At 35.8% G+C, this 72,089-nt stretch overlaps 1 long non-coding RNA gene across 1 annotated transcript; it reads left to right on the top strand.

Moving 5' to 3' along the window:
- Positions 1–33,707: 33,707 nt before the first annotated feature.
- Positions 33,708–62,062, top strand: LOC144334807 (uncharacterized). The gene is made up of 4 exons (XR_013405046.1): positions 33,708–33,792; positions 35,142–35,223; positions 44,575–44,640; positions 58,425–62,062. It is a non-coding gene; the product is annotated as an uncharacterized LOC144334807 (long non-coding RNA).
- Positions 62,063–72,089: the final 10,027 nt, after the last annotated feature.

Raw genomic sequence — 72,089 nt, 5'->3', positions numbered from 1 at the left:
AAATAAAAAATAAATGGGTGATCATACAACATTTTAAAGTTTTTATTTTTCTTTATATTCCTTAGAGTCATATGAAACCAAAACATCTGTAAATTTATTTATACTTCCTAGATGTGAATAAGCCTACTTATGGGACGTGGGCTGGTCAAACTTGCAATGTGACACTGTGACACAAGATACTGTCCTGCTTATTTCATAATAGTCTAAATAATAAAGATTCATAATCTCCATATTTTAAATTTTTACCTTATTTTTCCTTTGAAAATAGATCATATGACTTCCACTTTATTAATTTATTTTAAAAATAATGATATTCATGATAAATGCAGGGGCTAGAATTTTTATAGTTTTGCAAACTATTTGACCTTCTGAGTATATGTGTACATGTGTGTATGCCTGCGGTTTTTAAAATATATCTTAAGTTCTGATATAACTTCTTATTTAATAGCAATAGCTTTAAACAAATAGTAGTTGAGGACAAAAAAGTTGCTTCCTAGTAATATATCTACAATTTAAATATCAAATTTATAAATATTATTCAATGTAAATATACCAAAGCAGACTAGTCTGCTTAGATTTGTTCTTACCCTATCAGTAGGGACTGTTTCTTGGAAAGACTTTGGTACAACTTAGTGTAATACCCCATATGCCTTCACTACAGAAGAGTATCTTATCCCTGCAGAATGATACAAAATTTTGAAGCTTTATCCTTCAAAAAAAGTAGGTGTGAACATTTAAATGCACTGCTACCATCATTTAAATTTAATATTCAGATCCTAAATGGACAATTATAATTTTGACCAAGTGATTAAATTTCCTTTCAGTTTTTCTTTGATGGAAATTTCATTAACTGTCCTCATAGACTCCAAGTTCTATTCTGTAAAATAACCCAATATCTTTTCTCAACTACTTATTTAAAATTCTAGTTAGACAGAAATACATTAAGATATAATTGGGCACTGGAAAATTGGTGCTTTTATTTCAGTTTTTTTGACCTAAAATCAGACATTTGAACCAAATGATTAATATTTAAAATGTGAGAAAGATTGAATCTTTGGAATTAAACTATATTTTAGGTATATCATTTGCATAATGTTCTTTGCCTAAGTCATTATGAATCATTTTTTATTATATTTGAAAACTTACTGAGTGTATAGCACAATTATGAGCACCTGAAACTGTCTCATTGCAAGAGGAAAACGCATTTTTCCATACTTTACTGACACATTGAATGTTATCCCTAGAGAGGTGTTGAAATTTGAAACATGTATGAATTTGCAACAGGTAGGGATATTTTGGCAGGAGCACTGTGGTGTGCTTTGCAAAGACCCTATGTGTCAGACTCTGAGGTATTTTATATATTTATTTTTTCCTCATTCAACAATTTAAAATTATAATTACATTTTTTTTCAGGTAAACAAATTGTTTTATTTACCTGTGTGAAAATCTGACGGGGCATTTGAAAGTCACACCGAGTATGAACCAAATATTCCTAGTCTGGCACTTCCCTGTGCATTATGAGACATCAAGCAGATCATATCAACAGTACTTCAAATCATTAGCACAGGCAAACATGCTCATAAAAGTTGCCAAAATTCCTCCCAAGGGTGTTCAATCTTTATCATGATGTCCTATAACTATGCAGCAATGAAAAAGGCTTGGGCTAAGTGAAGTTGCACTGTTATCTCTTCAAATCCACTAGAATGAATTCGTATAATTACTTTCTTTGTGCCCAGTGTTACATTAGGCTCTGGAATGGAGGGAGAAATGGTCACCAGTTACACAAAGATCTGTAAGAGAGAATTCAAGATGATGGAAGTAAGAGAGAGAGAAGCCACTGCTTTCGGAATTAAATAAGAGTATGGACCTGTAGTAAAAATGAAAATTCCTTCACCTTCTACTCTCTTCATTTCTACCACGGTCAGAGCAGCATCGAAAGTAATCAAAAACCTTAACATAGTATAATATATAGTATTTTTTCTGTAAGAAAGTCTATATATAAGAACATATAGATATATTTGCTTGCATTTGCCTAAAGAAACACTGGAAGCATCATAAAACCATACAAATAAAAATGGAGACAAGACAGGGGCAGGCCTTCCCTGAATAAACTTTTAAATATAATTTTTGAGTCTTGGATTATGTAATTATATTATTTCAAAAAATAGTAATTTGTAAGTACACATAACTAAAGGAAAGCACATTGAGACCTTGATGAAATGGCAGGTGTGCTGGAGTTACTCAGAAATAAAACCGATTGTTTCTATTATAATATGTGTTAATATATACCCTATCGCTATCCAACCTCTGGGTGGTGGTGTCTGGGAAGCAATAATGGCTACCATTTATTCAGGGCAATCTCTATGCCAAGACACACAATAATGTTTTATGTAAGGCATTCAGCAAGTTTTCAGTGTTTTTATTATCTCTTTTGTTTTGCCTTCAGATTCACACCGAACACAATGACTTTCTTCCCCTAAAAAACATTTCCTGGGACCCTGAGTGCTTTTATCAATCAATACCTCTGAACAGCTGGCTCCCAACTCCTGACTTCCAGGAAATAAAATCAACTGAATATTCTTCCACAGGCAAGGCTGAGTTTTTAAACCCTCTAAACACAACCCTACACCCACCCATCCTAATCCCCCAAAAGCAAGTGAAACTCACGGGGATAAAGACTCTCTCTGCTGGAACATAGGCCTAAATTTGGGGGCAAGCAAAGTGCCCTAGTCCCCACTTTGCTTCCATGTCAGATACGGGATGGGGGATCAGTGTCTTCTTTTGTTTTCTTGTTGACGCTGGTCTGATGTGTTTTTCCTTTCTACCTATCTAACACTCCTTTAACCCATGTTGTGCAATGTTGTCGACTCTGGTTCTAATCTAAAAGTGTGGCAGGTAGGGAACAAGATGAACCTACCTCAAATGATGCTGATAAGTCAATGTGTACCAACCTTGTTTCATACCTGAGCAAAGTCTCTGTTGGGTTGACCAGCACTGACAGGGTGGGTCCATAACCGAGTCTCCATGTCTGACCCAGCCAGGAAGTGTTGAATGGGCCCTGCAGAGTAGATGCTTACAGTCTCTGTGCCCTTCTAACCTTCTACCTTTAAGAATTGAGTAATACTAATACTTACCTTACTAAAACTTCAGTTATTGGCATTAAAGCATTGCAACGTAGTTCACTGGAGGTCAGGATAGAAGAGATGTGGCCACCTTAAATCCAGGTCTGCCACAGTGATAAATACAATTTAATGGACATCTTCCAAATGCCAGATTCCATGTTAAATCTTTTACACATTTTATTTATAACTGTCACCACTACTGTAAAATATCATTACTTCTTTTTACAGATGAGGAAAACAAATCTTTCTCAGCTAACACTGCTTCCCCCAAGTGACCTGTTAGTCACCAATTGGTAAAACAAGAAATCAATTCACAGTGTGCCAGATTTCAAAGTCTATGCTTTTTTGCTATAATCTCGGGCTGTTATTTATTTAGAAGAGGAAGAAATTCAAAAAAGGGTTACTAAACAGCAAATCTGAAATCAGTCATAGGGAAGAGCAGCCAATGAAACTACTCTGAGTATCACTTGAAATGCAAGCTAAACAATCACTGATTGCATAAAATAGTGCTTATCTCATAAATTCTGAATCTCAGTAGGGAGGCTAATAATCTCCAAAAGGCTCGCAGAAGCAACATGCTGAGAATGCCACACTGAATGAAGGTTCTGATCAGTTAATATGAGTCCCAGAGGAAGTCAAACGGCACTGTGCAGGTTCTATAGTAAAAATAATAATCATTTGAGTTATAAATACAGTGTTTCATTTGGGAAAGGGACAGTGAGATAATGATAAACATCTTTAAAATTTTAAAGTAGTGTATGGGGAAGAGGCTATGGATGTTCTATTTTATTCCAGAACAGCATTTGCTCACTGAAGTGGCTCAGTAATAGAATTGTGTGAAGAGTTCTTTAAAACTTCCCACACCTAGACCCAGTCCTAAAAGTTGTATTTAAATGGTTTGGGGTACAGTTCCAGCTTTTGAAAGGTGGTCTAACTTGAAGCGAGACTCATAGCCAGTATACTAGAGAGAAGAGAGAGAACCAACAGGTAATAGTAACAATGAGGTAGGCTTCAAGAATCCCAAGACTGAAGACAAGTAATAATTTTGAATATCTAACAAAGGCACATGAATAAACATATGAATATGGCATAGTCCTTCACAGTCCTTATTCACACAAAACTTATACACGAAGTATCTTTATATGGAATTGTAATATAATATATACTATAATAAGAATTGTGCTACTTTGTTCAATAGATATAACAAGATCCAATGAACTAAGAAGAAACCCTAAGTATATTTACGTTTAAGTTTGAAAGATCATAGGACAGTTAAGCTGGAATAATAATATTAGCATAAGGCTTAAAATACAAAACATTAAAATTATGTAATCGAGCCAACAATGCAAAAGAGTACCTCACAAAGCAAGGTGCTTTCTGCCAATGAAAATAAAAAAAAAAACGTAGAACCTTTTGTCATGTATGTGAAAGAGTCTCCTGCATTGGGTGAAAAATCAGACTATACAGCTGTATTAATGAGGATTTTTCAGAGGGGAAAGAATCAGTAGGAGAGAGATCTCTAGATATAAAATGATAGATAAGTAGAGATAGATAGATATAGATAAGTGGTAGAGAGATAGATACATAAATAGATAGATAGATAGATAGATAGATAGATAGATAGATAGATAGATGGATAGATAGAAATCTGTTTTAAGTAATTGTAATTGGCTTAGGCATTTGTGGAAACTAGCAAGTCTGAAATCTGCCAAAAGGCAGCAGGTAGAAGCTGGAGGTACAGTCTTCAAGCAAAATTTCTTCTTCTTCAGGAAACATCAGTATTGCTCTTAAGGGCTTTCAACTGGTTGGATGAGGCCCACCTATATTATTGAGGATAATCCCCTTAATGTCAACTGATCGTATATATTAACCACATCTATAAAATATCATCACAGTAACACCTAGATAGGTGTTTGACTGTATAACTGAGCATTTTAATCTTGCCAAATTGACACACAAAACTAACCGTGATAGCAACCTATAATTCTCTTTTCAACTGTAGGATTTTATTATTCCAAGTAGAAAATAGACAAGTGATGAGGGGACTCTCCTTTACACTTGTAAATAGTCTGTTCAGATATAGTAGTTACAGTTGTCATGCTCACTACCTACTACCACATTCTACATGATTATCAACCTTCCCTATTATCACTGTACATCTTAATACCTTTTACAATCTCAAGACCTTTTACATATTTGACAAAAGGTCAGAAGTCTAGGTCTGTCCAAACACCTCCCTGTCCATTAGTTTTTAACTTCCCTCTGATATTGCCAATGCCAGTGTATATAGGAAACAATAATTTTGTAAATAAAATACCAAATCATTTTAGAATCAAATTGTCATTATGCCAATACAGTATTCTGTTAAAAGTAGGTTTTAATGCCTTACAGCAGATATGTAAGTAGAATTTCCTACATCTTTCTAAACCCTACACTGCGAATTGAATATTGGATTCTTATGCCCATTTGGCTGTCTGCACAGAATAAGAATTTGAAACACAGACCAGCAATTGAAACTTGAGTGTGTTGTGACAACTGGTAAAGTCTGCAGTGGGAAAGACTTGAGTTGACTTAGTTACCCAAGGCATATGTGGGAAAAAGTGAAAGAGAGTAAGCTTGGTATGAGTTTATGACACTTTTTTTTTCTAACAGACGCAACCTATGAGTCTGGCTCAGGAAGGAAATGAATTTCTGCTTGTCCATATTAGTAATTTTCTTTCCTGTGATGGTCAATAGAGGAGGGCACAGAATGCCCAGATAGCTGGTAAAACATTATTTCTAGGTGTGTCTGAGTGTGTTTCTGGAAGAGTATATCTGGAAGAGTCGACTGGATTAGCATTTGCATTGGTAGACTGAGTAAAGAAGACCATAACACCAATGTGGGTGGGCATCATCTAATCCACTGAGGGCTCTAATGGAGCAGAAAGGCAGAGGAAGAGCAGATGTTTGAGTTTGGTCATCATCTTTTTATGCCCTCAGACACCGGTACCCCCAGCCTCAGACATTGGAGGTTTTTCAGACCTAGACTGAGACTTACAGCATTAGTTTCCTTGTATCCTTAACCCTCAGATTTGGACTGAATTACACCACTGGCTTTCCTGGTTTGCCAGCTTGCAGATGGGAGATTGTGAGACTCAAATCAACCAATTCCTATAGTAAATCTCTTCCTCTCTCTCTGTTGTGTGTATATGTGGTGACTGTTAAGAAGTTATCAGGTCATGAGGGCTTGGCTTTCATGAATGTATTGAAGCTGTTTTCATGATAGTAGATTTGTTGTCTCTGAATAGAGTTCCTTAGAAAGGGGCAAGTTCCTTTCTCCACTCTGCCCTTCTGCCCTCCACCATGAGATGATGCAGCAAGAAAGCCCTTGCCAGATTCTTGCCCCTTGATCTTGGACTCCCCAGTCTCCAAAACCATGAGCCAATAAATGTCTATTCATTATAAATTACCCAATATGTCGTATTTTATTATAGCAGACAAAGCAGACTAAAACACCATCCTATTGGTTCTGTTTCTCTGAAGAATTCTGATTAATACACTAACATAAAGGGGATACTAAAGCGGGGGGTGGTGGTGAGATAATAGCTACTCTGCAAAAGGAAAGAATCTGGGATACCCTCACCCGTCTTACCCATAGCTCCAATGGAAAGAAATGAAAAAAGCTACTATGCATGTTCTGAATAAAATAAAAATCTTCCCAGATATGTGCTTAGATTTGGGTTTGGGTGTAGTTATGAAATAGGTTACGATGTGCTGCAGGTAATATTAATAGCCATTATAAAGAGTACACTAATTGGCTTCCTAGGTAAATAATATAAGGTAATACTCTCTTGATCATACAAGTACAGCACGGTATTATCATCTGGAGCTTAAATTTGTTCCAGCTTTAAAGAATAAAAGCAATGGACTTTTCTGTCTGTTTTTAATCACTGATGTCAATATTTTGATTAGACACAAACTTCAAAATGTTAGAAACAAAATGAATAAATTTCATTACAGTGAGATTTAAGTATTATCAAAATACTTAATCTAATATATGAATAATCAGATTTAGCACTCACTAGCAGAGATATTCTAAAATATATTCTTTTAATATTGAATTTTGAATATTATAATTGCCTTTATTATTACAAATGTCAATTCTTAAAATACTTTCAATTTCCAGAAACAAACTTAGAATACTGTCTTTAAACTTAGAATAGTGCCTTTAAAGTGAGTAATAAACTTTGCCAACTGTTTTATCACCATCTGTGCCTACACTGAAGGCATATACTTTTACAGAAAGGTAGAATCTACAGCTTATTTTAAAATTTTATTCATTGGACAACCTGTAAATAGATTGAATTGACAATATTGATTGTTCATGAGTAAGCTGGCCAATGCTTTACTAAATTAATGAAATAATTAGTTAAAAATTAACTGTGAAAAACAGAAACAGACAAATCAAATGAAATGTGAAGTGTTAAATTTTTTTTTAATTTATTTATTATTATTATACTTTAAGTTGTAGGGTACATGTGCATAATGTGCAGGTTTGTTACATATGTATACTTGTGCCTTGTTGGTGTGCTGCACCCATCAACTCGTCATTTACATCAGGTATAACTCCCAATGCAATCCCTCCCCCCTCCCCTCACCCCCCTCCCCATGATAGGCCCCGGTGTGTGATGTTCCCCTTCCTGAGTCCAAGTGATCTCATTGTTCAGTTCCCACCTATGAGTGAGAACATGCAGTGTTTGGTTTTCTGTTCTTGTGATAGTTTGCTAAGAATGATGGTTTCCAGCTGCATCCATGTCCCTACAAAGGACGCAAACTCATCCTTTTTTATCGCTGCATAGTATTCCATGGTGTATATGTGCCACATTTTCTTAATCCAATCTGTCACTGATGGACATTTGGGTTGATTCCAAGACTTTGCTATTGTGAATAGTGCCGCAATAAACACACGTGTGCATGTGTCTTTATAGCAGCATAATTTATAATCCTTTAGGTATATACCCAGTAATGGGATGGCTGGGTCATATGGTACATCTAGTTCTAGATCCTTGAGGAATCGCCATACTGTTTTCCATAATGGTTGAACTAGTTTACAGTCCCACCAACAGTGTAAAAGTGTTCCTATTTCTCCACATCCTCTCCAGCACCTGTTGTTTCCTGACTTTTTAATGATCGCCATTCTAACTGGTGTGAGATGGTATCTCATTGTGGTTTTGATTTGCATTTCTCTGATGGCCAGTGATGATGAGCATTTTTTCATGTGTCTGTTGGCTGTATGAATGTCTTCTTTTGAGAAATGTCTGTTCATATCCTTTGCCCACTTTTTGATGGGGTTGTTTGTTTTTTTCTTGTAAATTTGTTTGAGTTCTTTGTAGGTTCTGGATATTAGCCCTTTGTCAGATGAGTAGATTGCAAAAATTTTCTCCCATTCTGTAGGTTGCCTGTTCACTCTGATGGTAGTTTCTTTTGCTGTGCAGAAGCTCTTTAGTTTAATGAGATCCCATTTGTCAATTTTGGCTTTTGCTGCCGTTGCTTTTGGTGTTTTAGACATGAAGTCTTTGCCCATGCCTATGTCCTGAATGGTACTACCTAGGTTTTCCTCTAGGATTTTTATGGTATTAGGTCTAACATTTAAGTCTCTAATCCATCTTGAATTAATTTTCGTATAAGGAGTAAGGAAAGGATCCAGTTTCAGCTTTCTACTTATGGCTAGCCAATTTTCCCAGCACCATTTATTAAATAGGGAATCCTTTCCCCATTTCTTGTTTCTCTCAGGTTTGTCAAAGATCAGATGGCTGTAGATGTGTGGTATTATTTCTGAGGACTCTGTTCTGTTCCATTGGTCTATATCTCTGTTTTGGTACCAGTACCATGCTGTTTTGGTTACTGTAGCCTTGTAGTATAGTTTGAAGTCAGGTAGCGTGATGCCTCCAGCTTTGTTCTTTTGACTTAGGATTGTCTTGGAGATGCGGGCTCTTTTTTGGTTCCATATGAACTTTAAAGCAGTTTTTTCCAATTCTGTGAAGAAACTCGTTGGTAGCTTGATGGGGATGGCATTGAATCTATAAATTACCTTGGGCAGTATGGCCATTTTCACGATATTGATTCTTCCTATCCATGAGCATGGTATGTTCTTCCATTTGTTTGTGTCCTCTTTTATTTCACTGAGCAGTGGTTTGTAGTTCTCCTTGAAGAGGTCCTTTACATCCCTTGTAAGTTGGATTCCTAGGTATTTTATTCTCTTTGAAGCACTTGTGAATGGAAGTTCATTCCTGATTTGGCTCTGTGTTTGTCTGTTACTGGTGTATAAGAATGCTTGTGATTTTTGCACATTAATTTTGTATCCTGAGACTTTGCTGAAGTTGCTTATCAGCTTAAGGAGATTTTGGGCTGAGACAATGGGGTTGTCTAAATATACAATCATGTCATCTGCAAACAGGGACAATTTGACTTCTTCTTTTCCTAACTGAATACCCTTGATTTCTTTCTCTTGCCTAATTGCCCTAGCCGGAACATCCAACACTATGTTGAATAGGAGTGGTGAGAGAGGGCATCCCTGTCTTGTGCCAGTTTTCAAAGGAAATTTTTCCAGTTTTTGCCCATTCAGTATGATATTGGCTGTGGGTTTGTCATAGATAGCTCTTATTATTTTGAGGTACGTTCCATCAATACCGAATTTATTGAGCGTTTTTAGCATGAAGGGCTGTTGAATTTTGTCAAAAGCCTTTTCTGCATCTATTGAGATAATCATGTGGTTCTTGTCTTTGGTTCTGTTTATATGCTGGATTATGTTTACTGATTTGCGAATGTTGAACCAGCCTTGCATCCCAGGGATGAATCCCACTTGATCATGGTGGATAAGCTTTTTGATGTGTTGCTGAATCCGGTTTGCCAGTACTTTATTGAGGATTTTTGCATCGATGTTCATCAGGGATATTGGTCTAAAATTCTCTTTTTTTGTTGTGTCTCTGCTAGGCTTTGGTATCAGGATGATGTTGGCCTCATAAAATGAGTTAGAGAGGATTCCCTCTTTTTCTATTGATTGGAATAGTTTCAGAAGGAATGGTACCAACTCCTCCTTGTACCTCTGGTAGAATTCAGCTGTGAATCCATCTGGTCCTGGACTTTTTTTGGTTGGTAGGCTATTAATTATTGCCTCAATTTCAGAGCCTGCTATTGGTCTATTCAGGGATTCAACTTCTTCCTGGTTTAGTCTTGGAAGAGTGTAAGTGTCCAGGAAATTATCCATTTCTTCTAGATTTTCCAGTTTATTTTCGTAGAGGTGTTTATAGTATTCTCTGATGGTAGTTTGTATTTCTGTGGGGTCGGTGGTGATATCCCCTTTATCATTTTTAATTGCGTCGATTTGATTCTTCTCTCTTTTCTTCTTTATTAGTGTTGCTAGTGGTCTGTCAATTTTGTTGATCTTTTCAAAAAACCAACTCCTGGATTCATTGATTTTTTGGAGGGTTTTTTGTGTTTCTATCTCCTTCAGTTCTGCTCTGATCTTAGTTATTTCTTGCCTTCTGCTAGCTTTCGAATGTGTTTGCTCTTGCTTCTCTAGTTCTTTTAATTGCGATGTTAGAGTGTCAATTTTAGATCTTTCCTGCTTTCTCTTGTGGGCATTTAGTGCTATAAATTTCCCTCTACACACTGCTTTAAATGTGTCCCAGAGATTCTGGTATGTTGTATCTTTGTTCTCATTGGTTTCAAAGAACATCTTTATTTCTGCCTTCATTTCGTTATGTACTCAGTAGTCATTTAGGAGCAGGTTGTTCAGTTTCCATGTAGTTGAGCGGTTTTGATTGAGTTTCTTAGTCCTGAGTTCTAGTTGATTGCACTGTGGTCTGAGAGACAGTTTGTTATAATTTCTGTTCTTGTACATTTGCTGAGGAGTGCTTTACTTCCAATTACGTGGTCAATTTTGGAGTAAGTACGATGTGGTGCTGAGAAGAATGTATATTCTGTTGATTTGGGGTGGAGAGTTCTATAGATGTCTATTAGGTCTGCTTGCTGCAGAGATGAGTTCAATTCCTGGATATCCTTGTTAGCTTTCTGTCTCGTTGATCTGTCTAATGTTGACAGTGGAGTGTTGAAGTCTCCCATTATTATTGTATGGGAGTCTAAGTCTCTTTGTAAGTCTCTAAGGACTTGCTTTATGAATCTGGGTGCTCCTGTATTGGGTGCATATATATTTAGGATAGTTAGCTCTTCCTGTTGAATTGATCCCTTTACCATTATGTAATGGCCTTCTTTGTCTCTTTTGAACTTTGATGGTTTAAAGTCTGTTTTATCAGAGACTAGTATTGCAACCCCCGCTTTTTTTTGTTCTCCATTTTCTTGGTAAATCTTCCTCCATCCCTTTATTTTGAGCCTCTATATGTCTCTGCGTGTGAGATGGGTCTCCTGAATACAGCAGACTGATGGGTCTTGACTCTTTATCCAGTTTGCCAGTCTGTGTCTTTTAATTGGAGCATTTAGTCCATTTACATTTAAGGTTAAGATTGTTATGTGTGAACTTGATCCTGCCATTATGATATTAACTGGTTATTTTGCTCGTTAGTTGATGCAGTTTCTTCCTAGCCTCGATGGTCTTTACATTTTGGCATGTTTTTGCAATGGCTGGTACCGGTTGTTCCTTTCCATGTTGAGTGCTTCCTTCAGGGTCTCTTGTAAGGCAGGCCTAGTGGTGACAAAATCTCTAAGCATTTGCTTATCTGTAAAGGATTTTATTTCTCCTTCACTTATGAAACTTAGTTTGGCTGGATATGAAATTCTGGGTTTAAAATTCTTTTCTTTAAGAATGTTGAATATTGGCCCCCACTCTCTTCTGGCTTGGAGAGTTTCTGCCGAGAGATCTGCTGTTAGTCTGATGGGCTTCCCTTTGTGGGTAACCCGACCTTTCTCTCTGGCTGCCCTTAAGATTTTTTCCTTCATTTCAACTTTGGTGAATCTGGCAATTATGTGTCTTGGAGTTGCTCTTCTCGAGGAGTATCTTTGTGGCGTTCTCTGTATTTCCTGGATTTGAATGTTGGCCTGCCCTACTAGGTTGGGGAAGTTCTCCTGGATGATATCCTGAAGAGTGTTTTCCAACTTGGTTCCATTTTCCCCCTCACTTTCAGGCCCCCCAATCAGACGTAGATTTGGTCTTTTTACATAATCCCATACTTCTTGCAGGCTTTGTTCATTTCTTTTTCTTCTTTTTCTTTTGGTTTCTCTTCTCGCTTCATTTCATTCATTTGATCCTCAATCGCTGATACTCTTTCTTCCAGTTGATCGAGTCGGTTACTGAAGCTTGTGCATTTGTCACGTATTTCTCGTGTCATGGTTTTCATCTCTTTCATTTCGTTTAGGACCTTCTCTGCATTAATTACTCTAGCCATCAATTCTTCCACTTTTTTTTCAAGATTTTTAGTTTCTTTGCGCTGGGTACGTAATTCCTCCTTTAGCTCTGAGAAATTTGATGGACTGAAGCCTTCTTCTCTCATCTCGTCAAAGTCATTCTCCGTCCAGCTTTGATCCGTTGCTGGCGATGCGCTCTTATTTTTTGAATTTCCAGCTTTTCTGCCCTGCTTTTTCCCCATCTTTGTGGTTTTATCTGCCTCTGGTCTTTGATGATGGTGATGTACTGATAGGGTTTTGGTGTAGGTGTCCTTCCTGTTTGATAGTTTTCCTTCTAACAGTCAGGACCCTCAGCTGTAGGTCTGTTGGAGATTGCTTGAGGTCCACTCCAGACCCTGTTTGCCTGGGTGTCAGCAGCAGAGGCTGCAGAAGATAGAATATTTCTGAACAGCGAGTGTACCTGTCTGATTCTCGCTTTGGAAGCTTCCTCTCAGGGGTGTACTCCACCCTGTGAGGTGTGGGATGTCAGACTGCCCCTAGTGGGAGATGTCTCCCAGTTAGGCTGCTCAGGGGTCAGGGACCCACTTGAGCAGGGAGTCTGTCCCTTCTCAGATCTCAGCCTCCGTGTTGGGAGATCCACTGCTCTCTTCAAAGCTGTCAGACAGAGTCGTTTGCGTCTGCAGAGTTTTCTGCTGCGTTTGTTATAGTTTACTGTGCCCTGTCCCCAGAGGTGGAGTCTACAGAGACAGGCAGGTTTCCTTGAGCTGCTGTGAGCTCCACCCAGTTCGAGCTTCCCAGCGGGTTTGTTTACCTACTTAAGCCTCAGCAATGGCGGGTGCCCCTCCCCAAGCCTCGTTGCTGCCTTGCCGGTAGATCACAGACTGCTGTGCTAGCAATGAGGGAGGCTCCGTGGGTGTTGGACCCTCCCGGCCAGGAGTGGGATATGATCTCCTGGAGTGCCTGTTTGCTTAAGGCGCAGTATTGGGGTGGGAGTTACCCGATTTTCCAGGTGTTGTGTGTCTCAGTTCCCCTGGCTAGGAAAAGGGATTCCCTTCCCCCTTGCCCTTCCCAGGTGAGGCAATGCCTCGCCCTGCTTCAGCTCTGGCTGGTTGGGCTGCAGCAGCTCACCAGCCCCGATTGTCCGGCACTCCCCAGTGAGATGAACCCAGTACCTCAGTTGAAAATGCAGAAATCACCGGTCTTCTGTGTGGCTCGCGCTGGGAGTTGGAGACTGGAGCTGTTCCTATTCGGCCATCTTGCTCCGCCCCCCAAAACTGAAGTGTTTTATTTTAAAGCAATGCACTTAGAAACTCAAAAGTATAAAAGGGAACATAATCAATAACTTCTATAGTTCCACATAGAAAATTATGTGAAGACACTGACTAGAACTTTTCTAAGTCATTTTGAAGATAGCCAGTTTAGGATATCTTTAATTAAAATAGCAAAAACCTTACTAAGTTACAATTAAGAATAGAGTGTTTACATTCATTCGAAATCTATTCTACAGTAAGTCCTATTTTAATATTGGAATTGTTTGTTTTTTATTTCATTTGACTGAAACTATGAAAAATAAAAATTTACATAGTTCACACAAACATATCTGGTTTTGAAAGGAAAATGGTGCAAATATAAAACTCAGAAGATGCAAGGAGTAAAATAAGCAATTTAAAGTAGAATGAGTATAGATATGTTATCTGGGGGCTGTATTCCAGCCCTGGCCCTTACACTAACTGGCTGAGTGAAACTGGACAAGTCATTGAGCATCTGGAGCCTTTAATTTCTTCCTATGCAAGTTGAGGGGATAAACGATGTCTGTAAGACTCCTCTTTCTAAATTATGATAAATCCTTGATCTTTAAATAAGCCTAAATACAGATGGCAAGTAGTATTTCTATAGATTCTGAGCACAAACCTCCCCTAATAAAAGTTGTTCAAAGAGTCTCCATAGACTTTGCAACAAAGCCTGTAATATGGGATACCTATCATCAATTCAGTCCCTACTATATGCCACCCCTATTTCCTTTGGGCTTACTGTCCATTGCCCTGAGTTCCGGGAATGCTGAGTTGCTCACATTTTCTCTTATGCCCAGGGTTTTATCTCTAGATTCACTCAACAAACTTTAAAGAGGCCAAGCTAAATTGTTTTAGTGAGTGAAGCAACGTACAGTGGACAAATAAAAGGATCTGAATTTGTAGTCCTTATTGTTGATGGGTATTATTTTGTGCCCATATACAAATCCTTGAGCTTCTCCTCTAGCAAAGAGAAGTTCAAAGTATGAAAGGATGACTGTTTTCCCCTAAACAATAACCACCAAAGGCTTACTGAACCTAATCCCCATCTTATGGAATCATTAAGGCTTTAGGAAAAACAGTTATCCCTAGGATAGATGTTGGCAAAGAGGTGGTGAAAAGGGAACACTTTTACTCTGCTGGTGGGAATGTAAACTAGTGCAGCCACTATGGAAAACAGTGTAGAGCTTCCTAAAAGAACTAAAAGTGAACTACCACTCAATCCAGCAATGTCATTACTGGGTATCCACCCAAAGGAAAGTAAGTCATTATATGAAAAAGACACTTGCACACGCATGTTTATAGCAGTGCAATTTGCAATTACAAAAATATGAAACCAGCCTAAATACCCATCAATCGACAAGGGGATAAAGAAAATGTGGTATGTATACACGATGGCATACTACTCAGCTATAAAAAGGAAAAAAATAATGGCACTCACAGCAACTCAGATGGAGTTGGAGACAATTGTTGTAAGTGAAGTAACTCAAGAATGGAAAATCAAATATTGCATGTTCTCACTTGTAAGTGGGAGCAAAGTTATGAGGATGCAAAGGTATAAGAATGCTATAATGGCCAGGTGCCGTGGCTCACGCCTGTAATCCCAACACTTTGGGAGGCCCAGGAGGCCAGATCATGAGGTCAGGAGTTTGAGACCAGCCTGACCAACATGGTGAAACCCCGTTTACTAAAACTACAAAAATTAGCTGGGTGTGGTGGCACACGCCTATAATCCCAGCCACTCAGGAGGCTGAGGTAGGAGAAATAGCTCGAACCTGGGAGGTGGAGGTTGCAGTGAGCCAAGATGGCACCACTGTACTCCAGCCTGGGTGACAAAGTGAGACTCCATCTTTAAAAAAAAAAAAATGCTACAATGGACTTGGGGACTCAGGGAGAAGATTGGGAAAGGGGTGAGAGATAAAAGACTACACAGTGAGTACAGCATACACTGCTCAAGTGATGGGTGCACCAAGATCTCATAAATCACCACTAAAGAATTTATCCTTGTAATCAAAAAACACCTATTCCCCAAAAACTACTGAAATTTTAAAAAGTCTTATAATTGTTTTCTGTGACATAATAGAAGTTAAATAAGAGAAATTTCCATTAGAGAAATTCCCTTCCATGCTTTCAGTGATTGTGTGGGCTCCAAGAAGATTGAATGTGATTATCCTAGTAATGGTATTCCTGGAGCTTAGTGAAATGGAGAATAAGCTAGAAAAGAGATAGGACACAAACAAACGGAAAAACATTCCATACTCATTGATAGGAATAATCGATATCGTGAAAATAGACATACTTCCAAAAGAAATTTATAGTTTCAATGTTATTCCCATTAAACTACCATTCACATTCTTCAAAGAACTAGAAAAATTATTTTAAAATTTGTATGAAACCAAAAAACAGTCTGAAGAGCCAAGGCAATCCTAAGCAAAAGGAACAAAGTTGGTAGCATCACATTACTCAACTTCAAACTATACTGCAGTGCTACAACAACCAAAACAGCATGACACTCATACAAAAGCAGACACACAGACCAATGGAACAGAATAGAGGCTCAAACTATACTGCAGTGCTACGACAACCAAAACAGCATGACATTCATACAGAAACAGACCCATAGACCAATGGAACAGTGCTACAACAACCAAAACAGCATGACATTCATACAAAAACAGACACATAAACCAATGGAAGAGAATAAAGGCCCAAGGGTAAGACTGTACACCTACAACCATCTGATCTTCAACAAAGTTGACAAAAGCAAGCAAGGTAAAGGACTCCCTATTCAATAAATGGTGCTGAGATAACTGGCTAGCCATATGCAGAAGGCTGAAACTGGACTCCTTAAACCATATACAAAAATCATCACAAGAGGGATTGAAGACTTAAATGTAAAACCCAAAACTGTAAGACCCCTGGAAGACAACCTAGACGATATGATTCACGACACAGACAGAGGCAAAGATTTCATGATGAAAACAGTAAAAGCAATTGCAACAAAAGCAAAAATTGACAAATGAGATCTAATTAAACTAAAGAGCTTCTGTGCAGCAAGAGAAACTATCAGCAGAATAAACAGACAACCTACAGAATGGAAGAAAAATTTTGCAAACTGTACATCTGACAAAGACCTAATATTTAGCATCTTAAGAAACTTAAACCTTTTTACAAGAAAGAAAAAAAAACATTAAAAAAATTGGCAAAGGACATGAGCAGAGACTTTTCAAAAGAAGACATACATGTGGCCAAGAAACATATGAAAAACTGCTCAACATCACTGATCATTAGAGAAATGTAAATCAAAACTACAATGAGCTACCACCTCACACTATTCAGAATGGCTATTATGAAAAAGTCAAAAATAACAGATGCTGGTGAGGCTACAGAAAAAATGTAACACTTATAGACTGTTAGTAGGAGTGTAAATTAGTTCAACCATTGTGGAAGACAGTGTGGTAACTCCTCAAAGACCTAAAAACAGGACTACCATTCAACCCAGCAATCCCATTACTGGGTATATACCCAAAGGAACAGAAATCATTCTATCATAAAGCCACATGCATGCATATGTTCATTGCAACACTATTTACAATAGCAAAGACATCCAATCAACCTAAGTGCCCATCAGTGGTAGACTAGACAAAGAAAACGTGGTACACATACACCATAGAATCCTATGCAGCCACAAAAAGAATAAGATCATGTCCTTTGCAGGAACATGGATGAGGCTGGAGGTCACTATCCTTAGCAAACTAACACAGTAATAGAAAACCAAATACCACAACTTCTCACTTATAAGTGGGAGCTAAATTATGAGAACACATGGACACATAGAGGGGAACAACAGACAGTGGGGCCTAGACAAGGGTATAGGATGGGAGAAAGAAGAGTATCAGGAGAAATAACTAATGGGTACTCTGTTTAATACCTGGGTGACAAAATAATCTGTATAAGAAACCCTCAGGACACGAGTTTACCTATACAACAAACTTGCACCCTGGAACCTAAAAGAAAAGTTCAAATAAAAAGACATAGGAGTAATGTATAGTGGATAGTTGATTGATAATAGGTATCCCATGTTACAGGCTTTGTTGTAAAGATACTGCAGATTCTTTGAACAACTTTTAACACAGTTCCACAAGCTGCACTGAGAGTAAAGACACCAGGCATTGAACAGTGAAATATGTTCTTCCCCATTAGTTAAAAGTCTAAAAATTCTCCTGTATCTGAGGAGATCTGAGACATAGTCCCAGATACACAAAGTAACAGCTATCTAGAATGGGGTAGGGGCAGGGGAAAGTAATCTTCCGTAGTAATCAGAAGATATCAGAAAAATATCAGAAAAATATTCTCTGTAAACTTTAAGAGTCTGAGGCACAGTCAAGCCCTCAGTTACCAAATGGAGACTTCAGTTCTACCATTTTCAAAGGACGATTTTCACTACTTAAATCTTTTTGTAAAACATTATAAGAGCAGGTGTTTGGGAGAAAAGATATATCAGAGAGTTGAATTCAATTTTGTATTTTTTAGAATGAAGCACAATAAATGAACTGAAATATCTAAATAAAGGGTTTAACAGCTAACACTTACAAAAATTACTATTTCCTAAGTGCTACATATGTGTAATTATTCAATACTTAAACAAATCTATGAGGTAGTTATTATTATCTTCAATTTAGAGATGAAAACTCTGAAACACAACAAGGTTAAATAAACTGCCATACAATCAGAAAAAGGAAGGCCAGTGTACAGATTCAGATATATCTTACACAAATTCTGTGCTGTTAGCCATTGTGCACCTGAAATCAATCTAACTCTATTATCCAGGCAAACTTACTGCTCTAACACTTGAAATCTCAATAACTTAAGTTAGAAACATTATTGCTCCCGCACATTACAATATAGTGTTTGTGTGTGCGTGTGTGCACTTGTGTGTGTGTGTGTGTGTGTTGGGAGGAGACAGAAGAGGGACATGAGCCATTTCCAAATTATGACCTGCCATCTATTACGTCTTCCAGGGTCTCTAGAGAAGAGAAAATAAAGTAGAATTGTGTGAAGATGATTTTTATTCAGAGTTGAACATATACCCATTTTTTTTCACTGGCCTAACTTCCAGGGGCTGAGGAAGCACGTAACTGAGCCCAGAAAAGCAGATATATCCATCTCTGTCACAAGACAGGGCCTACATAGTGAAGAAGTTAAAACAAATCTGGAGAAGCGATACCAACTCTTAGCATTGTTATTCACTGAGAATTTCTCTTTACTATGAAAAATCCATTTCATGCTTGTCTACTTTGGTAAATCACAAAATTGAGTTTTAAATTGGTTAAAAATGAGAGTGATCACAAGGAAACTGAAAGGCATTTGATGTTGATAATCAGAGGCTGGCATTTGCCCAGATGTTAACATAATCTAATTCTAGTTCATGATCATAATCTGTGTTATTTCTCTTCTTGGAGAACGGGTGCTGATTTCTTGCAAGCTGTTGTCCTAATAAATGCCAAAATGTTGGGTTTTATTTTTCCAAATATAGAGAAAGACCCATAAGATACACTATTGTAAACTATATTCTCTAATATTTAGCAGAAACTAAGATACACATCGCAAACTACAAGAGAAAAAACATGGCTTTCATATTTGCTATAATATCTGAATCCCAACACCTTGGCAACCACTCAGTAGGTGAAAGACCTACTTGAAGAGTTGCCTTTATTCTCACCACAGAACCGAGTGATTTGAAAAGGGAGATAAATGTAAAGTTTATTGAGTTTCACAAATGTTGTATTAGAATAAATTTCTCATTATTAAGAATTTACATTCATATTTAACAGTATAGGAAGAAAGTATTCTGCTATTATCGTTATATTGTAATAAATGAATCATTAAATATTTTCTTATTCATAAAACTTTGTTCATATTTAGTGGCATCATTCAGTAGATGACTGTAATATATTAATTGTAAATAACTTTTTAAACTTAAATCTGGGATAATGTGATTTTAGAAACTGTCAAGATAGAGACAAGAAATTAGAAGAAGAGAAGAGTGAATTAAGAGACAAATGCAAAACCTGGAAAAGGAGTATACATTGGGACCAACATTTGCTTTTATTATCATATTTTTTAGTCTTTAGAGTCCAAAGACTATGAAAACAATGCCAATACTAGGATATTATATATTTCTTCTTCTTCTTTTTTCCAATATGGGAGGATGAGGAGTGATTTTCAGTTTGGGGTACATTTGAATTTTTACAAAACATGCAATAATACTATACAGCATAATGAAGGAACAAAGATATATTCATTTAAAAAACAGATTTGTGATTTTCTACTTATTGGTTGTATAACCTTTCAGATTTCACTGAATCTCTCAGGAATTCAATTTACTGTCTGCAAAACCAGGGATAAGAAGAATCACTAACTTACGGAAGTACTGTGTGCCTTAACTGAAGCAATACATATAAAACACTTATACCATACCAGGGCATATGTTATGACCTCAGTGAATCTATGCTATGAATACGATTATATGAGCTATTATTGTCACCCCAAAGCATTAATTACTTTAATCTTTCCATCTGCTACTTTTTGCTATATATTTGTTCACATAGTATTAAAGCAGAAACCGATTTATTTAAAGCAAAAGGTGATGAGGAGTAAAAAACCACATATCTGAGAGACCTCTGGAGAAAGCCAGGTTGTGTTCCCTTTGGTTTTATGTCACAGCACTAGCATGAGCTATAGGAAGGAATATACAAAACGCATATTATATTTTCAAACAATATCAAATCTAAAATGGTTTAAGAAAAACTTTGAGAGAAACTCAACTGAAATCGAGGCAAAAGTCTCAGAACTCTGAGCCCAACATAACAAAACATAATTCTTCTGAGAAGGATGCAAACTAATGTCTCTAGGGATGCATAAATACTAATAGATATTCAATGAACAGAGAAGACAGAAAACATTATTACTGAATAATTCCTGGGAGTATTACTGGCAAACAAATTAAATACGAATTTATATTGAAACGTAAGAGCTATGAAGAGTGATATGAAATGTTAAATGCTTAATAACAGTGAAGTACTTGTTTCAGCTGAAACAACTGAGGGAATCCATGATTACGCAATTATGAATGGGTAACTCTGCTGAAAGAAATCTCCTATGCTCGATTCTTTTAGGGGGGATGGTGAGAGAAACTGGTTGAAGGCAGAGTCCCAGTTGACTAATATTTTCATTGGGAGAATGTCAAGAACCACTCTTGTTGAAGGAGAAAAGCATATAGTGGAAAATCAAACAAGGTGATTAAGGGAAAGCAAGTTTAGGATCAGTTATTAAAGGAAGCCTTCTTGACAACAAGACTACCAAGGAAATATAGTGCCACTTTTCTGGTAATAAAATACTTTATAGTATATAAAAATGATGAAAATAAGAAAAACATCATAGATGTGATTATAAGCTATTTCATAATGGCACTTTTGACCAATATAAAGATGCCGATTATTGGATTTCTGGGTTAAGATACTGGCAAGTAAGAAGAATTGGCTTTGCTTTCCTCAGTGGTCTCAATTAAGTATTTTAATTTTGGTTTTTCATGTCTCTTTTCGATTTATTTTTGGCGTGGCCATAGCTACCACCTAACCCAAGTAGTTTGCCCTATTACCTGCTTCCTTGTTTGCTTTAATACTCCCTGACTCCAACATAAGTTACTAAACATGGCCTAACATAGTAACTTTGATTACTTCCTTGTTGCTAATCTGTGAGAGAGCCAAAATAAAATGTAGAGACGAATCTCTAAAATGTAACATTTTATTTGTAAATCACAGAATTGCAATATGGGGCATACACACACACCAAGTGGTCCTCAGTATGTTCAAAGAATAAAGAGAAAGTTGGGTTTCATAAAAAGAGAGAACTATTGTGTATTGTTTTGAAAAAAGTTCATTGGCATTAGTAAAGTTTTGAGGGTTTGGCAAACCGATTTGTGTGTGATGGCAGTAGGTAAAAGCTAGTCGTAGTCTTAGAGTCTACCAGCAGGTCATTTCAGCAGCTATTAGGTAAAAGCAGTCTTAGGGTTACAGAGGGCAGTCTCAGCAATCCGGCTTGCAGGAAATTATATTCTTGGAGCAGTTTTATGTGCCCCAGGTTCTTTTCCCCCTGACCTCTTGATTCTGATTTAGTTGAGTATGGTGAAAATGACTCAATCTGTATAAACAATTTTAACATATTTTAATGGCTCCCAATTACCTACAAACTCCTCAAGAAAGAAAAAAAAAAAGGTCATATTAATGTTGAGATTGTGTCAAGCATTGAGCCAGATACTTTTAGTCTCACTGTATTAAAAGGAGGAGAGAAACTATCTTCCTGCATAATAGAAAGTGGTAGAGCATTTAGGCTCTCTGTTGGTTGCTGATAGGGTTGCCCTTTCTGAATCCACCTCTGCACCCATTGTAGGGATTATAATTTCCCATAATGTAGCAAAGGGAAATGCAAAATGCAAATGGGTGGTACAAAAACCACATCATTAGAATGAATGAATTTATATGAACAAGAACAAGGAGATATTTGTGAGTAGGGGACTTTAGAAGGCTTTAATTGTTTGTTTCTCAAGCATTCTTCTATGTAAAGGAATAATTATAGATGTTCTACCATTGTGGTTATAATAAATTCCTATCTACATCCTCAGATTACTAAGAGAGAAACTGGAGAAAACTCCTCCACTGTCATGTAGAATTACACTAGAAATGCAAAAGTATTTGGTTATCAGTTGTACACAAATACAGGCAATTTCTGGTTTATGATGTGAGGGAAGAATGAAGGATTCTTACCAAAATCAGATAGAAATTAACTGAAATACATAGTGACAAATTTACCCTGCTTATGAGAATAAATGAGGCAGCAGGTGAATAATGTTATTTTAGGCAGGTAGAGTTTTACAGGTAGATCATGGAAATATATATAATATGATTAGCTGTATGTTTTAGCCATTTATTTTGACTTTGATGTTTTGAGTGTATCAATAGCATTGTAATGTTATTTCATCAATGGTAAATGATCCTCCCCAAACTAGTGTTAGGATGCTGTCTCTCTCAGAAGTATAAAGGAATGGCTGGGGTGTCTAACTAGGCCTTTCTAGCTTTGTCTTTCCTATTTGTTCTGCAAGTTGTCTCCTGATTTTCATTTCTCAATTTCTCTTCTCCCTCATTTCACATGAATGCGCTCCATCCAGTTTCATTTCACTGAAAGATTATTATTCAATGTAAAAAATTATTCAGGCATTATCAGTTCAAATATCCAATTCATTGGGTTTTCAGAATTCTCGTTAGTTGAAGTTTGGTAACTGATAAGTATAGACCTCCAAGCCCCTGGCTCTGCCCATTTAAACATAACACAGTGGCCTAATACAACCAACAAATTCCTTCCTTTTTCCCTTAGAAATCAGGTCCTCAATGATGTAGCTCCATGATATTAACATGTTGCTGCCTGATTTTCTGAGTCTGTGAACTTGTGCTCTCTTGCTTTAATTAGGACTTTGACAGACCTCCATTTCCTGAAATGCTCTTCTAATCAAATGTCTGAAGATTCAAGTCCCCAATTTGTATTCTAGCTGTCTTTTTCTTGCCAGTCTCCCTTTTTGAACTCTCTCTCAAACCTTCTTTGACATGTCCCATCTTGTAACATTTGGATAGCATACACAGATCCTAATGGCATTTTGCCAGTCTTTGGGGTAAGGGAATATTTCCTAAACAGCATTAAAAATAAATAAATAAATTAAAAATATGAAATTGAACACATTAACAATACAATACAATCTTCTACTGCTCAAATTTCATAACTAAGGGAGGACAACACAAACTATCTAGAATGGAAAAAAGACTATTTTCCACACAGATAAATGAAAATGATCTCATATCCAAAACATATAAAGAACTACAAATCGACAAGTAAAAGGCAAAAAAACATGGCAGAGTGTCAGGAACATGCAACGCATATTACCAAAGAAACTGTCTATAGCTTCAACAAATATATAATGATTTGCCCATGTTCATTAGTAATGAAGAAAATGCAAAGGAAAAATTATAATGAAATGACGTTATAGCTAAAAGAGAATATGATAAATTAAATGACTACTATGTTCTGAATGTTTGTGTACCTCCCAAATTTATATGTTAAAATTTGAACCCCAAAGGTAATGATATAAGGAAGTGGGGTCTCTGGGAGGCTTGTGGGTCATGAGGACAGAGTGGTCATGAATGAGATTAGCATCCTTCTAAAAGAGCCCCCAGAAAGTGCATCTGCCCCTTTTCTGCCATGTTAGGATACAGATGACAGATATCCATAAACCAGTAAGCAGGCCTTCACCAGACAGTGAATTGCTGACACCTTATTCTGGATTTCCCAGCCTCCAGAAGTGGGGAAATAAACTACTGCTGCATATAAGCCACCCAGTTTATGGTACTTTGTCATAGCAGCCAGAGCAATCTAAGACAATGACTGACAAACAAATAGGCAATGGGAATTCTCTTACATTGCTAGGGGACATGTAAATTGGTACAAATATTTGGAAAGGTCTTTGGCATTATCTACTACCAAACTCAGTGTCCTACAGACTAAATTTCAGACAAAACCAATTCTCATGCATATGCATAACAAAAAATATGTAACAGTACAGTGTTGGTGGTATAGTGGTGAGCATAGCTGCCTTCAAAAAAATGTATAACATACATAAAAATATTTATGATATTTTATCACCATCAAAACCTACTAGAAACAACATTAGGTCTGTCAACAATAGAATATATAAATTAATTGTGGTATTTTCATTATATGCCATAAGCAATAAAATTAAACTACATATATATGCAAAAATATGGATGAATCACAAACAGAATTTTAGTAACAAACCCAGTTATAATAGAATATATGTCACATGAGTCTATATACATAATTTTAAAAAATCAAGCTAAATTAATCTCTATTCTAGGTAGTTAAGATAGTGGTTTCTTTTAAATAATATGTAGGAGGTAGAGATTTGGCAGAGACACAGAGACAGCTTTTGGGCTACTGTTAAAATCTGAAAATCATTATATGTGTATATTTGCTTTGTGATAATTCTTCAAACTGTGTCCTTATGAATTCTGTAATTTTGGGTGTCCATTACTAAAAGGAAAAATACAATAATTCTCACTGGGATCAAATGTGTTTTGACTACTGGACTTAGAAAAAGAGCATGTTAAATTCATTTTTTATCCACATATCTATTTTTTAAAAATTGCTCCAGGCATAGTGGCTCATGCCTATAATCCCAGCACTTTGGGATGCCAACACAGGAGAATCACCTGAAGTTTGAGACCAGCCTGGGCAACCCATGACAGATTCCATCTCTACAAAAATTAAAATGAAATAATTAGTTTAGCATGGGTGGCACACATGTGTAGTCCCAGCTACTTGGGAGACTGAGGCAGGAGGATTAACCCAGGAGGTTAATGCTGCAAGGAACCATGATTATGCCACTGCATTTCAGCTGGGGTGATAGTGTGAGACTTTGTATCAAAAATAATAATTATCATAATAATTGTCATAAAAGATATGGTAGTTGAAAGTTTTGAAGACTGTTTCTAATGCTGGAAGTCATATCTCCATTATAGAAATATGAATATCAAAAATAAATAAAATGCAATACACCATGTCTTTTTTCTTTTTCAAAATGTGAATTATTTGAAGGGTAAAAGTCATCAATAATTCATTTTAATAATCCAGTTGCTGGTTGGAAGTTATTTTATTGATCCATAATATTTGTACACATTTCTGGAGTACATGTGATATTTTCTCACATGTATAGAATGTGTAATGATCAGTCATGTTATTTAGGGTATCCATCACCTCAAGTATTTATCATTTCTATGTTTTGAGAACACTTCAAGTCCTCTTTTCTAGCTATTTTGAAATACATAATACATTGTTGTTAACTATACTCACCCTACTCTATTATCAAACATAAGAACTTATTTCTTCTACCTATCTGTATGTTTGTACCTATTAATTAACCTCTCTTCATCCTCCCGCCCCCACCTATGCAGCATTTTCAGCCTCCGGCATCTATCATTCTACTCTCTACTTCCATGAGATCAACTTTTTTAGCTCATACATCTAAGTACATGTGATATTTGTCTTTCTGTGCCTGGCTTATTTCACTTAACTTAATGACCTCCAGTTCCATTCACGTTGCTGTAAATGACATGATTTCATTCTTTTTTATGGTCAAGTAGTATTCCATTATGTATACATACCACATTTTCTGTATTCATTCATCTGTTGATGGACACAAGTTGATTCCATATATTTGCTATTGTGAATAGTGCTACAGTAAACATGAGGGTGCAGGTATCCTTTTGATATACTGAATTCTTTTCCTTTGGATAAATATCTAGCAGTGGGATTACTAGAATGTATGGTAGTTCTATTTTTAGTTTTGGGAAAAATCACAATAATGTTTTTCATGATGTCTATACAATTTACATTGCCACCAATAGTGTAGAAGCTCCACATCCTCATCAGCATCTGTTATTTTTTGTCTTTTTAACAATAGCCATGCTAACTGTGTGTGAGGATATCTTATTGTGGTTTTGATTCACATTTGCCTGATGATTAGTGATGCCAAAAATATTTTCATATGTCCGTTGGCCATTTTCATGCCTTTTTCTGAGAAATGTCTATTCATGCTCTTTGTCCATTTTCTTTTTGTGTTTTCCTTTTTTGTTTCTTTTTTTTTTTTTTTTTTTTTTTGAGATGGAGTCTCACTCTGTTGCTCAGGCTGGAGTGCTGTGGCATGATTTTAGCTCACTGCAACCTCCGCCTCCCAGTTCAAGCAATTCTCCTGCCTCAGCCTCCCAAGTAGCTGGGATTACAGACACATGCCAACTCACCTGGCTAGTTTTTGTATTTTTAGTAGAGACGAGGTTTCACCATGTTGGCCAGGCTGGTCTCGAACTCCTGACCTCAAGTGATCCGCCTGCCTCAGCCTCCCAAATTGCTGGGATTTTAGACGTGAGCCACCACACCTGACCCTTTTGTGGTCAGGATTATTTGTTTTCTCTTTTTTTTTTAAAAATTATACTTTAAGTTCTGTGGTACATGTGCAGAATGTGAAGTTTGGTTACATAGTTATACATGTGCCATAGTGGTTTGCTGTACCCATCAACCCGCCACCTACTATCCCTGCCCTAGCCCCCCAAACCCAAATAGGCCCTGGTGTGTTATGTTACCCTCCCTGTATCCATGTGTTCTCATTGTTCAACTCCCACTTATGAGAATATGCGGTGTTTGTTTTCTGTTCTTGTGTTAGTTTGCCGAGAATGATGGTTTCCAGCTTCATCTATGTCCCTGAAAAGGGCGTGATCTCATCCTTTTCTATGGCTGCATAGTACTCCATGGTGTATATGTGTCACACTTTCTTTTTCCAATCTATCATTGATGGACATTTGGGTTGGTTCCAAGTCTTTGCTATTGTGAATAGTGCCACAATAAACATATGTGTGCATGTGTCTTTATAGTAGAATGATATATAAACCTTTAAGTATATACCCAGTAATGAGATTGCTCAAATGGTATTTCTAGTTCTAGATCCTTGAAGAATCGCCACACTGTCTTCCACAATGGTTGAACTAATTTACACTCCCAACAGTGTAAAAGCATTCTTATTTCTCCACATCCTCTCCAGCATCTGTTGTTTCCTGACTTTTTAATGATCACCATTCTAACTGGTGTGAGATGGTATGTCATTGTGGTTTTGATTTACATTTCTCTAATGACCAGTGATGATAAGCTGTTGAGTAGTTGCAGTTTTTTGCATATTCTGGATATTAGTCTCTTGTCAGATGAATAGTTTGCAGATATTTTCTCCCAATCAGCAAGTTGTCTCTTTATTGTTTTATTTGCTGTGCAGAAGATTTTTAGTTTACTGTAGTTTTATTTTGTCTATTTTTGTTTTTGTTGCCTGTTTTTGAGGTCATAGCCGTAAAGTCTTGCCTAGACCAATATCCTGAAATGTTTCCCCTGTATTTTCTTCAAGTAGTATTATAGTTTTGGGTCTTATGTTTAAGTCTTTAATCATCTTGAGTTGATTCTTATAATGGTGAGAGACACAGGTGTACATTTTCATTCTTCTGCATATGGAGATCCAATTTACCCAGAACGATTTATTGAATAGGGTGTTCTTTCTCCAGTGTACATCCTTGGTGTCTTTTTACAAAATCAGTTTGCTGTTAGTACATGGATTTATTTCTGGATTCCCTACTCTGTTGCATTGATCTATGTGTCTGTTTTTTTTTTACCAATATCATGCTGTTTTGGTTATGACAACGTTAGAATATATTTCATAGTCAGGCAGTGTGAGGCATCTAATTGATACTTTAATATTATCCATGTGCCCAGGCATTCATTCCACATTTGCTGAATTATACTCATAATGCCATGTGGCTTTCTGCACTGTGGCTTAAGACATTTTTTTAAGTTTGGCTCCCCTTTTGGTTATTACCTTTGAATCTGGGAACAGAGATAATTTCTCCATTTCCCCTTTGTCAGTCCTCATTTTTTTAAATTCATGAGAGCATAATTTTTTTTTTCTGTTCCAGTGCTTTTTGAAATAATATCTTGGTTTATAAGCAAACTTGCCAAGATCTAAGTGTCCAGCCTCTGTGCCACTTAGACTTTAGCAATATTGAGGTAAAACTGCTAACAAAATATATGAATACTGATAATCATTATTACACCTGAAATAATTACCATTTAGACATATGATATGCCCTATAATAAAGAAAGTGGTAACTATTCACCAAAGGGCTTACTTAAAATATTAGCAAACCTTCCCAGCTACAAGTTGGAATCAATAGATACAAGGTATTCATGCTGTATGAGTCCTCAATCCTCTTCTGAGAAGTGACATGATTGGACAACATATAGGTGACTACACAACAATTTCTAGGACAAAATATCCTCCTGAGTTCTCTCTGTATAAAATACATGTTGGGGTAGCCTTGTAAGCCAATATCAACATTCTGTGTTTCAGCATCAAATACTCTGGGTTTAGAAATGTCAGATGCCCAGAGCAATGATGAAAAACACGAGTTGCCCAATTCCTGGTGATCTTGCAGGAGCTCAGCTCATGGGCTTTCTCTACCAAATGTGGGAGAAAGAGGAATTGGCGACTCTCAGCTCATTTCTAGGCAACCAGAGGAGAACTTCTATTCATCAAATAATGGTGATCAGCCCTCAACAGCAACTAACAATTGGTAAGCAACGACTATGTTCCAGGCCTCTTCTAGGTGCCTTATATATGCAACTGGAGTAGGTAACAATATAATCTGAAGGCGAATAATGTGTTTGGTGATATCACAAAATTCAGAGACCATATTAGCATGCCTAGACTAGCCACAATTTTGGTCTAATCCTCACTCTTTTACTACAATCCTCACTCTTACTACAATCCTCACCCTCGTCACAAATATACAAGCTGGCTCGAGCTGACTCATACTAAAGGATGGGGAAGAAATATCTGTCTCACTCTTTCCTATCATGCTGTGCTAAAGCCAGTTGAGAATTTTCATGCCAGTCATTCCAGGTGGAGGAACCAGTTTTTCCCAGCGACTAATTGCTTATCCAGTGGCAACTGTGTCTAGTAGCTAGCAATGCAGTGTTGAGGGAGGGCATAATTATATTCAAACCCTCTTGCTTAGGTTTCAGAAGGTTGTTAAAAAAAAATTGATATCACTTTCAGTATAATGTTCAATTCAAGGTCCTTAACCAAAGGAGTCCAAGACCCTTTGCAAGGTTATGTTACATTACCCACACCCAACTCTATTACCTCCACCACTCTGCACTCTCAGACTCTGCAGTGAAGAAGCAATTTCTGTGGAAACTTGCTATCTCCCTTGGGAAAACATTCTTTCTAGTTAGGAGGGGGCTATGGATGAAAATGTGACTAAACAAACTCTCTTCCCTCAATGCTGCCACTTGTGTGAGTACAGATTCCTCCCCTGATCATAATGATTTTTAAGGAAGAACAAACATATTCTCAGCTTTATTTAGTTAAAATGGATATACTCCTAACTTCATTACCCTTATAAGGTAATAACCTTAAACTCACTCACACAATCACATTCTAGGATTCAATTATACTGCAACAGGTTTTACCATCTACCTCTTAATGACACCTGAACATTTTTCTCCTTTCCTTCATTATTAATGTGGTCCTAGAACTCAAATCACGGTGAGTCATGGAAAATTGTTTTGGAAAAGTTTTATTTTTACTTCCCAATCATGGGTCTTGATGCATATCACACATGCTTATCCTAATAAGATTTGCTATCTTTATAGCTGGATACAGAAGGGATATGTTTTCTCAACCAATTTTCTAACAGAAGTACCCTGGTATCCTTAAGCAAAATGATATATGCCATGTTCAAAGCTAAGTTATTAAGAAGCCTTTATTGACTTCCAGTGGAAAAAAATAGGAGGTCCTTTGTCAGCCCATTTGTGCTACTCTCACAGAATCTCCAAGACTGGATAATTTATAGAGTAGAATTTTATCTTTACACAGTTCAGGAGGCTGGAATGTCCAAGATCAAGGTGCCAGTATCTTACAAGGGCCCTCTTGCAGCATCATCACAGGGCAGACAGTAGAAGGGCAAAAGAAAGTTGAAGTTTCCCTTTCATAAGAGCGGGCAGAGCCCTCATGTCCTAATCACCTCTCAAGGGGTCCACCTCTTAATACTGTTACAACCGCAATTACTTTTCAACATGAGTTTTAGAGGAGACTTATTTACATCACTAAGAAAAGACACTCTTATGTTCCCTCCCACTGTCTGAAAATTTCTATTATCTATAGAAGTCAGCCCTGGGAAGCCTTGACAAATTATTTAGGAGCTCATATATATGGAAGTAGTTAGACACAAAGTTCTACCTTACTAGGCACTCTACTTCACCTGTATTAATCCCTCAAAAAATTTCTAGTCGTTATTCTTTCATTGATAGTTTAATTAATATAGTATATCAAGAGGATTTTTTCATTTAGTTTTATTGTTATTTTTAACTTTTTTTTCTCAATTGGCATTGACATGTTCTTCTCACAGCTCAAACCTACAAAAATTATCTGCAATACTTAAATTCAAAGTATAACCTGAGAGGAGGATTGATGTTTCTGTGCTAATTTCTAGAAAATTCTGATATTGGTTGTTATTTTAGATTTTATTTTTTAGATTTGTCTCTTTGGGGAGAAAGAATAGCAACTTTTTCTCTTAATCCTAGTTTAGAAAGTAAGGGCTTTAATTTAATAACCAATAGACTTCTCATTAGTTATATGAGAAGAAAATAAATCTCTAAATCTCTGGTTGCTCATTTCAAATAGTTAGAAGAGGTAAAATCAGAGCAAAACTTTGTGAACTTAACTGGATTGTTGGAGTACAAATTACTTGGCTTAGGCAGGTAGGATAACAACACAGTGGGATATAGTTAGTATGAATACTTGATAATATACAGGCTTAAATATTTACTTAAGCATTTATTAGGTATGTCTTCTACATATTAGACACTTAGCTATAAGTTTGTATATATTTACTCCATGTATAGGTCACTTTGTAAAGAAATTAAATTAACTTCAATCTCAGAAATGCCATAAGACATATTTAAAAATAATATTATCTACATATTAGTGATGCTTCAGTAACTGGAGATCACCTGATTCCAAGTCGATAAATGCATCTCTCATCATCGTTAATCAATCAAAAGTATGTACCAAGGGTACTGTCACCATCAGTTGTTTGAATTGTTCCAAATTAATGCATGAAAAATAGTAAATTCTCAAAGGCCAATCGATTTATTTTTATATGCCATATGTTGGGATGACCTCTCCCCTCCTCACTTCAAAAAAAAAAAAAAAAAAAAAAAGCAGTTGTCTTAGTTCATTTTATTTTGCTATGATAAAATACTAGGAACATTTACAAACAATGAAACTTTATTTAGTTCATGGTTCTGGTGGCTGAGAAGTCCAAGAGTATGGCATTGGCATCTGATAAGAGCCTTCTTGCTGCATTATAACATGACAGAGGACATTATCTGGCAAGACAGAACAAGAGTGTATGTGCTCAGGTCTTTCTTCTTCTTCCTACAAGCCACCAGTACCATCATGGGGCCCCACTCTGATGACTTTATCTAATTTTAATTACCTCTCAAAGGCCCCACCTCTACATACCATCAACATGTGAATCTGGGTAATAAATTTTCAACACACAAAATTTGGGGACAAATTTCAAACTATAGCAGTGGTTCTGTGTGGTTTTAAAATCTTGGATTATTTTCTTGATCAGTTCTTACACTTTTATTTCACACTATTTTTTACAGATATTTTATGTTTATTGCAGTATTACAGCATCACATGCATATATCACAACTATCACAGCCCGTATTCCCTGAGCATAGAGTATAAAATAAGGGCTGTGGGCTGGGTGTCCACAACTGTAATCCCAGAACTTCGGTAGGCCAAGGAAGGTGGATCACTTGAGTTCAAGACCAGCCTGTCCAACATGGTGAAACCCCATTGCTACTAAAAATACAAAAACAAAAAACAAAAAAAAACAGCTGGGTGTGGTGGTGAGTATGTGTAATCCCACGTACTCAAGAGGCTGAGGCACGACAATCACTTGAACCCAGGAGGTGGAGGTTACAGTGAGCCGGGGTTGCACCGTTGCACTCCAGCCTTAGCAACAGAGCAAGACTCCGTCTCAAAAGAAAAAAAAAAAAAAAGATGCGTAAAGATACAGGTTAATTGGGTTAATAGAAAAGTGGTCCCAGAGAGCAAGAGTGAAGAACTAAAAGATGGAAAGATGAAGGCAAGAAAGGCAAGTAAGCCAATTCACAGAGGTTTTCTTAAACCGGCTGTATCTGTGACTAAAGTGTTTCATCTAATTAGTCCCCCTTCTTGGGAGCCTATAGAATATGTTACAGATTAATCTATCATTTCCTACCCCTCATTGTTTGGTTTGCTGAGGGGGCATTAGTTCCCTGCATTTTGAGTTTGTGCATACATGAATGCATGTGTTCATTGTCAGAATGAGAGACCGTTCTGAAAGAAAAAAACACTCCATAAATATTTGAGGCCAGCTGCTTAGTACTAAAAATCGCTGAAGCCCACTGAAAACATTACAGCCATGACTGGGCTAAGTGGACAGACCAAGAGACTGTTAAGCTGTGCCCAAGAGGTATCCAAAACAAAAACATAGCCAGGGACATTTGATAAGTGTTTGATGTTTACACTATCACAGAGCAAATATTACTGTCACTTATATTACAAACTGTCTTTAGCTCATCCCAAATACTATCCTGCTTTATTTTTTATGTGTTCTCTATTCTCCCTTCTTGTCTAGAACATATATATTTCTAACATAACGAAGAAGGAAATGCACAGGTCCTCTTTCTCATTGCTCCACTCCTGTATTTAATGCTACGGCATTGTTGTATTGGCAGTGAACGGCAACAGAGACAAAATTTTGATGTATCTGCCTAAATTTTCCCTCAGAAATATGTATTCATTTTGGCTAAATTATTCAGTCTTTAATGGACAACTACTCTATAAATATATAGCCAATGTGGAGAAAGGAATTGGCAGAATGTGATAAATTCAGACAATATCAACTAAATACAGATTTGATGCCTGAATGGACCAATAATTACTAATTCTGTGCTTCTTCTTGCATTATGTGATCTTTACTGATAGGTTTGGAGGTGTCCCCACCCAAATCTCATCTTGAACTGTAGCTCCCATAATTCCCCCCCACGTGTTGTGGGAGAGACTCAGTGGGAGGTAACTGAATTATGGGGGCAGGTCTTTCCCATGCTGTTCTCGTGATAGAGAAAAAGTCTCACGAGATCTGGTGGTTTTATAAAAGGGAGTTCCCCTACGCAAGCCCTCCTGCCTGCCACCATGTAAGAGGTGACTTTGCTGCTCTTCGCCTTCCGCCATGATTGTGAGGCCTCCTCAGCCATGTGGAACTGTGAGTCCATTAAACCTCTTATTCTTTATAAATTATCCAGTTTGGGGTATGCTTTTATCAGCAGTGTGAAAATGGGCTAATACATTTACCTAAGAATTATCCTGAGGATTTACACATGCAGGTATCTTTAAAGATAAACTATATATTTACATATACAGTACATGTAAATTTTGTTTTATTGCACTTAATTTAAAACATGTATAGTATATGCATAAGCGGCATAAATGACATTTTGTAAATTACTAAGTGTGACAGAAATTCCCGGCCAACCCAAGTACTTACTGTATTCAGTGCCTAATGTTTGCAGAGATTCTGATTTATCCAGGGAACATTTACATGCAGACTATAACAAGTAAGCAAAGCTTTGTCACTCTTCTGATTAAAGGAATTGATTTGACTTTAGGAAGAGTGACTTTAATTAGCTGTGCAAATGCCATTAATTCCAATTAATCTTCTCACACTGTCAAGACAAAAATCCTGGGAGAAGATAAATTGCGGCAAATCAATATAGCCCTTGTTTTTACCAGGAACAGGTGCTCAAGGAAAGAGGAATGTCATTAATGGGTGTCTATATCAAGAAGTATTTATACAAGACAGTAACTCAATGTGAAAAGCTTTTAGATGATTTCTTATATCCTATTTATATATCCATTAATTGTCTTAAATCAAATAGGAAGTGTTTACCACAGAGATTTTGAAAAATTATTATTATAATTCTATGGAAAACTATGCTACAAATTCAAATAATCTTATTTACAGTAGAAAATATGAAGATTAAAAACTATGTTCAAATGCATTGTACTCTCCATGTGTTATTTAGTTCAAATACAAAGAAAAGCATTCTGGTCAACATGGTAGCAATGATTAATAGTTACTAAATTAAACCAAAACACCACAGTAAAATACCAATGAGCATAAAGATAAAGTAAAAGATTTCCATATACTAAAGTGAGAGAGACTGTTCACGTTAATAAGGGGTACTTAAAAAAACATGTATTAGTCCAACTATATATATATAAACATATGTAGTCCAATTATATATATATAAATGACTACATATATGTTTATATAGTTGGACTACATATGTTTATATATTGATGACTACATATATTTTCATATATATAAATGACTACATATATATTTTTTAGTATTATTTTTTATATATGGAAAAATATATATGTAGTCCAACTATATATATGTGTAATATTTTCCAAGCTCTGATTTCAATTTTTACAAATCACCCTCTTGTTAATTTATTCTCTAGTCAATTTGTCTTTTCTCTATTCAAAAAAATATGTTAACCTGATTCTTACCCTGAAGGCCTTTAAATTTGCTGATCTTCCATCCAGATCTTTGCATGTTCTTTCCAGCAAGTTCTCTCTCAATGAAGACCATACCATCCAAAGTGTCCCTGTCTCAGTCTGTCTGTTGGTGAGTTTATATTTGCTATTTGGCACTTATCATACTTGATGTGTTTTTTTTTCTTAATTTGTTACCTCTGTGCTTCTCCCAAGCTCCATGAGTGGAGACATAGGCTCATAACCTATGTTCTCTACCTAGTACAGTGCCTGGACCTTAGTGGGCACTTCATCAATAAATAATAAATAAACAATTCACTAAGCCATGAAAAACAAACACCTTTTAAAAAATAGTAAATTATGGGCCAGGCGCAGTGGCCCACGCCTGTAATCCCAACACTTTGGGAGGCCAAGGCGGGTGGATCGTGAGGTCAGGAGATCGAGACCATCCTGGCTAAAATGGTGAAACCCCGTCTCTATTAAAAATACAAAAAAAATTAGCTGGGCATGATGGCGGGCGCCTGTAGTTCCAGCTACCTCGGGAGGCTGAGGCAGGAGAATGGCGTGAACCTGGGGGGTGGAGCTTGCAGTGAGCCAAGATCGCGCCACTGCACTCCAGCCTGGGTGACAGAGCGAGACTCTGCCTCAAAAAAAATAAATAAATAAAATAAGTAAATTGTGTTGATTTATTTATAATTAACATTTATTATGTGGGTTGTGTGTCCCTGAGGCCACCTTCATGCTCTAGGATTTGCTAGAACTCACAGGACTCAGGATAGCTATTATACTCTTAGTACCTGTTTTTTATTACAATGGCAGAACAAAAATTAAAATCATCAAACGGAACATGTGCATGGGGTGAAGTCCAGAAGAAGGAAGAAGCAAACTTCAGGTGTTCCTCCAGCAGAGACACACAGGGACATACAATTCTCCCAGAAGGGATGTGTGGCAACCATGGCCAAAATGATGCCGGTTGAGGGAACCTCACCTAAGCCTTGAGGTCTACATGCATGTAAGTAGTTCTCATGTGAACCGACCTCAGCTACTCAGATCCCAGCACCCAGAACAAAAATATGTGTTCGCCATAAATCATATTATTAGGATAAACATATCTAGTCACACTTTTCAGGCATACAAAAACATTCTTAGCAGGGAATATTTTATTTTCTAAGGGTTCAGAGGTTATCTCCCAGTAGCCAGTCCTAAAGACAGGGCTTTTTTTTTTTTTTTTTTTTTTTTTTTTTAATGCACAGTGTTTCAGCAACCTAGGCCTGCTAAGTTAACCCTTTCCTCCATGACTTGCTTGGCATGTCTGCATCTAACTGGTTCAGAATTTTCTCTGATTATCTAAAATATCCAGTTGTAGAGTCCCTAATATCCTCATTTGTTTAAGTTTAATGAAGGTATATCAGACACGTCGGACACTGAGCCCCTGGGAAATACAGTCCCAGGGGACTGGGCCTTCTGTTTTGTCCTTAAGAGAACTCAACTTCCCAGTCTATCCCAAATCTATTTTGTTTATGTTCATCTCTATCTGCCCCTGACATTTTATGCTTTGCTCCTGATTGAAATTGAAGTCTCTCACCTGGGCTTGGGATTCAATAATTTCCTGCCACCTTAGGGACCTTCTCCATCATCAAACCTATTTACTATTTTTTGGGGGGGGTTCTCCCCCTCTCTGGTTCCTGCTTGTAATCACATAAAAGTCCCAGAGCAATGTCAATAGTAAAACTAACAAAAAAGAAAAATAATGAGAAACATCATAAAACTTTCTTGAGAAGCTGCCTCCCTCACGCAATTGTTCAGTCTCGTGTCTCACCTTTGCCTCGTTTCCCCAGTGGAGCATATTTGCTGATCAGCTTCCTCGCCTCCCACTATTCCTCTGCTTCTAGCACTCTGGTCTCCTCCTCTGCCTTCCCACTAAAGTGAGTGTTACCAAATTTACCAGAATCCTCTAATTAACATAAGTCAGAACTAATTCTCTATCTCATCTTCCATAATTTTTCTTTAATATTTGACTTTATTAACCACTCCTTCTTTCAAGAAGTTCTTTACTCCTCCAATTTCCCTGAATCCATTTTATTTCTCCCCTTTTTCTACTGGCACCACTACCCACACACTCTCTTTTTGCTCTAATCATTCTTCTCCACTCTGGTTTTCAGTTTCTTGATTTCTAAAACAGAGATAATAATACCTATTTCATGGACTTATTGTTATGAAATTATGGGGTTGGGGGAGAAGTTCAAAAACTTCCCTAAGATATGATTGTCTCTTGAATAATGTTTTGATTATTTGGAATCCCATGAGGTTGTAATTTATGGCCAAACCACCTTAAATTATATAATTTATTTAATTATCAATGTAATTTATCTTTTACTTAGCAGATCTTATGTAATTTTTGAAATATCAATTATGACCTTATTTTAAAATTAGAAAGAATGAGGCACAATAAACATGAAATTGTTTCCAGGATCACAGATCAGTAACAGAAACAGATATATGGAATGTTGACTTTATTGGGAGCATTATTGACTTAACTGCACTCACTGATCTTTTGAGTGATTGATTGGTTACAGTTTTGAGTTCTTCCAGGAAAAGTAATTTACATAAACCAAAGAACAGCTGGTTAATGAATTTTACTTCTGAGAAGTTGTTGGGAACACATGGTGTGTTCTTCAGGGAAGCACAGAACTCTGTGGCTGCATTTTATAAACAATGATGAAAGTTTTTCAATTTATGAAGAGGTATTTTTCTCAAAGTTTAAACTTTATATTAAGAAATTTATATTTAATAATTTAGACAGGCACAGGGAGCAGCTGCTTCTTTAAGAATTTACAAAATTAATTTCATTTATTTAATATGTATTTAGCGCCTTCTAAGTTCTTAACATTAGAAGTACCCTGCATTCCACTGTGAAAAATACAAAGACAAATCAGGATAATTATTTCTTAAGTTATATTTTTAAGGGCATCCCAACATTTGTTATACTCAGCTTGGCTTTGATGGAAAAGCTCACATTGATCCCCCTCCCATCAGGGAAATCAAAACTGAAGACATCGTTTTAAAGTTATCAGCATATAAACAATAGCTAAACTAGGGAGGCAGAAGTCACTGAAGATATAATGATAAATGAAAGAATAATAAAAACAAGATTGGGTCACTGAACAACACTTTACTTTGACTCTTATTGTTGAGTCAATGAAGAAGCTTTTGGGGAAGGCTTGGCAGCCATTTTATGGACAGGATCCTGGTGCACAGACTGGATGGTCCAGACAACCTCTTAGAGAACCTATGCCTGAACATGTACTTTCTAACTACAGTATTCCCTTACTATAATAATAACAAGAACATCACACAAGTATATAACACATACTGTACGGCAGGCATGCTTCTCTGGCACTCTATGATTCATGTCTTCATCACAACAACTCTGTGAGGTGGGTGCTATTATTATCTCCACTTTACAGAAGAGGAAATTGAAGTTAAATACTTGTTCCATAGTTATATGATAAATAATAACAATAAATCACAGAGTTCAGATGTGAACCCAGGCAACTGAATCGTGAGCCTCGTTTATGCTCTTAAATCCTATACTACTTTGTTTCTAGAGAGACTACAATGTGGCTGCTTTTAATTCCTGTGCCAGCAACACAATTTGCTTATGTAGGTCAGAAGACAAGAAATATGCTGAAATTGAAGAGTTCCATTGGAATCACCTACCTTGATCGGAATCATCAAGGTTGCTGATGTACTCTAAGTGGTTGGAGAAAAAAACTGAAGATCTTATTAATATTTTGAACTGATGTCTTCAAGGTTTGTTGTAATATAATTCTCAAAACTTAAATGCCATCTGACTATATTGAGTAATAAGTACTAGCACGAATCATAAAACCTCCAACCAAGCTCTTAGTCTTAGACAAATGATCTATTTTCTATGAGCCTCAGCCTTCTCATCTGTAAAATGGGAATAATAATTATCTACTAACCATCTAGAATTGGGGTTTATCATTTAATAAATTTTTATATGAAAGTACCCTGAATATTACATGAATTGGCTTTTATTTTTAATCCTTCAATGAATTTTTTTTTACCTATAATCCTTTCGTGTTTCATCTCAATACTCACTCCCTAATGTCATCATGGACTCTAAAATTCTAAGATAATTAAGGTTAAGACAAAGACCACAAGGTGACAGAATATTCTGAGATTTTACTGGCTACAAGAAGACTTCCTTGCCCTGGAATTCAGACAGCATTCTAGTGCAAACCTGATTCAGAAGAGGATGGTTTATAAAATAGAACTAGTTTTAAATTTAGATAGCAAAGCAAATCCCTTTTCACTAATATCATACCCCTTTCAACACAACACCATACCATCTATACTCAAAGAGGAAAGCCTTGGAGAAAATATCAAGAGAACTGGAAACCTTAACTCTTTTATGTTGTATTGGATAGCTTTTGGCATTGTCAGCATTTACTCATATGCATAAAGAGTTTGTGCTTTAAAAGACAGATATGCATGAGAAATAAATTTGAGATAGAACTAAAAGCATACCTTTCTATCAATTTCCAAGCACAGCACTTTTAGGCTTAGATGTGAGAGTTGGAGGGCTGTATATGAACATGTTTCTAGAGATAGACTTAACACATGTCCAAAATTTATTTAGTGGGAAAGGAAAAGAAAACAGAACCTACATATGGCTAGTCATAAAAAAAACCAATCTGATTTAGGAGATACCCTATGAGTGAAAAATTGGAGCAGATTTGAAAGGTTTTTGCACTTTCCAAGTCCACAGCTAACTCAATTTTAATATTAGGCATCCATATCCTTAATGATATCATAATAATTCACAGCAAATGAAATTTCGATTCAGTTAAATAAAAAGCAATCAAATAAATAAACACACTTAACCCAAATCATAATTTCCCATTATCTTAAAGATGATGTTTCAGGTACATTAAGTAATAAATTATTTTAAAATAAATATTATGACTTTTTAAGATAATTTATAAATTATTTTTGTAAACAAGAAATTCCTTTAAAATATATTTCTAAAGAGTAAAACTTAAAAAGTCAAAGATGTGACCGGTGCAGTGGCTCATGCCTGTAATCCTAGCACTTTGGGAGGCTAAGGCGAGCGGATCATCTAAGATCAGGAGTTCAAGACCAGCCTGGTCAACATGGTGAAACCCTGTCTCTACCAAAAATACAAAAAATAGCCAGGCGTGGTGGTGCACGCCTGTAACCCCAGCTACTCAGGAGGCTGAGGAAGGAGAATCACTTGAGCCCAGGAGGCAGAGGTTGCAGTGAGCCAAGATTGTGCCATTGTACTCCAGCCTGGGCAACAAGAGTGAAACTCTGTCTCAAAAAAAAAAAAAAAAAAAAAAGGTTGACAATGCATGTATACTACAACCTAACAATACCACATTTCCTATAGAAAAAAACTGCTTAAATATAAAATAGGCATAAAATCTCATTGGCACTGTTTTCATTAATACTAAAACAGGAACACAACCTTACCGTGTCCTTCACTTAGGAAAAGTAATAAAACATTCTAAGGCTGCTCAGATGAATAAATTAGATTTATGAGTATCGAAATAATAAATCTTTTTAAAAAGTTAAAGTGTGATAATATTCACATATTTTTCTACAAACAAATGTAGCAACATTACAAAAAAAAAAAGCTAAAGAATAATAACATGCCCTTTTCAAAGAGTGATTCATTTTGTAGGAGAAGTTATTACTGAAAGTACTGGTGAAGGTGAAGGATGACACTGTATGTGAATTTATAACATGTTCTGTTTTGTATCAGAAAAAAGATCCCTCAGCCAATTTTTGGCCAAATATTATCTATTTAAATGATTGATGAGAACATGGGTACCTGTTATTCTTTGTTCTTTCTATATTTTGAAATATTTTGCAAGCTAAATAACTTAGTGAAAATAGTATAAAAGTGGTAACAGAAAGACAGCTGTTATAGATGCTCTATTAACAAGTTCAACATCTGGAAGGTGACACTCTTCTAGACAGTTGTGAGGCTGTGGGACAGGGTAGAACTCAAGTTGGTGGTTCATAGTCACTAAGTTCCCTTTGGTTTCAAAAATATATGATTCTATGAAATAAATATGAGAAAATCCTTTTGGTGAAGTTTAGTTCAGTTGTTTTTTTTTTTAAAGTCACCTTAAACTAAAATGAACATATAATTCTAAAAGCATTGTGGCTTATTTTGGCTCTGCTGGCTTCAGGATTGTTTTATTCTCATATTGAGAAACGAAGCAAGCCATCACTAGTAAATGAGTGCAGTGGACCCTATCAGTACCCTGCCAAGATCTCCTGGGACCCCTTCAACTTTTTCTGTGCATCCCTCCCTTGGCATGTATGTGCTTTTGCTTCTAATAGCTAGCATCTGTGACTGCCTTCAAACAAATGGCCCAGGCTACTTGAGCCACTGTTGCCTGCTCAGACAGTGGAAAGTGCTTGATGTTTGATTTTCCGCACTTCAGGGCAGTCATAGCCAATGACTGATGGAAAGTGTGAGGTAATGCATATGTGAATTAGCTTGATTTAGCCACTCCACAATGTCTACATATAGCAAAACATTATGTGGTATATGATAAATATACAATTTTTGCCATTTTAAAAAATAAACATTAAAAAATAGAAATCCCACCTCCTCATAGAAGAAACTCTGAGGCATAGTTTGCACAACAGAGCTCCCCATGGCATCAGACTGGAGCCAGGATTTTATCCAAAATCACACCCTTGTTTGACCTCTTCCTTTTCCTGGTTCTGCTTTTTGCGCTCCCTTACTGTTTTCTCCTGGGAACACTTAATAAAGTATTTGCTTGCAAATCCTTACCTTGGGGTCTACCTGAGGAAGTCTGAGGCAAAACAAGCAATTAATGAATTTATTCATTCTTTTAACATGACACTTCATGGATTAAATCATTTTTGTAAGTTTTGTCACTCAAATATGATCATCTCTAAGTTCTCATGAATTCATATCTAGGTCCTATGTAAAAACAGGACTTTGAGTAAGATAATGAACAAATTTCAGGAAAATCTCAGAAAACACAGGAGGATACTTAAGTCCCCTCTGTCAGAGTATAATATTAAGTGAAGAAGTAGGGTTTATTCTCCCCCATGTTATCACAGGCCACTTGATAGGTTTAAATTCTGTGCCCTCTTTTCTAGCAGCTCCTGGAAAGAGATGGCAGAAGCCATAGTGCCAGATGGTCTGCTGTTATGCCTGGCACGTGATGTCAGCAGGGCTTGGCAGCATGGTGGCACTCAATGAAAGGAACAGAAGCACTCAGCCATCATGTTGACACTTGGCCAACGCAACAGTACACAAGTGGCTGTGGCACTGGTGCCCAGGAGAGCAGAGCTGCCTGGTGGGCAGACATTTCCTAGCATAGGTAACAAAGGCAATGTCTGACAGATGCCATATGGTACCTGACTGAGCAGTTCTGAGAACACATGTGAGTGACTCTTTGGATAAGGATTTTGCAGAGGGCTAGAGGGTGGCCTGAAGAGTCGGAGAGTAGTGCCAATGGAAAGGGATACCATTACTATAGTCCATTCATACTATCCGCATGGAGAAATAGTCTATTGGATGGTCATCATAAAGGCCTATGGCCTCAATTATTGTTTTCTAAAATGTGTAAGGCGAGAAATGGCATTGCTTTTATAAAGCATTTACATTTCTAAGAATGAATGATGAGTGGGTAAATTGTACTTAAGCATCAAAGTTTGGAATATCTAATGTGAAAAAGGTAAGAGAGGTAATTAAAAGACAGATACAGAGATTGCCACACATCAAAGGCCAGGTTGTGATAAAAAGTCATAAATGTGTATATATATCCAGTGAGCATGATAGATTTTCTTCATAAATGTTAAATGTAGTCTTAGAGATGTTTCTTGAAGTTTACAAATGACTAGGCAGGTACTGCATAAAGATTCTTGATCACACAAAGCTTCATTTAGGCAAACAACACACAGCTGTAACTCAACACACACTATTTTTTGCACAATTAGTGTATTTTTATTTTAGACAACAGAACGAAGTGAATTAGTCATACTGCAACTTGAATAGATGAATATGACTTTCTCTCACCTTAATGGAATTTCACCCCACAACTTTGAATTAATGTGCTAGGTAATAAGAAATCATGCTCTTGGCTACGTAAATTATAGAGCATTATTTCATAACTAAAAATAGTTGTGGCATTTACAGAATTTATTCCACTTATACTTCTGTACAGAAAATAAATAATATTCATAAAAGCATCTGTTACATTTAATATATATTGCTTTGAAATGTACATATGAATAGACCGTGAGTAAAACCAATTCTGGTCTAATTTCTATGATTCATCATTCCTTTTATCAATAATTACTATATTTCTCTATACTATGTTTTAATGTGTTAATATCCTATTTTCATTTTAAAATTGTTTCCTATATTATACAGCAACTTCAGTAGTTACACGTGATCATATACAAAATTGTTTAAAATACAAGGCTTCCTTAGCTTCTCTCCTAACAAGGGACTTTTAATATCCATTGGAATATACTTTCTGCAGATGTGTTTTTTGAAAATTATAAAAATATAAATAATTACTTTATCAACCAAAAATCTTAGGTCTAGGGTGTCTTTTGAAAGCACTGCGTAAAAGCTGCAAATCCTGAGAATATATTCACTAGGTTTTCAATAGTACTCTGGCAATAAAATTTTATAATGCTGTCTGCCATTCGATTATTCTTAGTGTGGGGTGGGAGGAATTATGACTTTAATTATTAATTATTAGAAGCCTGTGCTATTTGGAGGACAGAAATGTGGGATATTTTTATACTTTACAACATTTCTGACATCATTTGCGTCCATATCTAGGCCTGATGTCAGAGGGCTCACCACGAATTGCAAGTTTCCAAGTGTCTCAACTTCCCATTTCCACATGTCCTCAAAACTCTGCCTCTGTAACAAAGGGTCAGACAAAATAGTTTGCATTCTAGTAGACTGAATCTTTCTTTGCTATTTACAAGGATGGGGCAAATTTCACTTTACTAAGTACAGAAGTGAACTTCGGGAAGTGTCACATTGAGAGAAAAATGTATCCTTTTGGCTAAGTGAATGAGATTTACTCAGACAGATAAGATGCGAATTTTTATTTTTCCACTTTGTTAAAAACTTGAGCATTGCACAAATCAATAACTCCTTCACTAAATGCATCAACCCATAATGTTGTACAGTCCCTGGTAACATGAAATATCATATTACATAATCATGTATGTCCTAAGGAGTCAGTATTTGTAGTGGAAAGCAGGCATATTGTGATGGCTAATTTTATGTGTCAACTTGGCTGGGCATGGTGCCCAGTGATGTGGTCAAACATTCTAGACATTTATGTGAGGGTATTTTTGAATGAGATTAACACTGAAATCAGTGGGATTTGAGTATAGCAGATTGCTCTCCACAATGTAGGTAGACCTCATGTAATCAATTGAAGGCCTGAATAAAACAAAAGACTGGCCTCCTCCCAAGCAAGAGGCAGTATTGCAGCAGATGACCTTTGGGTTTGAAGGTGTGTATATATACACATACATACAATGCTTCTGTTTCTCTGGAGAACAGTGATACACTTTTGTTTTTTCATTTAGATATTAAAGGTTTAAATTCCTACTCCACTGTGTAAGTATTGCATGATGTGGCAGATTATCTAATGTCTCTTAGTCTCAGTTTCATTATTTATAAAGATAATTTTTAAAAACACTAGTTATATAAAATTCTCGGCACCAGTAATGACCATGCAGCTGAAATGAAAAGGTGAACACATTTCCCTTTCTGTACTCTATACTGTATTCATGTTTCTGGTTCTTACATATGAGATTATAAACTATTTGAAGGAAATGAGCGCATGTTATACTTTTTATTACTAAGTATTTAAGACATAACTTCTAGTGGACTGAAAATAGTTAGAAAATAAAACTGTTTGTATATTAATGGAAAATGAGATTATGTGATTTGAAATCGGGCCTGATATTTAATGATTTATTTTTTCCAAACTCTACAAATCATTCTTATTATTTGTTGAAATTCCTACAGAGCATTGCAGTTGTGCTCACAAATATGTCACATGGACAAATTCAGAATTAAGAGGCAGGGAAATGAACTCTGCCTCAAAGGGAACTGCAAAGGTATATAGTCAAGGGGCATAGATACAGGGAGAAGTAAAGAACTGGGGCAATTGGAAATCAATCTGCCCCAAAAATAACTGTACATCAGAAAGATATTTGATAACCAAAGATAAATCTCATATAATTAAAAAGTGGTAGGGCAGTGGGAACATAGAAGGGAGCATAGTAAAATATATAGCCTGCATGAAATAGAGGAATTACAGATATTTTATGAATATATAATTATAAAGGTAAGCACTGAAGTATATCATTGTTCATAAACTTCTTAAATACCAGAATAACTGACTTTAAATATGAAGAGTACAACCTCAGAAGCTTAAAGCTGCGGTGAGCACAGAAAGAAATCCAAAGCAAAAATTTTAAATGGAAAAAATAACGTAATAGAAGACTAAACTTATTTTCATATCAATAAATTTAAATGGCATAAATGCAGTTATTAAAAATAACTTCAAATGGGTTAACAAAGCAAAACTCTATTCTTGAAATGGATGAGACACATCTAAAAGAGAGTGATTAAAAAAATAAGAAAGAGTAAAAAGAGAAAATGATTCAACTTGAATAAACAACGTTTAACAAAACTATGAATGATAGCATTATTATAAATGCTAAGAGAAAGAATGGCATGCCAAATTTAAATGAATATATAATTCTGTAGAAGTGTTTTTAAAATGACTAGAAAATAAACTTTTTTAAATTGTAAGGCAATATTGCAGTAATTCATTCATTTTTTTAAAAGTTCAACGAAGTAAAGTGATTCTTTTACTTACAAAGTAAGTCAAGATTGTCTAATCTAGTGTAACAATTTGATGTCATTTTTAAATTACTTTCACTTAAAATAATATTTGATAAATGGGGTTCTATTTATGTGAAAACAGCAACAAACTACAGAAGTACTAATAACCAGAGCTGCAATAAAGCAAATTTTTGTTTTCAAATAAATGTTTCATTTGATTGGGAATATCAGCATTAAGATAATTTCAAAGTTTTAGCCAAAAAATAAATGTTTGTAAATTAGTACACATACTAGGAATAATCTCATGACTTTATAAAAGGTATTTGCTGAATATTAAAGTAGCATTTGGAAGAAAAAGTTTTAACTTGTAGAATAGATCACATTAAATATAATCTCAAAGTACGTGAGAGCAAAAAGGTGAAACAATAAAAATTATTTTACTATCTTAAACGTTGACTTTTAACACTTCAAATTACTACAGATAAATTAATCCAAGGTATATTTAATAATGGCATCTATACCTATTTAAAATTATTAATGGAAAGCACTAATTGTTTAATTATATAAAAATGAACCTTTGCATTTCAATACCTTATTTAAGACTAGAATTTGAACATTACACTAAACTACTTAATACATTAAAGTGACAGACCCTGGAAAGGCCACTACTCAAACATCCTGAATTAATTAATCTGCTCAAACTGCCACAGCAAAATATCATCCACTGTTGAAGTTTATTTTCTCACATTTCTGGAGGTTGGAAGTCTGAGTTTAGGGTGCCAGCACAGTGGTATCCTAGTGAGGGCTGTCTTTGTGGTTTGCATATGGCCACCTTCTCCCTGTATTCTCATATGGTTGAGATAGAGAGAGCAATCTCTATGGTATGTCTTTCTATAAGGGTACTTGCCATAATGTGGGCCGACTCTCATGACCTTATCTAAAGCTAATTACCTCCCAAAGGGCCCATCACATTAGAGGGTTAGGGCTTCAACATGTGAATTTTTTCTTGTATTTAAGGAAAACAAAAAGCTTATAAAGTATGAGACAAGAAAAGTAGAGCAGTCTGAGCTATGTGAGGTAAGCAAAATTTATCAGGTCCAGAGAGATTAGAGTATGAGAGAACTTCCGTCACATAAACCTCCACTCTTCTGTTCTCCCACCCTGGCAGCCATGCCCCCGGGAAATAGTTTAAATGCATTTTGTTCTTTTCTTCTCTGTAGTTTCTTAACTAGCTGCCACACCCATCATCTTCATGTTCCTGGAATTTGTGATACAGGGAACAATGTATAACCAATCAATAGTTTATGTTATTTTAATATTAGTATAAATTATTGGTACACAACTTAGGAACTGCCTCTTCCTTTCTCCTTTAAATACTTAACTTGTAGAGGTGCTTGCAAACGAGATGTTCCCAATAAGTCCTGCTCTTACAAAGGAAGCAGGGCGTTCCTGCCCTGCAAACAGGGAGGACAAAGGAGCCAGCTGCTAACAGCAGACCCTGGGGGCTTGTTTATGTGTAAACATCTTGAAAATCCAGAAAGTCAGGGAAAGGTCAGAAAAACAACAATTTGTCTTGTGACTTGGCAACATTCCACAAACGACTGTATAAAATAAAGCAGAGCGCGCCATTCGAGGCGGCCGCCGTGTTTGTCTTGTGTGTTCATTCCTTTGTTTAGGAAACACGCGGACCCCAACATAACTTGCATCCATGCTCCCAAGGTTACGGTCCTCAAAGTTGCCCAAATAAACTTTCTATTTATATGAATTTTGCCTCAATTTCTTCTTTTAGCTTGACAAGTACTAGTCACAATATGTGGGACATACCAAGCTTTAATCAATGACATCTATTACTGCTGCTACTACTACTACTTGCAATAATACTATGTACTATACTCTCTTAAGCAATAAGCATCATTAAAAACAGAATTACAAAATGCACACAAAGTTGTTTGCTTTGTAGAAATGATTCATTAGTGTTTTCTAAGTTCTGAACTCACCAAAAATGAACATAGAAACTTCATGACAACAAACATGTAAGCTTAATTGTTGGCAAATCACAGCTGGAATACACATCTTAGGCTTGTTACATAAATTTTCTATTTCTTTTCTGTTCCCTCAACTGTCTCATGCACTAATCCCTGGTCACACACTGGGCAATGGCAGAGCTGGACTGACTTATCTGCTAATATCACAGAAGCAGCAGGAGCAGAGAGAAAAATTGTTTATGAACTGTGGAAAGCCATATAAAGGAATAAAAAGAAGATGAGGGGTATGGGGACAGGTTGACTTATCCCCTTCAGAACTGTTTTCCCCATTCTGACCCAGTTAAATAACTGGATTTATCACAGATCACATTTTCTGTAAAGAAAAGTAAGTATGGACTGAAAAGTTCAGCTCTCTCCCCTCACATTTCTTAGATGACTGAATAAAACTCCTATTTAATGGAGAAAGTAAGGAAAAGAGGAAAAGAGAGTCGCTTCCTATAAAGCGTTATATTTTAAACAACAGCAGTCTTGACACAGTGGCTCATATCTGTAATTCCATTGTTTGGGGAGGCTGAGGTGAGAGGATTGCCTTGAGACTAGGAGTTCAAGACCAGCTTGGGCAACATAGCCAGGCATCATCTCTGCAAAAAATAAAACATGACCTGGACATGGTGGTGTGCACCTGTAGCCCCAGCTACTCAGGAGGCTGAGGCAGGAGAATCACTAGAGCCCAGAGGTTTCAGGCTGAAGTGGACTATGATTGCACCGCTGCCCTCTAGCCTGAGGTGACAGAGTGAGACTCTCTCTAGAACAACAACCAAAAAATTGATTTCAGAATAACTTACCAGTCTTATTCATCTGAACAAATTTTCTATGATTATTTGAGGTCAGAACTATAGGAAAATGGCTTAGCAGAGCTCCTCCCCTTGATGACTGAGAAAAGGAGAGAGATAAAGAGAAACAGAAGCTTTGTAGCATAAAATGTACAGTAGGAAAGTTTCTCGACTATAAAGAATGTACTATGTATATGCATGTATGCATATGTGTGTGTGTGTATGTGTATATATATATAAAACCAAGCTGCTTGCTTACATGACTTTTCTGGATAGTTGGCTCCATAGAATCATGAGTATGAATTGTGTGTAATATCGCATTTACACTAGCAGATTCCTGGTTTTCCTGTCATGATTTGTAAAGTCTTCATGGGTTATCATTTATTAAACCCTAAGTAGAATCTAAAAAACTTGTACTGATACCAACAAGTTTCTTATGTGAAAGATACTTTGAAATGTTTTTTCTGGTAGAATGTACCTCAGTTCTCAGTTTCCTCTACAGTCCCATATTTTGAGGGAAACTAGCAGTTCTAAAGGCGAGTTGTAGTGGACAGTTGTTAGTTTTGACTTTCAAGAATGTTACCCATTTTTGGAAGCTCTACCCCAACATCCTACTGGGACATCACCCACTCTTGGAAGGGCTGTTAGTTCCTGGATATTGTTTAGTTCTCTTCACCCCTATCTTGAGGGATGCAGCATATGACCCAGTCCTATGTTAGTCTCTGCCTTGCATTCTCCTGCCTACATTGATTAGTTTATGGACAGTTGCAGCCCTGTATCTATTGCAGAGAGCCTCAAGAAAGAGAAGTCAAGATAGAGGAATAATCTTGTAAATAAGAGGAAAATGAGAAACAAATCCAAACAATGCATTTTTCTTATCTGATAGCTAAAGGCCTCAGGGCTTTTCTAGAAGCTGTTCCCACTGCCTCGAACTTGGTTTCACAGAAAGTCATATTGCACATTCTCTTACTTCCTTCAGGAGCTTCTGCAAATGTAAATGAGAGATGCTTTTCCCCCACTTTATCTTATTTTCTTATTCCAAAGCTTTCTAAGGTACTGTTATGTAGCATATATATTTGTTACTTTATTATTTTCCTATTCTACAGAGGAGGGTTTATTTGTTTTGTTCACAGCTGTATGGCCAGTACCTATCACGAATTCTGAAATATAGTAGAAATTTAAGTGAGATTTATCGAATAATTTTTTTTAAAAAATCAAACAAGGATTGTCTATTTAATTAATATTCTAAAATTAAACACACAAAAAGTTGCAAAAATGCACTATGAAATCAAACATATCTTTCACCTGGATTCACCAATTGGTAATATATTGCCACATCTGTTTACTACCAGCCTACGTATATCAACTTTCCTTTTGCCAAAGAATCCAAGAGTACACATTTTCTTTTCCAAATATTTAATGCAATTGTACAACTAGCTGGTGAATAATGTCACAAAAAGTAACAACAGTAAAAGCAGTCCTACAAAATATCAGCATTATACTGTGCAATCTCAAAAGATAAAACTAAAAATAAAATCAGTTATTTTTTTCTCCTACCTATATGGATTTTTATGAACAAATCATAATAGAGAGCAAATCTGAATGAATATTCAGATCTACATTTATTAGATAATTAAGCCTGATGGGAAAGAATGATTTTGTGTAGTGGGTCATATTGCTGGGTTCTTTAATATTTATATTCATTAATTTTGTCCTGTATTTGCATATGAAGTGTTCTGGGTTAGAGACAGATTTCTTATTAAATGACTCACAGTAAATAATAACTGTGTAACCCCCCTTGCCCATTGCTCTAGTTCTTACCCTTAGGATGATGCTATGAGAGCCAGAGCAAGTATCCTATGTGAATACCATTGGTATTGACACCCCATACATGGGTAAGTCAATAGGAAAAATTGTCTTTCTCTCCTTATGAAGAAGGAGTTCTGCTCCCCTAAAAGGGACTCCTTATACTAGCTCTTCAATATATCAATACAATATCTTACTGTGATCCAGATAGCCTTAAGTGTCTCCAGCTTATATGACCTAGAGATGCCTCCAAATTCTAGGCTACATCCTTTTTGACAGGGCTTTACCAAGGGACCTTGTCTAGATTGTAACCATTGGCCCTTTCTAGGAGATAAGAGGAGTTTTACTATTCTTTCAGATCAGAGCAATTACCAAAGTCTGTACATCTGATACTCACATTATGTGAAGAGTCTCATGAGGCTAGGGTTTTTCATGAGCACTGAGAAAGCCAAGGTTTTATTTCCTCATACATGGTTAAATAAAGGATCGTTTCTTCAAAATAATAAGTATTTATAAATACAACTGTTTATAATTTTAGTCACTTTTCTGTAGTAACAAGAAGAACCTAAATCATGTCCAAGTCTCTTCTAAGCTAAAAGGGAGGTCTTCATTCTCTTTAAAGGTTCCAACTCGCACCTCTCTCCATAACTTAAAAAAAAAAAAAAAATTTACATTTTCAGGAGACAGGGTCTCCAGGCAGTAATGCAGTGGTGCAATCATGGCTCACTGCAGCCTTGACTTCCCAGGCCCAAGCAATCCTCCCACCTCAGTCTCCCAAGTAGCTGGGTCTACAGGTAGTTGGTACCAACCTGGCTAATTTTTTTTTTTTTTTAATTTGTAAAACAGAGCTGCTGCCTGGCCAACATGGTGAAGCCCGATCTCTACTAAAAATACAAAAATTAGCTGGGTGTGGTGGTGCGTGCCTGTAATCACAGCTCCTCGGGAGGCTAAGGCAGGAGAATTACTTGAACCCGGGAGGCAGAAGTTGCAGTGAGCTGAGATTGCACCACTGCACTCCAGCCTGGGTGACAGAGTGAGACTCTGTTTCAAAAAGAGAGAGAGAGAGAGAGAGAGAGAGAGCAAGCTGGTCCTGAACTGCTGCATTCAAGCAATCATCCCATCTTGGCCTCCCAGACTGCTGGGATCACAGGCACCAACTACCACCATGCCCAGCCCTTTTCCATCCTTGAATAGCCTAGTTTTTCTTTAAAGAAGAGTCAGTACTTCGTATCTCGGCTTTGTAACTTGCAATCATTATTCAAAATGTCTTAATCTGGCCCCTGCACCTGCTTCTAGACTTGAAAAAATCTCAGCAAAGTCTGTTGCAATAATCCTTAAATTGTTTAAAATTATGATCACTCTTTTTGTTCAGATTTTATTTAGATTGTGTTTCAGGAACTGAAATTTCAATACTTCAATATGTATTGAGGATTTATAATATATGATTTTCCCCTCAGTGTATTTGTGGAATGAGGAAATTCCAGATAAAGATGAAAAAGAATGTTAAAGTTCTGAAGTGGTAATGATCACAGTGCCATGGCAGTACTGAAAGCAGTCTCCCACGGTGGAAGCAAGTCAATACCCGGGCAAATTGTACAAGATGTGGTTACAGTAGGGAAGGACGAGTCACTCACTGAAGCACTGACTGCCTGTGAAAGCATTTGGAGCTTAGTTACAATGAGTCACAATGCAATGGGTAGGCTTTGAGGGATTTGACATAGAAGTATTTACGGCTAGAGGTTGTATGAAGAGGTATAGCAGAAATTGTAAATGCCATAGGGTCATTTTAGTTACCTGTGCCACATTCTCAGCTCCTGCCCCCACCAAAAAAAAAAAAAAAAAATGCTTATATGGTAATTATGTTGTTTTAATGTACCTATAAATCAATGTTCATTACAAATTTTCTATCAATAGATAATTGATCATGGCTATGATTGAAAATAAATATCTTGCCTATTATAGGTTTTTACATATTTAAAATGAAGATATTGGGCAAGATTGACACCTGAAAGTCACAGACCTAAGACCTGTTCAATTCTTTAGTGTGACTTGTTCATGCTTAAATTGATATATGTAATGAGCTGTAAATGTACATTAATTTCAGACTATTAAGTGGTTATTTATAATAAACATATCTTTTGGTAGGTAGTAGAGAGGGCAATGGGTTCAAATTTGAAGACCTACATTCAGCTTACAGCTTTCTGCTATATTCTGTATTTATTTACTGATATATATTTAACCTTTTGTTAGCCAGTTTCCTCATCAACAAATTTGAGCATACATACAGTATATATAAAACTGCCATTTTAATTTTTTCTCTTGGTATAAATGCTCTATGCTATGCTACAGAGATATTTACAATTTTTTATCTTCATCTTAAAAATATATTGTGAGACACAAAACCTTTATTTAAAAACCAGTTTTGGGGAAATGCTATCTATTTCATTATGGTCATGTTTACTTACAATAATATGTAGCAGTACTCTATGACAAAAAGCCAGCATAAAAACCTTATTGCTAAACTATTCACACCTTATAATACTCTTGATAGATTTGCACACATGGAGAGTTTATTTATGCTTTCTAGATTGTTTTTTAATATTTGCTATTAATTCCACATATTCTCACTTTATTTGTAAGAAAAATAGTCAAAAATTTTAGATTATTTAACAGGAATTATTCTTACTATGAATAATGTGTGCTCACTTTCGAGAGGTTTTAATTATAACTTGTCTTTGGAAAGAAAAAGTAACTCCCAGTAAAAATCCATGTAACATAGGCATGTACTTTTTAGAACTTTTTCTCATGATATTGTGATAGGATTGGGGTAGGTGACATTATTGAACTATTCTATTTCACACATTTGTAAGGGAACTCTGAACACTCAATAAACACTTGCTGACTGAGGACTTGAAAATTCTTACTCTAGCTCAGAGGAGCTAAACAATTGCTATATATCATCTTTATTCCTGAAACTATACAGTGTCATTTCCTTTGTGTTTGGTTTACAAATCTGTGTTGAAGACAAATATACTAGGACATACTCACATATTTAGCTATAATTTTTATATTTATATGCATATGGATTGTGAGTCGCATGTTTGTGTTTATGTATGTAGTATTGAAGGTGAGATGAGGAGAGAAAGGGATTGCCATGATTTGTCAATATGATGCCATATTTGAATCTCCCTTTAAAAATAATTTTGCATATATAATTCTCATGAGTATTGAGTTTCTGAGGAAGTAGGGTACTTATTTATATTCAGTACAAATTGTTCACTCATTCTGGATTATTAGTTTCTTATCAGAAAGTATTTGGGGTAAACTGCCTACAGTTAATTTGTATATCCCAACATGAGTTTTATTAATGCCAAAAGGAAAAACAAGACAGCATCAGTGGCGTTAAGCCAACATAAATAGTGTTACTGCATAGCTACTAAATATAGACCTTTAACCAGTTCTGCAAAACCATTGTGAGATATTTTGCACTGTTTTCCCAGTATTGTGTTTGTATACCCATATATACCATACAATACACACCATGCATAACACCGTATACATACACATATACATACATATATGCCTTCTAAGTGTATATGGAATTATGTGTGTATGTAAGAAAATTCACTTCAAATCTATTTATAAAGTATTATCAGAAAAATATGAATATTCTACAGGAAATTAGAGGTGTTTTTCTGCATCTAAACTGATACTTTCCTTCTGACAACCAACAATTACCAAAAGAATTTTTTAAGTGCTTGTGAAACTCAGGTTTATAAATCCCATTCCCTTTTAGAATGTTTGGAAAGAAAGTTTCTTTTACTTTCATTTTTGAAAGCACAGTCCACATTCCACTTCTTAAATATTTTCTAGACAGTTTTATAGAAAGAATGTGAAGGGTTGTAGGCATTTGCTCTTTCTGTAAGGTTTCACTTTATTCCCTCTAATGTTTCCGCCTTCTAGTTGTGTGACTTTCGCCAAAATACTTAGACACCCTGAGCCTGTTTCTTGTCTAAATAGAAAAGATAATGGCAATACCTACCTCATAATAATTTTGGGAAAATTAAATGAGGTCCTATTTCTTATATGCTTAGCACTAAGTAAGGATTCAATAGTGTTAGTGCTCATCAGTTTCATCATCATCACCATATGTATTCTATACATGGATTCCAATTTTCTACTGTGCTTAGATGCCAATGTAAGTTTTTAGGAAAGATGGCAGCTCTGCAGACTTCCTCTGGTTTAAAATTAGTAGTAATTTTTTTTGGTCATGAACTGTCTAAACCCTATTTTTCTTAAGATTTCAATCTACAAATCTTATATTATTTAAAATTTACCTATTTCTATCTAAAAATAAGATTTTACTTATTCCTTAGAAAATATTCGGATTGTCTCAAACTAAAAAGACTAAATTTCCTTAAATGTCTAACTCCATTCACAAAATTGGATTGTTTCTTAAATATTTTAAACTTTGACTTTATATTTAAAATATTTGATTTTATTTTTAAGCAGTTTGAAAGCTTGACAGAATATAACCCAAAGAAGCAAAATATTAACCCTTAATCAAATCATATAAATCTAATAAATTAAACTTATGGTAAATCAACTTATTTTGAAAATGTAAACAATGAATACATTTAGTCAGGCTTTCCTTATATTGTCTAATTTAAAATCATAGTTTTTTTAAGACAGAGTCTCACTCTGTCACCCAAGTTGGAGTGCAGTGGCACAATCTTGGCTTACTGCAATCTCTGCCTCCTGGGTTCAAGCAATTCTCCTGCCTCAGCCTAACAAGTAGCTGGGATTATAGGCATGCACCACCATCCCCAGCTAATTTTTGAATTTTTAGTAGAGATGCAGTTTCACCATGTTGGCCAGGCTGGTCTCAAACTCCTGACCTCCAGTGATCCACCAACCTTGGTCTCCCAAAGTGCTGAGATTACAGGCGTGAACTACCATGCCCGGCCCATAAGTTTAATATCAATTACACATTTCAAATTAAACTTTCAAGACTAAAATGCTGAATTTTCTCAAAAATAAACATTTAATTAAAAATACACAGATTATGCTGAACTTATATAAAATTAATATTTACTTTATCTTATCAGCTCTATACTCAAACCTTTCTCTTCCAAGAATAAAATAACCACTTACATGATTAAAAAACAAAATTACCATTTCAGAGGGACTAAGATTATTTTATTTTTTATTGTATTCTTTTCAGCTTTCTATGTCATTAAGGAAAGTCATAAAAAAGGAACAAAAAGCCACTACAATTATTTTAACCTTTAAGCAACTGTTCTCAGTTCCTCCCCAGTCCACAGGTCAATACACTGAGTCCTTTTTACAGCTGTCACATCTACAAGAGATCACAAGTGTCCAACCCTTTGCAATCTAAGATACTAAATTTTCTTCCATATTATTCTACAACTATACCTAGATTAGGTTCAACTAATTACTCAAGAATTGGACTTTGTACTCCTTCATTACTTTTCTTTGCTGCTTACCCACAATTTGTGATACTTTAGTACTTCTTGACTTAGAGTCAAGTTTTTGGCTACCTCTGCTCTTACTCTCACAATGTGGTTCTCTATAGTCACTGTAATGACTTTTGGTATTCCTAGTATTTCCAATTTTTCCTTCATTTGTACTTTATTAAACAAGGTCACTGAACTATGGCCCAAGGGCCAGATCTGGACACCTTATTAAATTATTTATCATCTATAGCTATTTTGCAATAGTGACATATTTGAGTAGTGTAACCAAAACCATATGGCCTACAAATCCGAAAATATTGACTCTCTTGTCCTTTACAGCAAACTTTGGTGACTTGTGTTTAATTTACATTAATATTAGGTATTCCTGGAATCTTAACTCAAAACATCTAGTTGTCCTAACATTTCAATACTTTGGTTATCATAGCAGCTGGCGATGGAATTGGTCTCATCCTCCTGAAACTGATTCCCCTGAAACATTTTATCAAAAAGGGCAATTGTCTCCACTATGTACTTTTAGAAAAGGTAGACCTGCTCTCCCTTTTCCTTTCAGACATTAGCTGCCTGAACTAATTTATACCTGAAACTTAATTAGCTCCCTAACTGTATCTCCTATAAGTTGTCTTAGCAACGCTTGGAAAATGGGCATTTAAAATTGCTTTTGAAAGAGACCTGTTCAAAATGAAATAAAACATTTTAATATGAAAATATATAGGATTTTCAAACAGAGTCAAGATAATCCTGACCTCTGAGAGGTTACAATTTGAATATATTGAAGGGTGTGGAAATAAACCTCAGATCCCTCATCATGAAGAAATGCTTTCCTGTGAACAAAGAATGAAGAGTAATTTTTATACTGTCAAGTTATTTAATCATATATAGTAAATATGAGGTTGATTCAAGATTTCTGTGTATCTTTTTAATTTAAAAAGGCAATTTACAAATATTTATTAGTAAATTACTCTTTACCCCACATTAGGAACATGAGTCAAAATGAGCAATCCCCCCTAATTCTAAAATATTTGTATGTTTATAGAGGAGATGCATGTTTATGAATATAATTATCACACAGCAAGCTACCCTAAGTGCTGTGAGAAATATATTTTGCACAATGGGAGCACATGAGATTCACTTAAACCAGAAGGTCTGGATGGGTTTATTGAGAAAGTCACAATAAGCTGTACCTTGAAATATGGGCGTTTTCTGAGGTGGAAATGAAAGAGACAAGTTTTTCAGATCAAGGGAACATGTGTACCAAATATCTAAGCTAGAGATTAATCTTTTTGGTGCTACTAATTTTCTGGTATAAAATGGTTGCAAAATTTATCATTAATAATATTCTTGTCAGTAATAAAACTATTCAGCCAGTCTTGTATTCAAATTTTAGCATTACACTTAAATGCTAGATATTCGTTATGCAAAATAAAATTGTGATTTGAAAAGGCCATTGAAGTTTAAAAAGAAAAAACTATAAACAGGCAATTGGTCTTTCTATGGTATATAGCTTTTCAAAAAAAGACTAACCTGCTGCTGCAGCATTTTAAATATAGTATCAATACCACAATTCTTTTTCTAATTTTCTCTATTAAATTTGTTCTTTCTTATGTTCTGAATAGCATTTCATTAGAAAATACAAATATTAATATTTGAGGCCACATGCCAGAAGCATCAGAAAAATATTCATTTATGTTTAAAACTAGAAAAGAGGCTACTCTTACATTTTCTTAAATCATATTTAATAAACAAAGCACTATTGTTTTCTAGGAGGTGCTGATCTCATGTTGAATACATGTGTGGCACAATTACACACAGAGATTGCTTCTTAGGAAGCAAGTTGAATTGAAGGAGCACAATACCATCTAGTGTCAGCTACACACAGCATCTACTAACTAACATGGAGAAGAATGGTAGACTAAATTAACATGGAGAAAAGAATGGAAAACAAACCCTGTGCCCTTTCTTAAATAATCTGATAAACAAATGTATTATCTAGCATTGGGTGCTTCCTGCCCCTCCATTATCTTTCATTTATTTTTGTACTAAAATTGTCAAGAAAAAAATATCAGTTTTCTCAGTAATAGTCTTCTGTTTTGCTTTGTAATCGCCCAACAGATTACTAAGCAATACTTTTTAATTGTGTGATCTGTTGAGTTGGGACCATGTCAACCCATAGTAATGACATTCAGAAAATTTGCTATAGTACCATTTAGTAATATTTCAGCCTCATTTGGAACATTTTGGTAAGTCTATTTTCACTGATTCTTGCCTTTTGTCTTCCATTGCAGTGAAAATGTGACATGTCCCCAGATTGGACTGGGTGAGTTGCTTCAGGAAGTCGTATGTTTTCGGAATTTAATTCAAATTTAAATGAGGTTTCCTGCATGTTTGGTCCTTATACCTCAGGAGCCGTGGGTACCAGAGCCCTGTCCTAGGAATCTGTCTCTTCTGAAAATTGCTCTAGGGATTGGTTTTACTGATTGGACAAAAAACAAGTATTTTGAACCAATTATAACAAAACAGCTCACTTCTCTTTCACATACATCATACAATGTCTTCACAATCAGATTATGAGATTTCTAATTACAGAAGAGGATTTTTATATTTTCTAGTAAATATATTTATATTTTCTAGCAACATTTGTCCACAAAAGTTACTGAAAAACAGCTGTTATCTGGAGTGTGGCTTGAAATATATCCTGCTATTCTAAAATGGTATTGATAAGATTTATAGTTGTCCTGTTGCAGGGATTTCCTAAGAACTCAATCCACAGCTCTAACATGTTTTGACAGCTTTATTGAGATATAATTTACACATTTAAAAACCGCATGCATTTAATATGTACAATTTGAATATTTTTGGCATATCTATGCCCCTAGGAACTTATCATCTACAACCAAGACAATCAACATCTCCATCAGCCCCCCAAATTTTCTTCTGTCCCTATGTAATCCCTCTTCCTACCTGCCATCACTAGGTGGTATGGGCTGAATTGTGCACTGCCCATCCTCTTCCTTCCCATTTTATGTGTTGAAGTCCTAATCCCTAGCACCTCAAAACATGACTGTGTTTGGAGACAGGCCTTCAAAGAGGTGATTAAACTACAAAGAGGCTGTTAGGATGAGCCCTAATCTGATCTCACTGTTGTTCCTATGAGAAAAGAAAATTAAGACACACAAAGAGATACTAGGGTATATTTACACATAGAGAAGACCACATGAGGTACAAACAGAGAAGGCAGCCATCTGCAAGCCAATGAAATAAATCTCAGAATGAAATTAACCCGCCAACACCTGATTTCAGACTTCTAGCCTCTGAAACTGAGAGAAAATATCTATTGTTTAAACCATCAGTCTGTGGTACTTTCTTAGAACAGCCCTAGCAAACTATCATACCATGCAGTCACTGACTAGTCTTCTGTCACTACAGATTAGATTGCATTTTCTGGAATTTTATATAAATGTACTCTTTTGGTCCGGCTTATTTCATTCAGTATAAGTTATTTGAGATCCATCCATGTTGGACTGTATCAATAATTCATTCCTTTTTATTAGTGAGTAATACTTGGTTGAATGGATATACCACCATTTGTTCTTCCATTTATTTGTTACTGGACGTTTAGGTTGTTTTCTGGTTGAACTATTACAAATCAAGCTTCTATGGACATTTATTTACAAGTCTTTTATGGACATGTGCTTTCTTTGATCTTGGGTAAATATCCAAGGTTGGAATGGCTGGGTCATATGATAGAAGTATGTTCAGCTCTTTAAGAAACTGCTGAACTATTTTCCAAAATTGTACCATTTTACATTCCCACCAGCGGTCTTTGAGAATTCCAGTTGCTCCATATCTTTGCCTAAAACTAGTATGGTCCATCTTTTTTAATATAAATGTTCTAATAGGTATATAACAGTATCCCATTGTGCTTTTTAAATTTGCATTGTATTATGACAGTGGTGTTGATGGTCATCTTTCCGTTGCTTATATACCAAAGTGCATCTTTTTTGCATTCTTTTTTGAGTTGTTTTCTTATTACTGAGTTTTGGAGTCTTTAAGAATTTTCTGAACACAAGTCCTTAATCAAATAAATGACTTGAAAATACGCTCAGTCTGTCTTTTTATTCTCTCACTAGAGACTTTTATAGAATAGACATTTTTCATTTTAATTAAGCCAATTTATCAATTTATTATTTTATGGATCATTTGCTATTGCATTTGGAAAAATCTTTGCCTAACCGAAGGTCAAAATTCTTCTCTTACATTTTCTTCTAAAATTTTTAAAGTTTTAATATTTAAATTTAGGTTTATAATCCATTTTTGAATTGGTGTTTTTGTACTACTGTTTTTCTTTTTTGCTTCTATCTGTAGAATCAATTAAGGTAATAATAGTTTCTATCTTAAATGTCCCACTAGCACACTTACCTATTTCAATACTCATTCTACCTTCTCCTCTTCCTGCCTTTTTTTTTTTTTTAACATCCTTTCACCAAGGCTTTAGCTCCCATCTCCTTCTAAGTCCTCACGCCCTTGCTGTGTCTATGATACTAACGTGGTTCAGACCATTTCTCTCCCAGTTTCTTTCCTTCATATATATCCAAGCTTAAGTCTTTCTTATTTAAAATAATAATAATGCTTTTTGAAGCTGCCTAGCTTTCTAACTACATAACATTAACTTGCTTTGTTCTTTCCCTCAAAACTATTCTCTTGAAATAATTATCTATTCTCTCATTTCTCTCTCCTCCAACCAACACTGCCAGGTGTCTGGCCCAGTCATTGCACTGACACTATTCTTCCCATCAACACTTGTGATTTCCCTTTGCCACTTATACAGATTCCATTTTAGCTTTCATCACACAGGTCTCCCTGGGAGGCATTTACACTGTGGATCTCTGCTACTGGAAGGCATTTCCAAAGCTTGTCTGAGTCTTCCACATTGTCTCTCCTCTTTCTCTCTGTTACTTGAGACATGTTTTCTCCATATTTTCTCTTCTCATTCTATACATTTCGCTGGTGACCACACATAAAATCAAGGAATCAAATGCCACATTTAAAAAATTAATCTCCTAAGCAGATTTCTGATCCAGACTTATTTACCCATCAACTTTCTGTTGTATATTTCCAATAGCAATGTCAAGTGTGACATGTGACAAACATAATGCCATTCTTCTTTCACCTAAACACAGGGCTCCTTCGTACTTCCTGTGGGGGTAGATGGCACTGCATTCACTCTGTCACCCCACCACTGTCCCCTCCATTCCCAATGAAAAATAACTCAGATATTTCAGTTACATCTCCTACATATGTCTCCAATCTATGCCTCCTCTTCACATCCACTGCTTCTCTCCTTAGTATATCTCATCTATAATTCTGGAATAGACTGCAGATTCTAATTCTTACCCTCTCAACATGCAACTTATATATTGATGCATGAGTAAAGTTTCTGAAACACAAATATGTTTAGGGGAACCCCATGGAAATAATATATTAAGGCATCTCTAATACCTATAGAAAAAATTCAACCCATTCTCATATAACATTCAGATTGTTGTCAGTCTTTCTCTCACATTTCATAACTAACAACTGCTCTACACAAAATCTGAGATCTAGCAATAGCTAGCTTCATATAGTTTCCTGAGCATGGCATATTGACACAACTTTCAGGCCTCAGATGAGTGGACAAAATTAAACTCACAAGGCAGTAATGACATTCAATCCCTGAAAATTTCCCTGCTCTTCCTAAAAAGGTCAAATATATTCTGCCCATTATAAAGTAAATGCTGATCTTCCTATTTTGTTTATTTTCCTTTATGCTAATGGAAAATAACTATGATTTAAAATATAATTTATTGTACTTATAATAATTTGTTTTGACTTGATGGTTAATGCTTGGGCATAACTTAGAATAAAATGTATAAATGTAAAAGAATCATTTATGTACTATAAATCATTGACACGATATTCTCAAAGTGTTTTGTGAAAAGCACATTAAGAAGTATGGATCCTAACATATAGGTAAGAAAATACACAGATAGGTTAAAGAGCTAAAATACCATAAATCCCAATCTGTCTTACTTCCCATTATTTTTATTTGCCGGATATTAAAGATCCTTCTTATCATAAAATTATCTGCAAGGGGAACATTGAGTTCAGGACTGATGAGAGTCTTGAAAAACAGAAACAATGAAAATTCACAAGCTATCTTTTCCATTTCACTTAGTGTCCTGAAGCCAAACAGAAGTATTCCCTAGAATTACCTGTAAACATTAAAACAGGGTGCATATCTGGATTCTACTGTTTGCTACTTGTGTGACTTTAGGCAGATCATTAACCTCTGACTATAAACTCACTTATGAAGGGCCACAGTAAGAGCAAGTCGTCTTTAGTAAAAGAATTTAATGAAATATATGTGTGAATCAGAATAGGCTGGGCTATGGCTTAAAGCTACAAGTTTTATTTCCCTCTCATGCTCCAGATCTGTCTTGGCTGGGCAGCTGAGGTTTCAGCTTCATATTACCTTCTCTTCATGACACAGCCTCACATACCATCCACATCTGAAATGTTGCCACTCTGCCAAGAAGGAAATGAGACCGTGGTGTGTTGTATGTTGACTTTTAAAGCTTCCACATAGAAGTAACACATGTCACTTCTGCTTATATTTCATTGGTCATATTTCAGGAGGAGGTAGAATTATATTCCTACCATGTGCTCCAGGATATATCCAGAAACATTTATCTATATGAATATTTATGCTAATTTTTCATTTTGGCATATTGAATGGTAATGAATGGATAATAATAGCTCACTGTACTGAGGGCTTACTCTGTTCAGGGCACTCTGGTAAGGGCTTTGCTTCCGTCATTTAATTTAATTTAATTCTCATATTGGCCCATAAGGCAACTCACTTGATCTGACAGACATTGTTATTTGTCCTTCTTATGTTCATTTCTGTTTTCTTTTTTTTATGACTAACAGAACTGAGATTTCATTCGAGGTGACTGTGTTTAAATTTCACATTGTTCTTAGAGCTATAGTGAAGCAGGTGAAAAACTTCTGGCCAAACTATGGTATGTGGAATTCCACAAACAGAGCATCCCCTCTTAAAAGAAAAGATAAATGAGGTTAAAGGCAGAAATAATATCAAGAGATAACACAGTCATTTACAGACAATAAGGTAAAAAGCATGGAGGTGGGAAGGTAGTCGTGGTAATATTGACCATGATGTCAGCATGTGGCTGATCGGATACCAGCAGTCTGTCGCCTCTCACCTTCCTGTTCTGAGAGCTAAATAAGCTTGCTCTTCTTTGAGTTGAATTTTAAAGTTTTCTCTTATTTTAATCTATATCATTCTTACTGGATATAATTTCCATACTCATGAATTAATAACAAATGAAAATAAGTCATCCATATGATAGATATACTGACCAAAATAACAACATCAATTAGTGCCAGAGCTTTAGAACTTGGATCTATAATGGCCTGACTCTAAAATTTTGGTGATTAACAAATGACTACAAAATTTCCTGAATATTCAATCAATTCTAAATAGTTCAGAGTCAAATCCTAGACACTTGATAATTCAAAACATATGTTAATCAAGTCATTAATATAATTTTGGTATCACTAAGGAACCGAGCAATTTTTGATGTTTATAAACAGAGTTTGTAAAAAACAATGCTTCAGTTCAGTGGTATCAAAGTTTTATAATTAATGTAAGTTGGCAGTGTGATTTTAATGCTTATATATATTTTTCAATGAAAGACTGACAATATGAGTGAATATAGGGTAACCAATACCTTCATGACACCTCAGTTCTTTCACATATGAATTGGAGTACTTGATTAGGTAATACTCATTACTTTCTGGTCTGTGTAATCTATGATTTTACTGTGGGGATGAAAGCAGGTGCATTTTAGAAATCTATCCATTCTTTTCACACTAGCCATATAGAGCAACTAGTACTTACTTGTTTTAACATCTATCTTCTCTAGGGCTGAAAATCTCATGAGGGTATGGCCATGCTGCCTTGATTACTCTGTGCTGCTCGCATTTAACAGAGGATCTGCTCAAAATATCTTAACTGGGGAGAAAGATGTTAAATATCATTCTGCTTAGAAACAAGGGCAGAAAATATAAGGAAGAAAAGCATCACTTTGAATTCAGCAGAGCAACTTGTATTCATTCTTTACTTTGTAACAGTTTGAACATTACAAGAGACAAAACTAAGTTTAAAGATATAAAAATAGTTTCTCTCTACTTACAGATATTTTTGAAATTATTGATCTTGTGTTATTGTGTGTTCCTAGTCTCAGAAAGTAATGAAAATAATAGTAAATATTAATCTTCAAAAATTGATTTTTTTTTCTGGATTGAGAGCAGATCAACCTGTTTGATAACATTGTGTTGATGATAAATAGCTTCTAAAATTTGAGTGGTTTAGCAAAATAAAAGTTATTGCACATTTGCTCATGTCACAATCTTGTATGTGTCTTATCAGTAGAATGGACTTCCTCCCTGAAGTAATCCTGGGATCTAGGTTCCTTCCATATCTGGTTGCACCATCTCCTTGGCCTCATGTCTATCTGTAACTACGTGGCACAGACAAAGTATGACGGAGATTGTATCACAGTACTTTATGGTCCAAACAGGGAAAGTTTCAAATTACTAGCACAAAGATTCATTAGTAAGAAGTCACATATATGGCCTCATCTAACAGCAAGGTAGACTGGGAAATGTAGACTTACTGTTAATCCAAAGGAGGGGATAAAAATTTTCAGTAGAACTATTGGTTTTTGCTACTCTTGAATTAACAATTCTGTAACTTGCGATTCTGTGGGAAATAATATAGGCCATACTTCATGAAAAGACAAACAGTTATCCTTATATATTTACTCTGATCTTTCAACTGCCCTTCAACCATCTCCAAGCATTGGCTGTTTTATCCTGATGACGTTAAAGTTTGTAAAAATAAATTGAACCCATTTTGGAAATTTCAGTGTGGAATCTGTCAGTGATATTATTTAAGCTGCTTGCATCACATATTCTTATTTCCTTAAAAATCTCATCAGTGGAAGATTCTGTGATGCTAATTCAATCTCAGCCTCTGTACTAATAATTCACATTATTTCCATTAGAAGTTCCATTCATAACAGAAACTGGATAAGCATATAAAACACAGAATTGGAAAGACATTTAAAATAAATGTAATGAGTCAGTGGCTTCTGTATTCCCTTTATTATATACAAATGCCAAATGAAACTTTCAGTAATGCATAATGGCCATTGTTGGGTTTCATGATCATTTCACGTTTGCTCAAAAGTCAATTAAATAATTGCCTTGGTTAAAATAATTGAAAGTCATCTGTAAAGTCAAACTGATTTACTGTGTGTGTATCTTCTCTCTACAAACAAGTACCTGCAAATAATTTTCAAATATTTTCTTATATTTAAGAAAAAACTAAAGGCAACATAATAAAAATGAAGGAGGAAATATTTTAAAGTTATATTACATCATTTTTTGCTTTGTTTCTAAAATTTAGACTAGTAAGTCTGATACCCATTTAATAAGTTTTTACATGCAGGTCCTTATCTCAGTTCTTTGATTTTAAACAATGTTTTTACCCAATTAAATTTTAATTCTCAAGGGTCAGGAATTATGTCTTCCCGTTTCAAAATTATATCATCTACCTATGTGCTAAGTACATTTTAGACACTCAATAACTTATTTTAAATGTTGAATATATGTAAGTGTTGATTTCAAATATCAGATTCACTCTGACACACACCTACACACAAACGTATACGCATACACACACAAAGGTTTTTTTCTGCGTAATTAAGGAAAGTTACAACCTAAGTTTCAATTATTTAAATTATTTCTACAGACTGGTAGATTTGAAAGATCTTTTCTCAATACCTATGCAAATATTATAAATTTTAGATAAGAGTAATACATTTTAGGGACACATTAAACTTATTCTCATTATACATTTTATTATCAAATTTTAAAGAAAAAAATATTTACAGAGCTAACAATATATTTGAATGGTAACTAACCATGTCTTTTGTTTTCTTGTCACAAGAGCTGGTATTGTGGTTTTATAACTCACAAAATATGTAAGATTATTTTATATGTAAATTAACATGTAAATGTAGAAAACTCAAGCACTCATTTATTTGAAACATTATCAGTAAGTAACTATACAACTCTAATTAACAATTTTTGTTTTATAATTGTGTGGTTTATCCAAAATATTTCCCAATTTCTATTTCTCATATTCCATTACACACACACACGTGTGTGCACGTACACACACACACACACATACACACATCTTGGGTATCCTCCTTGTTCTTCCTTCAGTGTCACTGCCTTAATTATCACCATCACCACTGCCAATATTTCTACCTACTCTCAAAAATAAGTTAAGAGAAAAGACAAATCAGGATGTGAGTCACCAAGGATATAATCTTGACCACTCATAAGACAAAATATACTATATTTTGAACACTTTGAGAACATTTTCAGCAGGATTTGGAAAATGACTCTTCTAACTTCTGGCCCCTTCAGGAAGTAGCTGTCACATAAAATATGTAAAATCAGGACTATCTGTGCGAATTTGCCAAATATCTTATATAGTGAGTATATGAAAATGAATCTCCTTCATTCTCTAAACATTCTTCATTCCAATTCAGAGAAAATTCCTCGTTATCACCTTTAGGAACAAAATAATAAGACCCAGGTTGAGTCTGACATCACTTTACAGGAAATTGTATTCTTATTACTCATTCATTATATTTTAATTCTTTGAAAACTGACTCACTGTCATTCATTACTCACTATTATTGAGAACTAGATAAACTAGAAAGAGGTTATTTTGACAATTCCATTTATTAGCATACTTGTTTTATGTAAATGAAAGAGTGCCTCTATAATGCTTGCTGATCATTGACAAGCAATAATGAAAAATATTACAAATCACTTACATCTATTTTGGTATGATATGGGTCAAACAATTGTCTCAAAACAAAACTTCAAAATTTTCCTGGAGAATATAGGCAGTATGGGAGGCATAATTTTGATGCTCCTACAAGATTCTCATCCCCTGGTTATTTAATCAAAGACTATGCTAGGCAATGCTCTGAAGGAACTTTGCAGATGAGGTTAAGATTATGAATCAACTGACCTTTAAATAGGAAAGTTAACATGAGTTTTCTGATGATGCTCTCAAAAGCAAAAGGAAGGCTGAAGAGACAGTGAAATGCAGAAGGGGAAGGCTTAGAAAATATGTGGTAGAAGGGAAAGTCAGAGAGATTCAAAGTGAGACAAGGACTCTACCTGCTCTTGTGGACTTTGAAGGGGGCCATGAGCCAGGAAATGTGAGCAGGCCCAAGAAGCTGAGAATAATCAGCAAAGAAGCTGACACGTCCATCTTATAATCACCTGAAACTGAATTCTGTCAACAACCTTATTCTTCAAGACTTTGAAGGAACATGCGGCATTATTTAGGCATGATAATGAAAATACAGAATCTTTAAAAGATACTCTGCATTCTTCTGAAAAAATGAATGCATTAATAGAACATATTCTTTTGAAACATGAATGTAATCATTTCCAACATTTGAAATGCTATAAGTCATCCAGCATCTCCATTTTCATATTTAGTGCAGCTTAAAGTCAGGGTCATAATCATTATTCTATGATTGAATATTTAACTATAATAAAATATGTTAAGCTTTAGAGAAGAAAGATAACCAAACACAAAGTGGAATGTGCTAGGTACAGAATGTATAAAACACTCAAACATGTACACCTAAGTGCATACATTCTCTGTCTTCATAGCCAACTTATTTCATCAAGCTCCTAGGTGAGGAGCTAAAACTAATAGTTTCAATAGTGGATAATTTTCTGACCCTCCCAGAGCTGGTAAATGATAACTCATCTTCCTATCTACCTCTGGCCAGGTTCTGCCCACTATTCATGTTCAAAGCTATCAAGTAACCCAAACAGCTGTTAAAGAGAAAACACTAATCAGAAGAAAAGATACTACTCTGCTCTTCTAATGTGTTTGAGGTCTAGAATGTGACCTGCTCAATTTACCCTATGAACATAAAGTGTAATATCATCTGAAAAAGTGACATCTGAGGAAAGGCAGCTGAACTGCTTCGCCACACCAGGGTTGTTCTTGGGTGCACTGGGTAGAGATCTCAAAGATGTGAAGATGCCTCTGGAGAGGGCTTGGAAATATAGCTCCTCGCATGTTCATTATTTTCAGCTGTTTTCTCAGGACATTTGTAGCTGCACACAGGCTGACCAGAGCGCAAAGAAGATGCCCAGTCATAGAGAGCCGCAGACAGTGAGGCATATTTCAGACCCAATCTGAACCTGGAGACTAATTAAATCCCCTACAAATCTGTATTTCGGTTTTGTTTTTGTTTTGTCTGATGTTCTTTCTAGAACAAGCATACTGGGCCAAAAGTTTGGGATAGGACAAATCAAATGGAAGGAGGAATAGTAAAGTTTCCATGTGCTAATAATTTGGGGCTAAAGTAAATCAGATCTTACCTGTCAGATTTGCTGCTGATTACGTCAAATTTTGTCTATTAATTTCCATGAAAGTTCCAGACTTGTGGTCTAAACCTTTACTTTGACACAAAATAACAGATTAGGAATTTTTGCATTTTTTGTGATATGATTCCCCAACCAAAGTTAGCTGTTACTTTCCTTTCTTCTCTTTTCTTCTATCCTGAAATCAGACTTAAACATAAACTCACAGGACCCAGTGATTATATTTTATGTTAAAGTTCACATAGCAGCTAATTCAATGCTTGACAAATTGACAAGCTTAAATCTCTAATTGCATTCTAAATATACTCATGGAATTTAAAAACCTGATGATAGGAGAAAAGGCCTGTATTTTTTATATCTCAGGTTCTACTATACACTAGCCTAGGGTTAGCAAATATGTAGTCTCCAATTCAGTATCCATTGTGAACATTACTAATCTGTCACAAGAGTTTCCCACTGAAATGGCAAGAATATCCATCTCAACACAGAGATCCAGATAGATACTCTTAATGATTACAAATGCCATGTGGAATGAAAAGAATACACCTGTTGTGGAATGCTTTATTTTCTCATTGAGAGATAAGGAATCTGAGAAGTAAAGAGTAAATACTTTGGAAAGAAGACAGAACTAGTAAGTGACTGAAATGAAATTTGAATTTCCTTCTGTGTAGATTCAAAACCTTTGCTCTATCTAACCTACCACATTATTTTTCAAAGCAAACATAATAAAATCTATTAAAATTAGAATATTTCACATCTTCCAACAGAGCACTGTCTCTGGTTTCAGAAAGAATGGGTTCATATACTATCTTTGTCACTTATTGTTTCTGTGAGCTGGACCTGGTTACTTAGGCTCTGTCTGCTCAGTGTCCTCATCTGTAAAATACGGTAACGAATACCTACTTAATTGTACTTTTATGAGGAGCGAATGAGATAACACATGTGAATGCTTAGTCCATTACCTAATACCTAGTAACTACACATTAGAAGTTAGCATAAATCATTTTTATTGTTGCCTGCTGCACTGCATGACTGAAACTATTACTATAATGCAAATAATAAGATGGAAATTATTATTGTAAACTATAATTATGATGTGTCAATTACTCATCTCAAGGAATAGAGCCAGTTAAGCAGCATGAATATTTTTTCTCTGCATTGATACCAAAAATAACTATCTTCCATAAGTGCCCATTCCTATATCCCATGGCCCATTGAAATACTTTGTAAAAGTCCTGTACTTCTAACAGAACTTGCAGAAATATATAACTAGTTAATGTAATTCATCATGCATAATGCAAGCCTAATTTGTTTGAAAAGCTGAAGAGTTTTATTTTATGGGGAATCACTACAAGCTGATAAAAAATGAAGATAGAAGCAGATTATCTTTTCTCTTGCTTTGACCAGTCAGAATAACTGTCAGTATTTTGTCAATTCAAGAGAGGCTGTGGGCAATATAGTGGTGAGCACTGCAGGGGGTGGCAGCCATTAACAGAAAAGCAGAGGTGGCACTGAGAAATTGGAATGAGAAACTAAGCATCAGGATTTCCCAAGAGGTATGTAGTAGTCATTCAATGTGAAGGCAAGAGATCAGACATTCACAGCACGGGGATCTGTACTACCGTGCTGTGCTCTGCACTTTCGAAGGAGCCTATTAAATGACAAGGCTAACACTGGAAAATACTCAAATCTCACCAAAAGGCCTGTCATCTAGTGTTGATATATAGCCTCATGGATGTAAGCTCCTACCATCTAAAGAAGCTACAGGGGCACATTACAAGTCAGGAAGCCATCTAAAAGTACCCTGGGAATTCTCACATCCATGAGCAGAATTCTTAGAAGGGCAGAATTAAGCTCCATTGGTTTTCACTTTCATGCAGTTATTCTTTTTTAAATTTTGAGGAAATTGCTACTGCTGTCAGTGCATAGCAATAAAGGACAGTATAGACAAAGGGTTAAACAAAGAAAAACTGTCAAGCAGCACTAAAGGTGATTCTTCCTAAAAAGCTCAGACTTCCAGATAGGAAAATTAAAGTCCTGAGAAGTGACATGACTTGCACAGTTAGTGGCAGGGGTAACATTGAATGTCCAGTGTTACTTTTGGCTTTAAAATGTCACACCAGCGCCATACGTACCTTATCCTTTGACTCAGTGTGGTGGGCCAACTTCCAAGATGGCCCCCAAGATTCTCATCCTATCATGAAACAAATCTTCTTCCAGTTATTAAGTCAAATACTAGTCTAGATAATTCTGCTGTGAAGGTTTCAATCAGTTAACATTAAGATAGGGAGATTATCCTCAGTGGGTTTGACCAAATTAGTTGAGCCCTTAAAAAGACTGGACTTTTCCTGGTGAGAGAAATTTGAAGCATGAGGAGAATTTGATATGAGAAAGTGGTATGGACTAAATCGTATACCCCTGAAGTTTATATGTTGAGACTCTAACCCCCATGTGACTGTATTTAGAGATAGGTTCTATAATGAAATAATAAAGACTAAATGGGGTCATAAAGGTGGGGTCTGGTGTCTTTATAAGAAGCAGAAGAGGTACTCCTCTCTTTGTGAGCACATAGAGGAAAGATCATGAGAGTACACAGCAAGAAGTTGTCTGTCTACAAGTCAGGAAGAAAGGCCTCACCAGAAACCTACCCGGACAGCACCTTGATCATGGACTTCTAGTCTCGAGAATAGTGAAAAAGTAATTTTTTGGTCAATTAAGCCACCTAGTCCATGGTATGTTACAGCAGCCTGGGAAAACTAATGCAGGAAGATTCTCCATTGCTCAGTTTTGAAAACTGAGAGAGTCATGCAACAAGGAATGTGGAAAGTAGCCACCAGCTGACACCATCAAGGAAACAGGGACCTCAATCCTACAGTTGAAAGAAACTGAAATAAGATTCAAGTATGTGAGCTTGGAAGACAACTTCAGGTTTCATATGAGGACACAGCCAGCTGACACCTTGATTTCAGCCTTGTGAGAACCCAAACAGAGAATTCACGCCATGCTCAGACTTCAGCCATTCAGAATTGGGAGCTTTTAATAAAGGGATCTTGTTTTAAGCTGCTAAATTGGTGAATATGTTTTACAAAATGACAGAAAACTAATACATCTAGTAATATTAGTTCTAAAATTTGACATTTAGGAAGTAATGAGAGATACAGACAAAAGTATATATTTAATGAAATGTTTTCAAAATAGTAAAAAGTTGAAAACCTTCATGTCCAATAAGAGATTAATTGCTTATGGCCTGTCCAGATGATGAAATATTCCATGGCCATTAAAAGGTATGTGGAAACACCACCATGAGAAATGTAAAAAATGAACAATGTGATATTTATATTTATATATGTACTTACTAAATATTCAAATATTAAATATGCATATATAAA

This window comes from Macaca mulatta, chromosome 15 (assembly GCF_049350105.2).
Source record: "Macaca mulatta isolate MMU2019108-1 chromosome 15, T2T-MMU8v2.0, whole genome shotgun sequence".
In the NCBI taxonomy this organism is placed as follows: Eukaryota; Metazoa; Chordata; class Mammalia; order Primates; family Cercopithecidae; genus Macaca; species Macaca mulatta.
This window is presented reverse-complemented; position numbering and strand designations above follow the sequence as displayed.